At 42.9% G+C, this 60,948-nt stretch overlaps 2 protein-coding genes across 2 annotated transcripts; both read left to right on the top strand.

The window, feature by feature from the left end:
* The first annotated feature begins 910 nt into the window (after positions 1-910).
* On the top strand, positions 911-36,313 carry sptbn5 (spectrin, beta, non-erythrocytic 5). Its single transcript, XM_069717714.1, has 79 exons — positions 911-1,024; positions 4,741-4,908; positions 5,467-5,583; positions 5,795-5,952; positions 6,158-6,386; positions 8,670-8,756; positions 8,901-9,008; positions 9,094-9,178; positions 9,344-9,477; positions 9,807-10,027; positions 10,103-10,241; positions 10,683-10,817; positions 10,925-11,013; positions 11,198-11,351; positions 11,757-11,960; positions 12,252-12,458; positions 12,667-12,838; positions 13,020-13,156; positions 13,266-13,478; positions 13,595-13,747; positions 14,061-14,191; positions 14,456-14,707; positions 15,104-15,179; positions 15,275-15,486; positions 15,926-16,175; positions 16,349-16,488; positions 16,788-16,887; positions 17,137-17,307; positions 17,469-17,633; positions 17,857-17,946; positions 18,026-18,162; positions 18,298-18,484; positions 18,676-18,785; positions 18,921-19,011; positions 19,193-19,309; positions 19,523-19,680; positions 20,007-20,139; positions 20,237-20,382; positions 20,531-20,645; positions 20,747-20,857; positions 21,004-21,183; positions 21,282-21,485; positions 21,624-21,773; positions 21,867-21,971; positions 22,119-22,307; positions 22,409-22,564; positions 22,802-22,993; positions 23,114-23,209; positions 23,805-23,926; positions 24,014-24,128; positions 24,218-24,331; positions 24,716-24,837; positions 25,020-25,182; positions 25,253-25,441; positions 25,833-25,910; positions 25,992-26,164; positions 26,261-26,351; positions 26,455-26,601; positions 26,961-27,098; positions 27,347-27,514; positions 27,781-27,869; positions 28,342-28,528; positions 28,689-28,757; positions 28,865-29,008; positions 29,182-29,378; positions 29,467-29,671; positions 29,754-29,933; positions 30,022-30,177; positions 30,257-30,474; positions 30,660-30,849; positions 30,937-31,113; positions 31,410-31,517; positions 31,922-32,797; positions 32,872-32,940; positions 33,258-33,341; positions 33,784-33,875; positions 34,251-34,367; positions 35,722-35,918; positions 36,141-36,313. Exons 1-79 carry the CDS (start codon positions 911-913, stop codon positions 36,224-36,226), a joined length of 12,249 nt encoding a protein of 4,082 aa, XP_069573815.1. The 3' UTR covers positions 36,227-36,313.
* Positions 36,314-49,659: 13,346 nt separating this feature from the next.
* Positions 49,660-52,903, top strand: foxg1a (forkhead box G1a). Its single transcript, XM_069717713.1, has one exon. It carries the CDS (start codon positions 49,937-49,939, stop codon positions 51,251-51,253), a length of 1,317 nt encoding a protein of 438 aa, XP_069573814.1. The 5' UTR covers positions 49,660-49,936; the 3' UTR covers positions 51,254-52,903.
* Positions 52,904-60,948: the final 8,045 nt, after the last annotated feature.

Here is a 60,948-nt window from a genome sequence, read left to right as displayed (position 1 = left end):
GCCTGCTGTGGACGACCTAAACAAATTACACTTTGCAATCATTCACTGTTGGTTCTTGTCTGGGGATGAGATGTGATAAGAAGAAACATGTAGAATATCATCAAAATGTGTTTAGCTGTTCACAGAAGTTCACAGTTCAGAGTTCAAAGCTGAATGTCAGAGTGCTGGTGTCGCTCAAAAAAAAAAATCAAAGATCAGCAAGATTATTGGCCTTAAAAGAGCACGCACGCACACACTCTCACATAACACGCACATTAATGTCGTGCTGACACCTTTGATGGTAGGTTGGATTATGGCGGCTCAGGAATTTTTACAGCAGTGTTGTATTAAAGGTGTGACCGCTCCTATCAGCATGAAAGAGAATAAAATGTGTCCCGTTGTAACCGCTGACTCGGTGAAAGTGAACTCAGACTGGACTTATCATGTTAACCAGATCAATCAGCTGACAGCACCGCTAACACAGGTGAAATGCAGAGTTAATATGAGTTGACATTTTAGGAGTGAGGCCTGAAAATGTCACAAAGAGACACAAAACAACCACAAAGGGACATAAAACAACAGACAGAGAAGACATCATTTATGTTTGTAGTCATTCTGTGTCTCTCTGTTTCAGTCTGTGTTTTTGCCGATATGAAGGAGGTGTAAGGATCCTTTGACATGTCTGTGTCCAGGGGCCCGTTCATGAGTGTGCCTGATGTTTTGTTGTCCTGTCTGAGACATGTAGCGCTGACGTCCTCCATTTAAAAAAAAAAAGAAGATGTTTTATCTGAGTGGGATTTACTTGTCTAAATCAGAAAAAAAAAATTCAAAAGTGATTTTCTTGGGGTCAAAATGGCTCTATATGCTCTTTTATTCTTTGATAGTTTTTTAACCAAGTTTGAAATTTGCTGTGTATTTTCAGCCAATCAGGATGGAGGCCGTGGAGGATGGAGCGGGGCGAGTCCGGGAGCTGCAGGAGCAGAGGATGTCGGTCCAGAAGAAAACCTTCACCAAGTGGATGAACAGTGTCCTCTACAAGAACGGGGTGAGACAAAGGGACGAGGAAATAATCATCTGTTGTTCAATAAGTGCACTTACGCACTTAAAAGCTCCTGGTACTTTCTTATTTACAAATTTTAACTCTACATTAGTTTAAGTTTTTGTCTTTATCGATGGTTTTCTTTCACAAAATATTCATTTTTAACCAAACTATGATCTTTCCCTAAACCTAACTAAACCTTTACTATAGCACTGGTACATCATGAGGGTCACTTACACATTTTACAACAGTGATTTTCAACAGTTTCCAGAATTGTTTCCAGTTCCTGATTTAGTTATGAATAAGTTTATTAATACTGAACGTAGACGTTGGATTTCAGAAGTAAAGCTCTGCTGTCCTTCTTTGTTCTTGTTCTGCTTGGTTTCGAGCTGCCATGTTTCCATGCTCGTGGTTTGTCCGTGTGTTTGTTTGATGTTGAATCAGTCTGCAGTCACATGCAGGCAGCTCCATCAGTGTTATTATTACTGTAACCAACATTAATCCAGACAACGCAGCACTTTGCTGTTTCCATGCTCCACCCAGCTTCAGTGAATCTGGATCTTCTGTGCAATCTGTGGGGGTGCTATCTTAAAAAAAAAAAAAAAAGAATTTAACCTCTTACTTGCATCCTTTTACCTTTTTATCTGAAAGAAATGATATAAACAGGAAGTGGAAAAACACAGTGGACACAATGGAGCATTTAGCAGATTCCTTTATCGGGTCTTAAAATGGTCAGACATGGTTTTGTTTTGTTTTTGTTATTGCTGTAATGAAGTCACTGTCATTCCTCTTGTTATGTGTGAGCCACGTTCCTGCCTGATAACCTATTAACTGCAGTCCATCAGCTGGTAACGGACATGAAAACACACATTAATCATCAGTCATGATAAGTGATATATATTTTCACCCTCCATGTCTGCTGAACTCAGCCTCCACAGGGTCTTAACAGAACCCATGTAGCTGTGGTATGATTTCATGCATGTTTTTTTTGTCTGATAACTCGATGCCAGATGTTGGCTGTACTGAGTCCTGCTGCTGATCTTCATTCCCTGAATTCCTGAGGGATTTCTGGAAGATGGCAGGAGGGAGGTTTTTGGTCTTTAATTTATTTCCATTTTATAATCTAATAATAGAGCCTATAAATTAAATGCATATTTAATTAATTTACAACTGTTTTTTTATTCAAATCAATCAAAGATTTTAATATTATTTTATGATTATTCTAGTGTTTCTACAGGGGCATTGTCATACTAAAGCAGGAGAAGGCCCTCCCTGACAAAGACACTGTAAACTGCTGCACTGAGATTTTCTTTTAATGGAACTACGAGGACCAAAAAGCACACTGAAGTGTCTGGAGTTGTCCAAATACTTTTGGAAATACACGTAGTGTAATATCTCTTCCGGACCCCAGTGGCAGCACTGAGCGCGTGGCAGCGTTGGATTTACCTGTGGTTTAGTCTGACGGCCAACAGCTGGGTTTAATTAGGGCCTGAGTACCAAAGGTGCGAAAGCCCTATTGTTATTCAAGCGATTATTATTATTCTCCGTAAACAACTGCATTTTTGGAGGCTTTATCATACTCAAAAACTCATGAAAGTTGGTACACGCGTCTCTCCCGGCGAAAAAAATTCGTATTTTAGTGGAGTCGCAAGTGGACGTGGCTAAATGGCTCGCTAGCGCCCCCTAAACAGATGCCCCGGCGGCTACATTTACGTACATTTATGCACGAAATTCGGTGAACATGTGTATTATCCTAGACGTACAAAAAAGTTACATTGCACCATTACGTCAACTCAACAGGAAGTCCGCCATTTTCAATTTAGTCGCCATTTTGGCGAGTCCAACGTACTTTAACGAACTCCTACAGATTTTGTCGGACAGACTTGAAATTTAGTCTATGCACTCTTAACATGTTTGAAATTAAAAGTTATCAAAAATAATTTGTTTTCGTAGATCGGTGTGCCCGTGGCGGCCAAAAAGATACAGGAAGTTGATGTTTAAGGTCAAACGATGCTCCAAACCTCACAAAACTTTAGTCAGGCACCAACTTTCATGAGTTTTTGAAGATGTTAAAGCCGCCAAAAAAAAAAAGAAGCAATTTCTTTAAAGAATGATAAGGAACAAGATGGAGAAAAAAAAAAAAAAACTGCAAGGGTATGCGGACCCTCGCATGCAGCGTGCGAGGGCAAGTGCTGCCTTTTCTACGGTGAGTCTAGATTTTAAAAGTCGTTCCCGTAACGAATAATATGAATGCATGAGTGACGGAAGTATTTGTGTTAGAAACGTTATTTTCAGTTGTTACGCAGCGACAGGTTGCGTCTATAAAGTATTTTTTGTGATTCTGCTGGAGCCTTCAAGTCCGCTTAAAGTAGGCAAATGTTTGCCCAAAAAGAAATCGGCAGTAAATCCAGTTTTTCCCACCGATTGAGTCTAAACTGATGAGAGTGGTCGCTGTCAGGCTAAACTAGCTGCTAACATGCTAATTTATTTTAAACTAACAGCAGAAACATTTTGTAAATAATCTGAGTTTGCACACTCGTGTTAATTTACGTCACTATAAAGTTACCTAACCTGTGTAACCTATCAATTTCTGTTCGGTTTTTGTTTTATATTGTCATACATGTTACCTGAAGTTATCACTGTGGTCTGTGGGAAAATTATTAAAGGCATTTATCATTAATTTCTCACGCTTCATAGACTTTGTATTTCTTTCTTTAGTAAATTAAACAGTTTATTGATGTAAAGTTGTTTTTAATAATTCTCCTTTCAGTTATCGGATTACTGGTCTGATCATATCAGCATTGTGGACCTTTTCTCTGTTTTATGTCACAGTAAACCGAATATCTTTGAGTGTCGGACTGTTGGTGGGACAACACATGATATTTTTAGACACGTAAAGTTAAATAGAAATATAGCATCAGTCAGGAAAAACACTCAAGTTGTTTGTAGGAATTCTTCCACTTCTTGAGCTGCTCATACCTAAAGATGGTGAGTGAACTGGGCCCCTGACCCCCAGATAACCTGGAAGTCCTGAACTTGACTGGACAGAGATGTTATACAATACACTTTAGAGGGAAGCAGCACTTTACAAGCAGAATGATTTGTGAAAAACTTAACTTCCGGTGAGTTAAAGACTTTCAAATATATTTTCTGTGACAGTTGTTTACACCCAACCGTTATGTACGATTGGGTGTGTATGTGTTCATATTTCCCCTGAATGTGTTGGCATTCCCAGTCCTGGAATTTAACAAAGTGCTTTTACACAAGTGCTTTACTTGAGTGCAAATTTTATTGCAAAATATGAATATTTGTTCACATTAACTAAACTTTCCAACATTCAATACAAGTAGAGCTAAAACAATTAGTTGATAACTGAAAACGTTTTTGACATTGTTTCAGCTTCTCACAGCTTTTGCTGCTTTTGTCTTGAACGTATTTTCACTGAATATTTTTAATAGATGTGAATTTTTTACTTTTAGTTGTACAAAAACAAGCTCTGTGAAGGTTTTGGTTTAGGCTCTGGGTAATTGTGAGGGGCACATAATAACCAAGCAAATGTTTCAATTCTGTACAATCTCCATTTTAACCATCTATAACAGCAAAATAATAATCTGATGACAGAAACTTAATGGCAGTTATTGATCCAAATCGAGGTTTTGGGTGACCTGCAGTTAGAAGGACACTTTTTTCGGTCATAACTAATCTGTCCCGGTCTCCTGCAGGAGAGCGTGGAGCTGACCGACGTCTACACGGAGCTGAAGACGGGAGTGGCTCTGATTCGTCTGCTGGAGCTCATCTCCAGAGTGAAGCTGCCGCCGCCCAGCCAGCGAAAGCTGAGAGTCCACTGGCTGGAGAACAACAGCATCGCCATCAACTTCCTCAAAACCAAGGTAATTCGCCTGTCCGTGCCCATCAACCTCCTCAAAACCCCGGGAACTGTCTTATGACTGTCCGCCGTGCTGTCAACAGACTTCTAGAGGGCCAGTGTCTGATTGTAAACGGAAAAAAATTGGGGAGTTGTTTATTGTTTGTCAGCTCAAACTAGCTGTTTAAATGAATGACTGTAGGGTGGGCACAGAGGGCCGTACAGTTCACAGACCATGAATAAGAGATTCCAGCTCCACCCTGCTGCTGTCTGTTTTTATGGCTGAACCAGACTTTAAAGTCCCGACCCAGAATAGAAACTGTCTTCACAGCAGTAATGTATGGGTTTAATGTGTTTGTTTGGGTCCATCTAGTGTTGAAGTTTATGTATTACATCCTTCCAACTGCACTGAAACTTTAACGTCAAATTATTTCAAGAATATGGAGTGAATTTATTAAAGCCTCATTCTGCACAAAGGTTTTATGTTCTGATGAAGGCTACTAGTTGTCACATGATGAGTTTGAGTCACAGTCTCATGAACATCAGGTTTACACTGGTCTGCACTTGATTTCCTCTCCTTCAGATTCGGGTGGATCTGATTGGTCCAGAGAATGTGGTGGACGGCGACCGTACGCTGATCCTGGGTCTGCTGTGGATCATCATCCTCAGGTTTCAGATCGGACCTATCACCCTGGACGAGGTGGGGAGGAGAACCGACAAAAAAATCAGTGATCTGTTTTCATCTGAAGTGCAGCTGCTGACAAACTAAATTATATTTTCATGTTATCTCATCATCTCTGCGTCATCTTCTTTCTTTCTCTTTGCCATCTTTGTCTGTCCTTCACCTTCGCTTTTTGACCATACCCATGTCCTCCCCTCCTCCTTCCTCCCTCTCTCCTCCTCCTGATAAGGTTGATAGCGGAGGCAGCGTGGCTCATCGCTCAGCGAAGGAGGCTCTGCTGATCTGGTGTCAGAGGAAAACGGCGGGCTACGCTGGTGTTAACGTGCAGGACTTCTCCTCCAGCTGGAGGGATGGGCTCGCCTTCAATGCCCTCATCCATGCCCACCGGTAACACACACACACACACACACACACACACACACACACACACACACACACACACACACACACACACACACACACACACACGTTTGTACTTCTGTTTTTGTGAGGACCCTCAAAGTGTCCAAAACATGGCCCTCACATAGATACAAGCACACCTAAATTTGTTTCTATCTTCCTTCAATCTGCTCCGCGTCTCTCTATGTCTCAGCCCTGACCTTTTTGACTACCGCCGTTTCCACGGCGATAACGCCCCCCGTAACCTGGAGCACGCCTTCACTCTGGCGGAGCGGGAGTTCGGCATCATGCAGCTGCTGGAGGTGGACGACATGGTGGTGGCTCATCCTGACGAGAAGTCCGTCATGACCTACGTGTCCCTGTACTACCACTACTTCTCCAAGATGAAGCAGGGACAGACCATCCAGAAGAGACTCGCCAAGGTGCGAACCAATCAGAAGGGAGCAGCACTGGACCCTGTAACACAGGGGTGTCAAACATACGGCCCGCGGGCCAGATCCGGCCCGCCAGTGGGTCCAGATCGGCCTGCCGGATGACTTTGCTAAGTGTGAAAATTACAGAAAGACATAAATTACATTTCTATGAGAATATGGAGGTTTATGAGTACAAACGTTTTGTAATTTTTTTAATCGATCCAGTAATTGCTTCAAAAACAGCGTAAATGCGATGTCTGCTTCGGAGGCAGAAGCGCTCGTTGCCACAGGCAGCAGTGCTCGCTGCTCACTTTGTGACGCGTTTGACATCAAACGCGTCACAAAGCGAGGGAATCTGCAGAGGAGAGCCCAGGCAGATAAACAGTGGGCTGATGTCTTGAGTTTTTGGTCTTTATGTTTCTAGTTTATTGTAGAAAGACCTTAAAATAGGGTTTATCAACCAAAAACCTTCACCAATGATTTAAACATAGAGAAATATTGTCGTTATGTATGCTATGATTTTACTGGTCTGGCCCACTTGAGATCAAAGTGGGCAGTATATGGCCCCTTAACTAAAATGAGTTTGACACCCCTGCTGTAACATGTATCAACACAAAGTAGAGCTGAAACGATTAGTTGTTTACGAATAGTTTTTATCTTCTAATTTCCAACAAGAATCAGAAGTGTAAGGGTCTCTGATTTATTGTGCAGATTATTTATCCAACTTTCAGACTTGTTATTCAATTATGATAACTCATAACTGATAATTTATAACAGAGAAACATGCTGGTTACAATACAGCTGATACCATTTAATTGAAAATGTGATCTAAAGGGTTTTTACAAACATTTATCAAATATGTTTGTCTTGAATTTCCATCCAAAAATTGTCCTACATCACCACACAGTTTATTATTGGCACTGTCCATCCGTTGGACTCTTCTGCCCTCTGCTGGCTGCTCTTAGTACTCCTATAACCTGCTGTAATCCAGCAGGTTCCTCCCCCTCCAGCCCCTCTGTGTCTGCCTGTTGGTCAGGATTACTGCTGGATTAGATTCAGGACTGACAGGAAGTCACCTGCTGACAGAGCTACAACACACAGAACGGACACGCACCACTTTCTCCACCAGGACTCTGACATTGTAACACAGCTGATGGGATTCTTCCTGGTAGAGGAGGAGGTAGTCGCTGAAAGGAGAATTGAACTTGATTTCATTGATTTCTGACAATAAAAGTCATGAGGATAGACATGACTCCATTCAAAAATATATTTATCATTTAATGCAGCGACAGCAATGTGTTGTTTAGCCTTTGTTCTTCTATAACTATAATATCACAGGGTCATGTACCATGAATACTTCTAGCTGGATGTCAGTCAGGTGAAACATGGACCCTTCTGCCTGCTGTTGACCTGTCTATCTTGTGTGGTTCACTGTGGGAGGGGCTACAGACGCTAAGCTAATCAGATTGTAGGCAGCAGCAGCAGAAACATGAGGCCTCATTCGGGTCGTTGTCATTTGTTGGTTGTCTTTGTCGTAGCTGCAGGAGTGAAAGTGCCTCTTCATTGATGGATTGTAAGAAGTGACTGGACACATGGCGGTAGCACCTTTTGATATGCAGAATAGCTGCTTATAAATGCAGAACAAAGCTTTTCAAGTAGCTTTTCTAAGGTTTTCTTATCGATCAGTGGAATTGATCTATGTTGTGTTATGATGGACGGAGTTCAGGCAACATTGCCTGCTTATGTTTATGCAGCTGGGAAACCAGGTAGGTCCAGGTCCAGTGGTTTGTCTGGAGTCACATAACGGTGGTCTAGCTCTTTCATGTGGGGAAGAATGCACCAAAGTTGTGTAGAAGCATCTCTAGTGGCTCACAGTGTTTCTCTTTGGTGGCGAAAAGAAAAGCTTTATGAAGGTTGTATGCAGGGGTTCAGCTGGTTGTTGTGCTGTAGGTGTGCGCAGAGTTAACAGTATGTCAGTAGGAGGAAGTCTTAGTGGGCTGTGGATGAAGAGGGACTACAGGAGAGAGTCGTCCAGCAGATGCTTCCACAAGGTTTGTGCAGTCTGTCCTGCAGTTGTAATCACGTGGAAGGAATATCCTCCGACACTTTTTATTTCTTTGATTCACCAGTCCAAATCTCATCATTATATATCAAAACCAAACTCTGAAACTCAGTCTGTCTGCAGCTGAGAGATGTTGCTGTGGAGTTTTGTGCTAAAACGTTTGTTTCAGAAGAGTTCAGTGAAGCAGCAGTGATGCATGTTTACTTCTCTTTCACAAATCTTCCTCACAGATTGTTGGGATGCTGATGGAGCTGGATGACATGAAAGTCCAATATGAGAGGATGGTCTCCGATCTGCTTCACTGGATCAAAACCAAGGTAATAAGTCGGTTACATTAACCCGATATCACAAATCACGACTTTTGCATGAACTGGATTTACATCCGAGACCTTCCTATTGGATAAGAAAACGAGACAGTTTGTCCGAGCTGACCTTCTTGATTATCATCTGACTGATTGCAGGTGGTGCATCTGAATGACAGAAGATTCCCAAACTCTCTGAGGGAGATGCAGCCGCTGATGACGGCTTTCAAGACCTACAGAACTGTGGAGAAACCTCCCAAATACCAGGTCAGACGTCACTAAAAACTATTCAACCATCACCTTGATTCACCTCTAAGGGTTCAGTATAAATCTTGTTTTTTGTTTTTTTCAGGAGCGCGGTGCGATCGAGGCTCACCTGTTCAGTCTGAAGACTCAGCTGGCCGCCAACAACCAATGGGCTTACAATCCTCCAGAGGGTACTGAACACATCTAATCAATCGCAGTATAAGGAGTGTACCTTCGCTGTGTTTGCAAAAAAAATAAAAATAATTGTCCTCATGTTGATGCGAGTCATGTGCGGTATTAAGTTACGGGTTTAAAAACACTTTTCTTACAGTTTATTTATTTGTGTGTTCATGAAGGTAAAACCCTGAGTGACATAGAGAAGAGTTGGGTTTTGCTGGAGAGAGCTGAACATGAGCGAGAACGAGCCCTGCAGGAGGCGCTGCTCCGCCTGGAGAACCTGGAGCAGCTCGCCCAGAAGTTTGGCAGGAAGGTAAACACACCTGTCCTTGTTTTTTTTTTGTTTTTTTTTTGTGATCTTGTGACTATGATGAAATCTACTCTACAATTGGTGTGTTTATATGGACCTGGCTATCTCAATTATGAGCCTTTTTTTTCTGGTTTTGATCATATTGTGGATATGAGAAGGGTATCCATATGACTATAAAAACAGTGTGTTTTTTTTTTCTTTTTGGGCTCCAACCACAAGAATCGATTTATGCAGAAAAATAAATATACTGGAATAACCTTAACGTTGCTCTTTGATCCTTTGGAGGGAAACTCGCATATTCAGATCTGAAACGGTCAGTTTTGGCTTCTCAGGCAGCTCTCCGGGAGGGCTATCTGGAGGACACGCTGCGTCTGATCCGGAGGCAGGACATCCGAGGTCTGTCTATGCTGGCCGAGGCTCAGGCGGCCGGCCGGCGTCTGGAGGCTCTGGCCGCCGACGCTCTGGCCAGAGAGCCGCGCTTCACAGCCCTCAGAGACATGGCCGAGTCCATCGAGAGAGGAAACTACCACAGCAAGGAGCAGGTCATGAGAAGGTGAGATAAACAATACTGATGGATGGACTGAAGTGGTTTAAGACTGGGTCTTTATACTCATGTTATGTTTGTAAGGGAGGAGAGCATCAGTCATCGATGGAAGGACTTGCTGCAGCAGCTCCGAGAGCAGAAGTTGCTGCTGGGAAATATCGTCGAAACTCTCAGCATCCTCGGAGACATTGAGCTCATCTCACAGGAACTGAAAGAGCTGCAGGTGAGTTTAGACTTTAACAACACATTTTGTTATCAAGGAAAAATACCGAAGCGTCATTCAGACGTATCTCATGTGAAGGCAGGGTGATTTTCACATGCGCAACATTTTTTTTATCACCTCTCTGCGAAGTTTTGTTGTATTTGAAAGTGAATCTCAGCAGGAAGATCTTCTTTCCCTCTTCCTGCATTTTACCAGCTCAATGTGAAAATGGGGGAACCTGAAAATGTTGTTGTGAATCTGATAATACCAATGTATAGGCCTGTTTGGGAACCAATATGATGGAGGGAGGAAATAAAGCCATCAAGAGGCTGTTGATTATTTTCTTGCACATTTCCAAGCCTGTTACACCATGTCCTAATTTTACAAAGTTTACAATCTGTTGTATTTGTAGATAAAATTGATATGACTGTCTGAATGTCGTTCCCCCCCCCTCGTCTCCAGTCCCAGGCCAATTCCTCTGAGCTGGGGAAGCAGCTGGCTGAGGTGGAGTCTCTCCTCCAGAAACAGGATCTCCTGGAGGCTCAGATCTCTGCTCACGGTGAAGCCATCACTGCCATCAGCAGCACAGCTCTCAAGGTAGGATTATGATGACCATCTTGTGTCCTATTTTTTTAGGAGGAGGTAGTGATTGATTCGCCTGTTAGTCAAACTGACCGGCCTCTCTCTTCTTTTCTCTCTCTCAGGGAAAAGTCAGAGACAGTCAGCAGATTCAGAGCAGAGTGAGAGCTCTCGACGCACAGTACAAATCTCTGGTGTCTCTCAGCAGCAACAGGTTCTCTCTCAAGATTGTCTATCAAATAGCAGATAGAAATATACATCACTCCTTTACACCTCTGTTTTTCTTCATCCTCCTCTCTCTTCCTCCTCCATCATCTTACTCTCTTTATTTATCTCTACATCCCTCCCTCTGTTTTTCCTTTCCTTTCTTGTTTCCTCGTCCCCGCTCTCTTTTGCAGGAGGAGGCAGTTGGAGGCCCAGTTGAGGTTGTTCGAATTCTTCTTTGACTGTGAGGAGTTGGAGGCCTGGCTGTATGAACGCTGGTTAAGGCTGCAGACAAGTGGACTCGGACGAGACCTCACCCACATCCAGCTGGCCCAACACAAACACAAGGTGAGCCACGCAGCTTTTCACATAAACACACACAGAATACATTTGTGTGCCCTTAAAGGTTACCTGTGGAGTTTTGGCTCTTTGCTGTGGTCAAACTTGTGTTTGTTTCACATACGTACAAGTGGGTCACTTGACTTTGTTTGATTTACTAATTACAGGGGAGACATTTCAAAAGTTATGAGTACAGATGACTGAATGAAAGTATTTGAAGTGTAAAAATAAGTGATTTAACATCATAACTTGTAGTTTGAAGGCTTGAATTACTACCAAGATAATTTATCATTGTTTACCCTGTGATGCATGACAGAAAAAATAATTTTCCTGAACTGAAGCCTGGGCCATCTGAAAACATGTTTATTGAGTTGATCAGTTCAATACATTAATCATGTGGTCACATTTTATCAGGTGCTGGAGGCGGAGCTTCAGGCCCAGGAGTCTCTGTACCAGGGCGTTCTGGGTCGAGGTCAGGATCTGCTCTCCAAACAGAGTCAGGTCAACCATCGAGCCGTCCAGAAGTGGGTCAAGACCCTGAAGAAGCAGTGGAGCCACCTGACCGAGGAGGTGACTGGACACCGTAACAGACTGCAGGCCGCCGCCAACATAAAACAGGTAAATATAGAATTATCAGAACTTCTTTTTCTTAGGCAGAAAAATGATTTTAATGCTTGCAAATGTATTGAATGCAGAGTGTTTATTTTGTCACACATTTTTTCTTTAGTGTTGTTTAGTTTTCAGGTCATTTATGTTTTCACATTTCACCAATTTATTGATTTTCATGTAGTGTGAGGGTGTCACAAATAGTTTTGTACAACTGAATCGGGTATCCTCACCAGGGGATCCAGGTTTCCATTCACCTCCGTAGGTTAAGACAGATTAAGTAACTACCTCTCCTCCGACCAGTACTTTGCAGATGTGGCAGAGGCTAACTCCTGGCTGGGCGACAGGAAGCCGCTGTTGACCAGTGAGGATCATGGGAAGGATGATTCGAGCACGGCGGTGCTGCTACAGCGACACCTGCGTATGGAGAAGGAGATGGCGGCCTACGCCTCAGAGATAAAGAGACTGTCAGAGCAGGCGAGGAGCGCGGCGCAGCTAACGGCTCTGACTGTGAGTTTAGACACACCAACGTGTTTATAATTGTTTAAAAATGCTCATCAGATAGCTTCATTAAATAAAAGCTGAATTTCAAGTGTATGCTGATAGCTGGACTTACACTTTTTTGTTTCCAAATTTATTGAAAGATAAATAAGCATACCTAAAACAGTAAGTGTGAGAAAACAGCTAAAGTTGTCTGTAATGTTCTCTTCCTGTGTAGGCGGAGCCTCAGCAGAGTAAGATGACCCAATACAGTGACTCCTCCGGAGAGGAGGATGAGGGGCCAAAAGTGGTGACATCACCACCCTGTGCCAGAGGTGGCAGGGGCTCTGTGAGCTCCCCGCCTCAACGTGAGGAGAGCAAGGCCAAGGTCCGCTTCAGATACAGCAGAGGTACTGAATCAAATAATCTGATGACATGAGAATTGTGATCTGACATTTAGTTCTGTACGAGATTAACAATAGTTAAATTTGAATGATTTGTGTGCTTCAGAAGAGAGGAAATGCAAAGATATTAAAAGAAAAGATGAACAGGTATGTTAAAAATATAGACTTTCATTTGAACTGATTTTAGGTCAGTTTCAATGGGATCGCAATGAGATTGTGACCATCGTCAGCGATGAGCCAGACGGAGACCGAGTTGTAGCCCAAGATAGTCGAGGAAACCAGCAGCACATTCCCAAAACCTACCTTGCCCTGCTGCCAGCTACCGTACGATTTATAATCACCAACTTTTCAGTCTGATATATATAAATACAGTTTTAATAATGAATGATAATTAGCATTAAACAACCAAAAAATAATTTTTCGCCCTGTTCAGGCTCCTCCTCCCACTCCATCCGTCTCCACCAATGGCGTGCCAGAAAGCCCGAGCAGGAAGCTGAGTTGTCCTCGGCGCAGCCGCTCGATGCGTCACGGAACAGCTGAGATCCAAACAACATGGCTGCCGGACCCACAGTACCAGAGAGACACTGTGGAGAGCACGCAGGCCAGCCTGGACCACGACTACAACTCCCTGTACAACCTGGTGAAGGTGAGTGAGCGGGTGTATGGGAAATGTAGTCTGTCAATGCTGCAGAGTTTTTATTAAGATGCTTTAAAGATGGACATGGTCAGAGAAGATTTGTTGATATTGGTTTGTGTTTTCAGTCGAAGATGAGGAGTCTGGAGGAGATGCTGCGTCTCCATCGATTCTACAATAGCTGCCTGGAGTTTGAGTCGTGGATGGAAGATAAGGAGAACATCCTAAAAACCTTCAACACTGACGGCGACAATCTTGGAGTGGTTCAAGCCAAATATGAGGTGAGGATTTCACCTGGAATGACACATAAACAAAACCTATGATTTAAAGACGTGGAAATGTGAGAAAGAGATAGTCTGTCTCTCTCCAAAGTTCAAAATACACATCAATAGCTCTAAAGTTCACTGATTAACATGGTGTTTCTTTGGACATATCAAACCTTGTCCAAAACCTGTATTTCAATTTCAATGAAGCTCTTAATTCCTTGGTATTCCTCTATTTGACTGGCACATCACTGCAAGTCTGATTGATGTTTTTCAAAATAAAATATTGACTTGTTTGACTATGTCCTCCTGTTCTTAATTTTTTTTTAAGAACTTCCTGACTGAGTTGGTGAGTGGGCGTGGTCAGTTGGATGACATCATTAAAACGGCAGAGGAGCTGGTGAAGAGTCGACACAGGAAACAGAGAGAGATCCAGGCCAGACAGAAGAGAGTTTCCAACAGGTGCAAACAAAACATCAACAGTCCAAATAAAACAACCACAAACTAACATGTGGTTAAAAAGTGACACAGATAATACAGATTTAAAATTTCTCGGTGACACACCCCAAAAACGATTTTCTCACTTTTGGTATGAATAAATGCAGACAAGGCGATAAAGAAGCCTGGTATACGAGTTTACATTTACCGATATCGGAAGCTCTCCAAATGAAGATGTATCTGCAATCACCAGGAGTTCATGGTAGTCTGGTTCCTCGTGTCCTGCAGGTGGGATCGGATCCAGCAGCTGAAGGATGAAAAAGGACACGAGCTGCTGAGCACAGCGGACGTTCAGTCCTTCCTGCAGAGCTGCGAGGAGGCTAAAGTTCAGCTGCAGGGTCAGCTGTCCCGGCTCGACACCGTGGACGTGGGCTGCAGCTCCTTCACCCTGCTGGCCGAGGAGAAGAACCAGGCTCAGGCCCTCAGAGACATCCAGACGCTGGAGGGCAAGATCGCCTACCTGAAGAGCGTTGCTAAGATGTACGTGTCTGAATTAGACTGTAGGACTTTGGGCTGAAACAAGGGTATCTGTCATAAAAAAAAAACCTGAATACAATTTCCTGAAGAAAATGATTTAATAACAATTCATTCAAACTCGATATGGTAATTTCAGTATAAAGAAATATTCTTAATTCAATTATTTATTTATTTAATTTAAGAGCGGTTAAGGACTTTAAAAAAGACTGAGAGGAAACTGTAAATACTTTATTAATTGTTTTTTGGTATTATTTAACACATTTTATTAAGTTTTGGACAAAAACGCATCAACTGAAATTCCTTAATTTTCGTATTCAGTCTTTTTCGAGTTCACCAGCTGAATTCCCAAAGATGCTTCAGAGCACCTTGCAGTTCATGATGTCATTTCCTGTGTTACAGGAAGCAGGACTGCAGTCCAGCAGAGAGTGCAGCCATCATGGAGGAGGTTCGAGTTTTGGAGGCCATGTTGAAGCAGGTGAGGAGTCACAGGGGAGTCGACTCCAGCGAGTGGGCATCACCAAAGTGTATTATTAAATGGTGTAAGAGTTTTTCTCCTCCGTTGTTGCTCAGGTGAAACAGCAGGCCAGAGATAGACAGTGCCTCCTGGAGGAAGCCCGCAGGCTGCAGCGCTTCCAGCAGCAGGCCAAGGAGCTGCATCACTGGGCGGGTTCGGTTCAGGAGCGCCTCCTGCAGGAGGAGACGGCCGGAGACGTGGCCTCGGCCGTCACTCTGCTGGAGCAACACCAGGAGCTCCGGATGGAGATGGAGGCGCAGAGGAGCAGGTAAAGAGGATGAGGCAGGGTTTAGATTTTTCAAGAAAATATATATTGATGCTTTAATTGTTAGTTGGTAATGACAAGGAATTTAAATTGACTTTAAATTCAATTTTTTTTTTTTTACTAGCTGACTTAAAATCTAAATGCAAAATTCTAGTTTCTAATTTCATTTTTTAATGTTAGTGCATTTTTTGTCAATACTATTTTACCAGAGTAATTATCCTTGCTAAAATTGTTGTTTTAAAAATCAATCTTATGCACAATTTGTAAATTTTTTATTTCAATTTTGCTGGCCAGGCAATTGAACTGAGTTTAGCCTGATGTTCATCATTGTTCAGACTGATTTTACTGAGCAGTATCTTATTATTCTTAATAATTAATTGTATGAAGCCATTGTTTATTATCTCTATAAGCCGTGTGTGTCCACTGTGTTTGTGTTTGTCAGGATGAAGGAGATGGAGAAGTTGGGGAAATCTCTTCAGCAGGGTTCCTCCAATGGGAAGGCAGGTGGCGCCGACATCCAAGAAATTCTGGATAATCTCAAATCTGATTGGTCCAAGCTGGACGACCTGTGGGCCTTTAGGAAGCAGCATTTGGAGCAGGGCGTGGAACTCCAGAGGCTGAACCAGGAAGGGGAGCGGATCGAGGCGGCGCTGTCCGGACACGAAGCCCGACTGAGGGTCAAAGACATCGGGGTGAGGATGCTCCTCTCTCAATTGTCCATCTCCTCTGAACCTCAAATTTGAACCATTGACTATGAATCTTTAAACATACATTTGCAGTAATCTGTGAGATCCAGAAGCTCTAAATATGTTTTGCCATTAAAACATGCAGATACTGATGAACACATTTGTGTTTATTGATGCAGGACTCGGTGGACAGCGTTCACAGCCTGCTCGGCCGGCAGGACGAGCTCGAAGGTCTCCTGAAGGCTTTGGACCAGCGAGTGGAACATTTTGTGGAACGCAGCCAGGAGCTCATCAACCAGCAACACTACGCATCAAAACAGTAAGAGAACAAAGCAGAAATGATGACATAAGGGTGCAATATGTAAGATTTAAACCGTTTCTTGTAATACAGAACCTCTGAGTTTTCTCAGTTTGGTCGAATTTCATATACTTGCCCTGCCTTTAGTTAGCAGCCGTCTGTTTTTTTTTTGTTGTTTTTTTAAGTAAGAGATAAATGTCTCCAGTGTTCGTCTGTTTAAATGGAAAGAAAATATGCAGCTTCTCAGTGAAATAAATGTTAAATTGGGGTCACACACAGTCCTTGTAAACTGTTGTCAAACCACTGAGTTTATCGTTCAGCATCAAGGAGCAGAGCAGGAGCATCCAGAAGGCCAACAAAAGGCTGAAAGAGAGCAGCGGGCAGAGGAGGAATCTGCTGCTGGCCTCCAAGAAATATCAGGTATTATTATTATAATTATCATCTTACCAACAACAGTGTGGCCATAGATCTTTAGCTCTGCTACTCAAAGAAGGCTGTTGCATGTTGTTTGCACTGTTCAGCTCCTACATTGAACATTGTGGACTGTGTTGACAGGTCATCATTGTAAATGAGAATGGGTTCTCAATTGATTTTACCTGGTTAAATAAAGGTCATATATATAACATCTAGAGTCTAGAGTTCAACATTTCCTGGTGTTCTGTGCTGCAGGAGTTCCAGAGAGACGCAGACGAGCTGCTGCTGTGGATGGAGGAGAAGTTTAAGGTGGCCGAGGACGAGTCGTACCGCGACCCCACCAACATCCTCCGGAAGCTGAAAAAACACGAGGCCGCGGAGAAAGAGATGCAGGCCAACCAGGTCTGGCTGGACGGCCTGGTTCAGGTAAACTAGAACTTCTTGGTTTTTCAGTGTGATGACTTCTGCAGGAGAAAAATAGTTACGTCTGACAGCTGTTTACCGGATTTCAAAGGCATGACGCACACAAAAAGGACACATTTACTGAGTTGTCACCTCGAGTGCATTTGTGTGTCCTGTGTGTTCAGATTGGACAGGATATGATCGCTGAAAAGCACCACAACAGCCAGAGCATCAGCAGGAAGTCCTCGCAGCTCAGCAGCCGGTGGAAGAGACTGCAGGACAAGATGGCCGACAGGGGGGACAAGCTGAGACAGGCGGGACAGCAGGAGCAGCTGATGGAGCTGCTGCAGGTAAATCACTCGATGAGAAACTAACATCCATCCAAGTGCAGTAAAAACTTTTAACTACAGGGGGTCCAGTGAGTAGCCTGATAAATGTGAATAATTGAAATTAAGTAATTAATCATTACTGAGGAGGGTACAGGTAATATTGAAATCACCCCACCTTCCCTGGAGACACACATCCCGTCTAAATTGGGCTTTTGTCTGAGAAAATGTTTTCTTTCCTCCTCAGGATGCGAAGCTGAAGATCGAGGCCATCCAGTGGATGCTGAACAACGCAGCTAAAGGTCACGACCTCCGCTCCAGTCGGCAGTTGCTGAAGGTAAGAGCTAAGTGTAATATTGAAGTAACGCTTTGGTTTGGTAGTTAACTGTCAGTAAGTGCTGTGGTTTTGTGTGCAGGAGCATCAGCAGCTGGAGCAGGAGGCCAAGGAGCTGGCGGAGAAGATCAACTCCATCGTCAGCAGGGCCAAACACCTTGCGTCCAACCACTTCGACTCTCACCGGATCCTCCAGGAGACAGACACTTACCTCACTTTGTAAGTCACTCTTCACACACTGAAGGGGAGGAGTGTTAGCTGATCCGAATCAGCTTTTAATTGTTGGCCAAATTATTATTTGTCAATATTATAATTACACTTGATGATGTAAACTTGATGAGCTGTGTGCTGCAGGTTCAAATCCCTGCAGAAACCTCTGGACCAGCGTCGAGCTCAGCTGGAGGCGTCAGTGCTGCTGTTTGGGTTCTATCATGACGTGGACCTGGAGCTCAGCTGGATCTCTGAACACCTTCCTGCTTCCGGATCGACAGGATACGACAAGTCTCTGGCTGGAGCCATCAGCCTCATGCAGAAACACAAGGTGCCAGTTGGAGTTCAGTTCTTTACTAACCTGTAAAAAGTCAACTTTTCTCCTATTTGTTCATTGAAGCATTTCAGGGTTTAATGATGGTGAAAACAAACAGAAGGATGATTTATGACACGTGCAGGTCTGTTTTTAAGGTGTATTTCTTTACCGAAGCTCATGCCAGGCATGTTTGTGTGTTCACCCAGGAGCTGCAGGCCGAAATGAACGCCCACCGAAAACACATGAACCATGTCCTGAAGAAGGGACAGAGCCTGGCCAAATCCAGCAAATTAGACAGAGAGGAAGTGCTCCAGAGGTGCCATTATTTGTCTATCTTTAGGGTCGATTGTTGATAAAAGTGTAATGCTCAGTCTTCACTTGGTGTTGACCAAATTTGTAGTTCCTGTGTTTTGGCTCTGTAAGAAAGTGTAGATTTCTCTTGGTTTTGCAGGTGCAACCACCTGAGTACAGAGTGGGAGGAGCTCGAGGAGGCCTGCAACAGGAGAGCAACTCACCTGAGCAAGGCCGTCACCCGAGAACAGGTGAGACAAAAAGCAAAATTTCCTTTAGAGGAGAATTCTGATTCTTGTCCCACCTCATAAAAAATACCCTTAAAGAAGGCAATTAATACTTCAGCTACCTCACTGACTGGTTAGTTTTTTATTTGAAAGCACTTTGTGCTGAAAAATTGCTAATTTGTCCCTGAATACTTGTCGTATCCAGCTGCTGTTGGACTGTTCAGAGCTGGAGTCCAGACTCACTGAGATGCTCAGTCTGGTGAACACCGATGACTACGGCAAAGACCAGCTGGCCACACAGAGCCTCCTCACCAAACACCAGGTACAACACACATTCTGATTGGTCTCCAGCTCACCTAATCGATAAAGGACCTGTAATTGTGCCCTGTGGAAATTATTTCAGTTTCCATCTTAATAAAAACAACAGAAAGTAAGTAAACAGCATTGTGGGATCAGAGAAATTTATGGGTATTTTACTTTTTCGTCAAAACGTGCATTCAGCGAATCGGTTAACTGTACCCTTGTGGTCCTGCAGGTGTTGGAGGGCCAGCTGGAGGTGCTGGAGGTGGAGGTGGAGGAGTTGGGAGACCAGGTGGAGCAGGCGTGTCAGAACTGGAGCCTGGAGGAGCTCAGCAGACCCTTCAGTCGCCTCAGCAGCCTGAACCAACAGCTGCAGCACCAGGCTGCACTCCGGTAAATCCACACTCATACTACACAAGAATGTACTTAATAAATAACCAGAGGCCTTATTGTTTTTTTTGGGGCTGGTATAACATTGAAAAAAGGTTTTGATTTGAATTATATGTGATATTAAAGCCCTGCTGCTGGATCATAGCTCAGATTTCTGTAAGGGTGATCATGTGATCCACATTGTTATCTTTGCTGATTGATCAGTGATAAATGATGGTTGATATTTTTTTTATTTTCTGGTGATGCCTCAACGTTTTCTGTTGTTCTTGGCCTTATTTTCCACCTGTCTGTGTTCCTGTGTGTCTAACTGTCCATGTGCCTCCTGTCAGGGGTCAGAGGTTGAAGGAAGTCCTTCATCTCCACGAGTTCAGACGAGAGTCCTCAGAGTTCGAGGACTGGATGAACCAGCAGAGGCAGACAGTGGAGTCTCAGGACCTGGGCAATGACTACCAACATGTTCAGGTTACATGTCTTTACACACTGATTGTTAATATTATAAATATAGTTAAAAACGTACTTTTTGCGAGGGTAAAGACTGTGTCTGTGGGCGATGTTTCAGTTGCTTCGTGGGAAGTTTGAAGGATTCCTGAAGCAGCTGGAGGTCGGAGAGGACAGACTGCAGAGCTGCAGCGACCTGGCTGCTCGACTGATCCGCAACAAACACCCACAGCGCTCCGCAGTCAGAGAGATACTGCAGCAGCTCAGGTATTCACACAGCAGCAACGATAGTCAGCCAGACCATCCCACTGTAATACGGGATGATTTGAAAATGTACTTTACTTGTTGAAGGCAGTTTTACACAAATGACAGACTTAGCTTTGTCTTCTTGTGTTTGTTATTTCTGTTTCTGCAGTGCATACTGGGAGGACTTGAAGGGCGTGGCCAAGGAGCGTCAGGATCAGCTGCAGAGAGCCGAGGAATGTCACCGCTTCTACCAAGACCTGAGTGATGCGCTGACTCTCATCCGGGTATCCATCTACTCCTCCGTACATAGCTACAAACATCATACAACCAAACTTGAGTATGTTCCTGCTTAGTATCACTAAAATTTCTCCACTTCTCTCTGTAGGAGCGACAAAAGAGCATCCCTGATGACGTGGCGAAGGATTTGCGAGGAGTGATGTCACAGCTGAGGAAACATGAAGCTCTGCTTCACGAGCTCGCCCTCACAGAGCAACAGGTACAAACTGAGAATAATGACTGTTATCACAATAGGTGTGAATAAGTGGGGAAAAAATTAGTCAGCTCAAGAAGAGAATGAGAGTGAGTCAGAGAGATGATGCACGAACTTGGGTTTAAAGTATTAACGCATCTCTTTCTCTACAGTTGCAGGAGCAGCTGGACGCCATCGACTCCATGCTGGACCTCTGCACTCCTCAGCTGAAGCTCCGCCTACAGGAAATGCAGCAGGAGGTGGTGGAGCGGTGGGAGGAGCTCCGACTTCACAGCGAGCAGAGGGAGGAGGAGCTTAAACTGGCCAGCCAGCGATATCTATTCCTCAACACGGTGAGAACAAACGAATGGACGCAGGGCGTCTGCAGGTTTTCTGAAAAACTGAATTCACTTCCCTTGCTTCTCATACCTGAACAACATGTCTCCTTCAGGCCCAGGACTACTTCCTGTGGTGCAGCCAGCTGATTGGCGCGATGGCGGCCGAGGAGAGCATCAGCGACGTGGCGACCGCCGACCTCCAGCTGGCTCAACACCAGCAGCTGTGGGCTGAGATGGAGGCCAGACAGGAGACCTACCAGCAGGCTCTGGACATGGGAGAGGAGCTGCAGACACAGGACAGGAGCAACAGGAAGGAGGTGCAGAGGAGCTGGGGGGGACAGTTCATAAACAAATGTCAAATGTTTTATTGAGAGGAACAGCGTGCATCAACACCAGGTATTGAATAAAGTTGACGTTAGATGTCAGAAATGTTAAACTTTGTCTTGTTCTTTCAGGTGTCTGAGAAGCTGGGGGCTCTGCAGGCCGAGAAAGATAAACTGGAGGAGCAGTGGAACAAGAAGCAACGCTGGTTAGAAACGGTCCACCTGGAGCAGGTCTTCTACAGAGATGTGAACAGCATGGACAAGACCTCCGGCTCACAGGAGGTGAACGCATTCTCTGTTTTATTTCTTAAACGCAAAACACCGCAGGAATAACTCTGTGTCATTGGCGGTGAAACCTCTGCGGTGTGTCCACAGATCCTATTGCAGAGCAGCACTCTGGGAAACACAGTGGATGAGACGGAGGGTTTGATCAAACGCCACGAAGCTTTTGAGAAGCTGCTCAGCTCGCAGGAGGACAAGGTGTGCAAAACAGACGTGGTGTCATTGAAGCTTCAGTAGTTGGTCATATAATACTTGATACATCTGATTTATGGCCCGTATTAGCTGACAGGATCTTCTAAGGACCCCAAAAAGAGATCTAGATTTTGACTCGTCTTGTCTGTCCAGCTGTTCTCTCTAAAGGAGCTGGCCGACCGTTTGAAGAAGCAGCTGAGCAGAGAGAAGAGCGGGCGCGTCCAAACCAAACTCAAAGCTCTCTTCCAGAGACGTGATAGGATCAGAGAGCTGTCCGTCAAACGCGGGGATGAGCTGGAACTGTCCAGGCTTCTGTGCATCTTCAACCAAGATGTTGCAGAGGTAATCGACTGACCAATCAAAGACCGTATTTCCCTATTCTGGTTTAGTTCTTCACACACGTGTTTCCTCTATGTCTGTCCTTGTTTCTGTCGTCCTGTCAGGCGGAGGAGTGGGTGTCTGAGCGGATGCAGAAGATGGCGGAGGACGGTAAAGCCGACCTCAGCAACCTGCAGACGAAGATGAAGCTCCTCCAGAAACATCAGGTGTTCGAGGCCGAAATCCTGGCTCACAGCGAGATCATCAGCTCTGTGCTGCTGGTAAGATGGTAACATGATCTGTAATAAATATAATGATGCGACCTGAAACGGTGGAGACAGATGAGATGACAAGTAGATGAAGTTTGGTGGAGATCACGTGGTGAGATGAGTTGATGAGGTGTAAGACATGAGTTTAGTGAAGAGGTGAAGACATGTTCAGATACAATTAATTATGAAGAGATTTAATGAAATGTGAAGAGATCTGTTGAGATCAGGCTGTGCCTTCTGTGCCTCCAGGCCGGAGGAGAGCTGGTCTCCCTCCACCACCCGCGGGCCAAAGAGGTAAAGAGGAGCGCCGCGACGCTGGAGCTCCACTGGGAGGAGCTGAAGAAGGCTGTGGCCACCAGAGGGAAAGCTCTGGAAGATAACAGAGACTTCCTGGAGTTCCTGCAGAAGGTGGAAGAGGTGGAGGCCTGGATCAGACACAAGGTAGAAGACGGATGGAAAGCCACACACTGATCACTCTGCTGACATACATGAAACTAGATCAGTATTAGATTGTGTTTCCAGTCTGTAACGTCCGTTCTCTCTGACCTGTCTGTTTGTCAGGAGGTGATGGTGAATGTTGGAGATGTTGGAAAAGACTATGAACATGGAGTTCAGCTGCTGAAGAAGCTCAACGAGTTCAGGGGAAGTGGAGACGGGGTGAGTAACGGATGTCAGGCAGAACTGAGCTGTGAGCAACTATGAACACTCCTGCCAAATTAGTTGGGTGTCATTTTATTAAGGCATACAGAGTCTACAACTTTTTCCTTCAAATTTTTTCCTCGACTTGACATTTTTTCAGTTCACGCAATTTTACAGCAAAAACTCTCCAAACTGCAATGCAGTTTTTGAAAAAAAGATGCTGCAAAATGATGCTTTTTTTTATTGCTATAATACTGGCGGCAATGACTGAAGGTGTTTGGTTAGACCAGTTTTACCTGCAGGAGTTTCTGAAGGCTCCTGTAATGTGTTTTTCTGCCACAGATTATTTCACAACTACTAAAAACAAGTGCAAAGTGTCTCCGGCGTCTTTACAGCAGAAATGAGGCGGACAGAATATCTGTCAAAGAACCAGAGTGAAATATTGTGTCTACATTTATTATTATTATTGTGATTATCCAGTTTGCTTACATTTGCTCTCCAGTGTTCTCTATCTTATTCAATAACATGGTTTACTGATTAAAAGGGCAGCAGTAGGTCAAACTGCTTCAGACTGACAGCCAGAGATAATGATGAAGGTGTATTTAATCTGCAGGAAGCAACAGTGGACGACGCTCACATCACAGCCATCAACAGACTGGCGGGCCGACTGGAGAAAAGACAGAGCGCTGATGAACTGGTGACTGTGAGACAGAGGAGGCAGCAGCTCAACGACAGGTGACACTTCTACCGTGATCTCACATCTGTGGGTTTTCTTCTTTTTTTTTTTTCTCAGTCCGTGTTTAAACTTCTCGTCTCTTCCAGGTGGAGCAAGTTTCACGGAGATCTGAGCAACTACAAGAAGAAACTGGAGGGGGCTCTGGTGGTCCACGGCCTCATCAGAGAGCTGGAAGAGGTCCGAGACAGAGCCAACGAGAAGGTCCGTCACCTGTTTATACTTTCATAGTACACTTCTATCAAGATGTTTCTTTGTTGTATTTCAACGAAGAACCTCTCCTCTCCCTGTAGATGCTGCAGCTGCAGGATCAGGACTGTGGCTCTGATGTGGAGAGCGTAGAGAACCTGATCAGACGCCATGAGGAAACGGAGAGGGAGGTCGGGGTCATCCAGGAGAGGTCAAAGGTGAGGCAAGCAGGGCTGCAACTGTCGGCATTTCGTCTCTTGGATGTTTGAGCTTCACTGTGCTGAACGATCATTGTTCAGAGTTTGATGCCAAGAGACTATTTTCACTGCAGAGCAGAGGGATATGGAGCCTTTTTTTTTTTTTTATCAACCTGCAATAGACCAGGGTAACACCTGTAACCATGGTACCCATACACAAAGATGAAGACAACTACAGCCTCAAAATTCTTTGAAGATATAACAATTTGTTTAAAACTTTAGTTTTAGTTATTAAAACTGGCAAAAATAATCAGCGAAAGAATATAATTTGACTAAAATTAAAACAATTTTTTTTCTATTATATTTGTACACAAATAACACCCCTGACCCTTCCCGCCTCTCCAGTCTCTGGAGGAAGAGGTCTCAGATCACATGAAGGCTCGATCAGTGATGAGCGACAAGCTGAAGGTCAAACAGAAGGAGGTCCAGAAGGCTCTGAAGACTCTGGACAAGGAAGTCCAACACCGGTGATTATTTTATTACTAGCAGAAGCAACAGTAATTCAAATTTTAATTGTTGTCAATGTTGAAAATTTTGGTACAGCCAGACACTAAAGGTTTGAAAATAGCTCTCTCCAATTGGGATTTTGATATAAAAGGAAATCTTCTTTGATGTTGAGCAGATGGACTCATGGAAAATGTTGTTTTAGGAAGGAGAAGCTGGATGAGGCTCACCAGCTGCAGCTGTTTAAGGCCAACCAGCGCCTCCTGCTGGAGTGGGGCGTCAAACAGAGCAATGACATGAAAGAGAAAGGACTCCCGAAAACCAGAGCTGAGGCTGACCGGCTCATCGTGGAGCATCAGGACTGGAAGGTGAGATCTGTTCAGTACTTGCTGCATTTCATGTAACAGTAAACTGTGAACAAACTCTGCTGTTTTCCAGACGGAGATCGACGCCCGCACTGAGCGCATCGACTCCGTGCGGGACTTCGGTCTGGGTCTGATCCGGTCCAGTCACAGCTCAAAGGCAGAGATCCAGAATGCTCTGAAGCAACTGGAGGAAGCTAAAGCCGGGTTGGACCGAGCTTGGCTGGACCGTAACGTGACCCTGGAGCAGGCCCACACGCTGCAGGTGATGATCTCAGATTAACTTCAACAAATTAGAACAGTTGTTCCCAAACATATTTATTATTGTATTATATCATATTAAGATTAATAAGAAAATCAGTCTCAAAACAAATTTACAGACAAAATTTTTACTTAATATAAGCAATGAATTCAATGAATGCTATTAATATTGAAATTATTATGTGCTTATACTTTATATCTGTGACTGCCGAGAACAACAATCTCAAAATTTGAATTGTATTCTATTGTGTTTCTATAATTCATAGTGATGCAACACATTTGTGACATTTTGAGAAACTTTTGCTGGCTGAACAGGATGGATCTGTAATTTTCATACACAACTTCAGCGATGAGACTGACTCATGCTGATTGTCACTTTTCTCTCCGTCCCGCAGGTCTTCCTTGCCTCTGTGGAGCAGTGTGAGAGCTGGCTGAGCAACAACGAAGCCTTCCTGGCCAATCAGGACCTGGGTGTAAGGAGGGCTTTCTTTTAGGAAATTAGCCAGCGTGGGGAGACACCACTTTCTTTAAAACTGTTGTGTTTGTGTTTTTAGACCTCGTTGATGGAGGTGGAGACTCTGCAGAGGAAGCAGATTCAGTTTGAGGAGTCTCTGGAGGCTCGGGGAGACCAGCTGGACCAGGTGGAGAAACTGTCCCAGCAGATGATCCAGCAGAAGCACTACGATGCGGAGAACATCAGAGCTAAGAGCAGAGCGCTGGCCACCAGGTAATTATCAGACTTCTCAGTCAGACCCTTTTCCAGTCAAAAATGCTGTTGCGTTTGTCTGTTTGTGTTTACCTGTCTGCCTGATAACCTGTGTAGGCGGAGTCAGCTGCAGCAGCAGAGCAGATCTCGTCACAAAGCTCTGGATCGATCTCTGCAGCTGCAGCAGTTCTTATCCAGCAGCTACCAGGTACTCTACTGGACTCTCCTCTTATCCACAGCACGCTGCTGTGGTCTTAATATCTATTGTTCTCCAAGTATCTGTAGTAAATGTTTTTGTGTTTTTTTTTCAGGTTTGTGTTTGGCTGAATGAGCGTAACGCTGTGGCGCTGGATGAGAGCTGGAGGGAACCAACAAATCTTCAGGCCAAGCTGCTGAAACATCAGAGCTTCGAGGCCGAGATCCTCGCCAACCGCTACAGAGTGGACTCCCTCACCAAGGTGTGTTTTCACATTCTGCATGATCACAGCCCGGCCAGAAAGGACAAAGGATGTCAGCAGGACCGTTGATGATTTCATCCTGTTTGGTGTATAATAGTGGACGTCAACCGATGCTGCTTCATGACTTCACGAGCAAAAGACGTCCGAATTTCTTGCATTCTTTTGCTTTGTTTGACGACTTCCACGTTGTGCACGTGAAAATGAGCAATACGAGCACAAGCGGCATAATTCACAGTCGTGGTTTTTTTTTCCCCAACACTTTGGACACCTTTGTTTGTTTACTTTCTTGGGATGGGACAGTAGAATTTGAACTGGACCTGACAGGAAGTGTGTTTGATCCGATCCTCCATGTTTCTCAGGAAGGAGAGAAGCTACTGTCGGAGTCTCGGCCAGCGGACATGAAGGTTCGACCTCGACTCGGAGAGCTGACGGACAGCTGGGACGCTCTGATCAGCAACTGCAAGGAGAAGAAAACCAGACTGCAGGAGGCCTACCAGGTACACATTCCCACACGGTCATGTATCCATCGCTTCAGAGGCTTAGACCTGAACCTAAACTTACCCCAACTAACATAAACCTTACTAAACTGGAACTATTTACTTAATGGGGACTTGCATTTTGTTTCCTCAACTTGAGTACTGCATGTAGAGACGCTAACACCAGAGACCCTAAGATCAGTGGAACGTTGTCAGCAGAGGGGGCCATAAACTGCTGAAAGTATTCAGTGTTGTATTTGTGTTTTCAGGCGCTGCAGTTCCAGCGTTCGTTGGACGACATGGAGCAGTGTGTGGGGTCGGTGGCGAAGGAGCTGACCAATGAGGACTGTGGCAGCGACCTGCCCTCCGTCAACAGGCTGCTGAAGGCTCTGCAGGGGCTGGAGGAGGAAGTGGACGGACACAGAGACCGAATCCAGGTGGTCGACTTTTATTAATTAGAGTCAAAGCAGACATGCAAAACCATCCTGTCCCCCCCCCGTGCATTCATGACAAAATCTGACTCCTTAAAGACACCAAAGTTAAACAGCCATTCAGAGTTCCTACTAGAGTTACATACAGTACACACAAAAGATTAAGATTAGAGTATTTCTGTAAATATTTTTGTAGGTCTGCTTCTTCTATAGCGAAACTGAGAAGCAGGAAGGAGTTCATTTTCCATATATCTGTGCATTTTATTCATCAGGGTCTGGTGGAGACGGCGAAGAGCTTCCACTCTCAGGGAAACTTTCTGGCTGAGGAGATCCAGACCAGAGTGGCGCTCACCATCAACAGGTCTGCTAACAGTTAATTGGTTGTTGTTTGAGCTAAGATACATTTGACTGGGTTGTATATGTAATGTATAAACATCAGTTGTTTGTCTCTGTACTTCAAGAGGAACATCATTTTTTGCTTAAGTGAATGGATCACATTAGATCTCATCATGCTGCAACTCAAAAGACTGATGCAAAAAAGACCTAATATTATACAAAGGAAAAATATGTCACTAATGGAGAAACAGCAAATGTTTGAAGCCTATTTAACAATGTTTCACTTAACAGCAGCGTCTTACATACAGTCATACTAATGATGTTTAAAGTTGGTAGGTATCAGTGTATTGTCTGGTGGCCTTTTTGTTGTTCTTTTAAATACCCTTAGCATACCAGCTAACAGGAAATATACACTCTGTCTCAATAAAGTCACTGTAGTGTGTATATTCATTTTAAAACACCAGATGTACTCACATCAGTTGTATCTGCTCTGTCAGATACAACAATCTGTCGGGGCCCATGCAGAGTCGTAGGGACACCCTGGAGGCCTGGCAGGTTCTGTTCCAGTTCTACAGAGACCTGGAGGAGGAGGTGGCCTGGCTGAGCGAAAGGCTGCCCTCCATCACTGCCAAAGACTGGGGGAGCTCCCTGAGCAGCAGCCAGCATCTGCTCCACAAACACCAGGTAAACCACGGACAGCTCAGTGACGCTGCTCATTAGTTGTTTGGTCTATAAATGATCAGAGAGTAGTTAAAACATCTAAAAAAAATTTAAATGATCCACATTTAGGCTTGTTTATGTTCTGTTCATTGAAGGAAATGTTTATACATAATTATTTTGTCAGGCTATGACGCAAGAGATCTCAAGCCGCGCCCCATTGGTCCAGGCCGTCCAGGAGGCGGGGCGTAGTCTGGTGAGTGAGCATCAGCTCTTCAGTTTCAGTGCCAGATTTAGCCATTGCTAAAGCTGCAACCTCTTGGATATGCACTGTGAATCTTATAATATAATCGACGCCCTCAGGTCAGAGGTCGTCACTTTGCATCTCACGACATCCGGGAGCGTCTGGAGGACCTAAAGAGTCTCCACGAGGAGCTGACCATGGAGGCAGAGAAGAAGGGGAAGCTCCTGCAGGAGGCAGTCAGCATCCACACCTTCCTCGCAGAGGTAACAGCAGCAAGACAGACAAGATGTGATCATATAATAATGAATGGTGAAGCGTGTGGGAGACTGTCCTCAAACTGAACAAATTAATAGAAATGTCTGGAGGTATGTAGTAGATTTGGTTATTCGTGTGTGTGTGCGTGTGCGTGTGCGTGCGCGCGTTTGTGTGTGTGGAGGTGTCGGAGCTGCAGCTGTGGTTGGAGGAGCAGCGGGCAGGTTTGGAGTCTCGGGACTGTGGGAGGAGCGAGGAGGTGACGGAGGCTCTGCTGAGGAAGCTGGACTCTGTGGATGTGGAGCTGGAGAACCAAAGGAGGACGGTGGAGAGGCTGCGGGAGAGCGGCGCGTCGCTGCAGCACCTCGGACACCCCAACTGGTTTGTAACATCCCGGGTAATATTTCCGTTTTTTTTTGTTTTTTTTTAAATATTAACTTGACAGAACAGAAGAATGTCCCCGTTTCAGCCGCCTGATCTGCGACTCTCTCCCTGCTGTCTTCAAACACTTCGAGACTCTCCTCAAACTGTCCGCATCTCGTCGCGCTGCTCTGGAAGATCAACTCCGTCTCTACGTGTTTGAGAGGGAGGCCAAAGAACTACAAACATGGCTGACATCCAAGAGGACAGTGGCAGAGTCTGAGGACTGCGGACAGGATCTGGAGGATGTAGAAGTGAGTCTCATGACAGCAAGAATGACTTTATTGAAGTTTGAACCGAGCTGATGTTCTCATCTGCCCTTCCCTCGTTCTGCAGGTTCTTCAGAAGAAGCTGGAGGTTCTGGTGTCGGAGGTGTCTGGTTTGGGTCGCAGCAGGCTGACCTCGGTGCAGCAGCTGGGTCGGGGCCTGCAGCAGGACGGTCAGGCACGTAGGAGGGACGATGCCCTCAGCCGGCTGTGGGAAGAGCTCAACAGCAGCATCAGGACCAGAGAGCAGGTATAGATGTGATGAGCAGGGTACTTCAGGATGAGTCACAGTTTTGGTTTGAGATGGTGAGAGCGATGGCTTGTCTTGTTTCCTCCAGAATCTGCAGGCGGCGAGGGAAGTTCATCAGTTTAATCACGACGTGGATGAGCTGAAGGGCTGGATGGCCGAGAAGGAGGCTGTACTGGACTCGGAGGACCAGGGCCACGACCTGCACTCCATCCTGACTCTACTGAGACAACACGAGGCTCTGGAGGTAGGAACAGGCACCCAAACACAGAGGCATGACAGCAGAACAAGAATTTACCTGCCTTGTTGTCAATGTCTCCCATCAGAGAGACCTGGTTCTGATCTCTGAGGAGGTGACCAAGAGCAGAGAGGAGGGCCGGGCCCTGAGCCGACAGCAGCCTCAGGCCAGATCCTCCGTGACTCAGCGGCTGGAGGAGCTGGAGGCCTGCTGGACCAGCATCCAGGACAAGGCCTCCCAGCGCCGGGCCAGACTGGGCCAGGCTGAAGACGTGCAGAGATACCTTTCCCAGTGGACTGAACTCATGTAGGTTCTCTAAACATTTGACTTTTGGATCAAATAATCATTTCAGCTCTAGAATAAGCAAATCATTTTTATATCAGTAAATGCATTTAACGGAACTAAATCTGCATGTTTATTTCAGTACCGGAACAGTTTTGTAGGCTTGGATGTTCAGTAATTTATAGATCACTTCCTGTCTGGTGTCCCAGGGCCTGGCTGAGGGAGATGCTGTCTCTGGTGCGAGGAGATGCTCAGAGCAGGGAGGGAAGCGACCTGGAGCAGCTCATTAAAAAACACGAGGAGCACCGGGTTCAGATTGACAGGCAGCTCAGCAAATCACAGGCTGTGAAAGACGAAGGAACGAGGCTGATTGAGGACGGAAATTTCATGTCCCAGGAGGTAACACAGCCACATGTATCATATGAAGAAGGCAGAACAGTCGTTATCCGATCCTATTTCGCATTCCTCCTCTTCTTCGTCCCCCAGGTGGAGGAGCATATCTGTGAGCTGGAGGAGTTGGAGGTACGGGTGGAGAAGATTTGGGAGGAGACCAGGCTGCTGTATGAGGAGGAGCTGGAGATTTCACTCCTGCAGAGGGAGCTGGAGCAGGCCGAGCACTGGCTGAGCTCCTATGAAAGCACGCTGATGGCTGAGGACTACGGGGTACGATAAAATAGTTCAATCTGCAGGAAGCTCAGGGATTTTGCCCCAATATATGCTGTTTTGTTCAACTATTTGTTGAACAAAATCTGTACAAAGGAGGTTGAAAAAGTTTGGACGACCCATAGAGAAACGAGCTACATTAATAGGAAATACAGCAGGCTGAAATAAACATACTGTTCTTTACTGTGGGAACACAGTAGGACTGCAGGTTTCAAATACAACATTCATAACGTGGCATTAAAACTTATCGTTACTAGAAGATTTTCAGAATCAGGTTGTTCTTCTGGTTCCTGCAGGACTCCGTGTCTGATGTTCTGGAGCTCCTCAAGAGGCAGGAGGACTTGGAGGCCATGATCCAGGCCCAGAGCGAGCGCTTCATCGCACTGCAGAAGAAGAAAACACAGGTCAGTTCACCAACTTTTGTTTCTTCACAACAGAAAGTGCCTCACAATGAAATGTTAAGGGTGCCATATTGTCTTTATTGAGATACACAAAGATGTTACTGTGAATGACATTTTCATTGTTGACTCAGTCATTCTACAGGTTCAGAAAATGCCGAGCTTCCATTCCTTAGGCATTTCACTCTGGTCTTGATGTTTTATACACTTTTTTTTTTCCTCTCCTGTTTTTAATTTTTTTGATTTTAACAGAACTTGAATTTTAAATATTCATTGTACTTAGATGTACATATAAATGCCATGCTTTAGCTGCTTTACTTTTTTACAACGGCAGAGAATGGAGGTTGAACCTGAAGCTGTAAAACACAATTTTCTCATCCTCAAACTTTGTGTTTTGTTTTTGATGCCAGAGAGAAAAGAGACTGGGTCTTCATGGAGACGAGGAGAAGGACCTCCAGTACAGACGGCCTCCAGCCAGAGTGTCCTCCCTGAGGAGTAAACCATTGGAACCGAGGACCCCGCGGACGTCCTCGTCCAGAGACATTGTACGTGGGGTCAGCAGTGGCAGGCAGACAGACAGAACGATCAGACCGTCCACACTGGACAAGAAAACAGACGGTCTCACCGCCTCTGTCAGCCCCCCTTCGAGCCCGTCTCCGGACCCCGGACCAGAATCAAAAAGACGAATTACCAGAAAGAGTCTAGAAGAATTAGCTGACAGTCCTCCTGTTGGTCCCAGCGTGACTGTAAAGACCTGGAGAAATCCAATAAGACACTCCAGCCTAAATCCGGATTCCGTCCTTAGATCATCAGCTGACTCCTCTTCTCCGAAGCCTCCTCAGTCTCCTCCACCCTCGTCTCCCACACCTCCTCATCCCAGATCCAAACCTCCTGTGTCTCCAAAGCCCAGACTCACTTCCCTGGAGCGGACATTCAAACTCGACTCTGAACCTCCACACCAACCGGAGAGACCCACTACACTGTCCGACTCACCTCCACTGATCAGACCTCTTGTTGCTCCCACTCAACTGCCACTTCCACCTGTCGCAGAACGACGTATTCCTCCGAAATTGGCAACGCTTTCGATGAGAAAACATGAACTAAGTGAGCCACCTGATGTTCCTAATTCTCCAACTGCACCTGCTGCTCGACAGGTTATGCCACCCGACTCCCTGAAAGATGCACCAATCACAAAGGAGGAGACTGAATCGCCTGACTTTGCTCCTCCTTCCTCTCCGTGGCGACACAGGAAGTCGAATCTGCCAGAGGAACAACCGGGACATGAGGTAAAAAACTGTTATAATCATTTACATGAATCATTATCGTCACCCACATGTACTCACAGCTGTGATGGTGTCAGGTGATGGCGGTACAGCCGATCAGGATGGAGGGGAAGCTGGAGATCAAGCTGAAACAAGGAGCAAACAAGGTGGGAAACTTTTTGTGTGTCTCATCAGATATGACTAATGAACAGTTTTCATATTCAACGGAATTTCATGGATAGACTGAAAACTCCACAAAGAATGCTTTTAATTTGAAGTTCAAGTAAAATAACTTCAGCAACGTCAAGAAAAACTTTGACATTTGAGAAAAGCCGCAGCAAAGTTTGTACGTATTTATCAGACTAAATTACCCTTAAAAAGAAATCAGTAGGGAACTATCGCTTCTTCAGTGCACTTGAAAAAAACACTCAAACAGAACAAAGAAAGCAGGTGAGGCGCCGGCTGACTCCTCTATTTGTTGCAGGGTCTGGAGCACTGGGAGGAGGTGATTGCTGTTCTGGAGGGAGAAACTCTGAGCCTGTTTAATGACACCGCAGCTGCCACCGCGGTAGGAAACACTAAACCATAGACCGAATATAAAACACGGACATGCCCTCCGCGACGTCGCACATAGCTTTCATGAAGAGCGGTTTTGAAGCTCAGCTCAAAGTGTCAGGCTGATGCCATCTTGGTCGTAGTGTTACAAATTCACAGCATCGTGGTTCACAATATTTCCAGACAAAAAAAATACTTTTTTGCCTTTAATTTTGATAGTTGTGGAGTCCTTAAATGAAGAATAATTAAATGTAGTTGGCAAAAGGTTTTAATGTCGCTTAATTTAAAGCGTGTCAACACAGGAAAAGGAAATGTTGTTCCTCATGGACCACAAAATAAATGCAAACAAACACAAATCATCAAAAATATTTTAAAAAAGAGGCCCAAACACCACGATTCCTATCCTCTGATCTCACCAAGGTTCGAAACAGTGACTGTGTGTTGTGTTTCCACAGAGGGCCTCTAGGTGGCCTCCTATCAACATGGCTGGAGCGGTTTGCAAAGAGAATACTTTCTACAGGAGGAAGGAGAACACCTTTAAACTGATGTAAGAGCTGCAAAAGCCACCGACTCTTTACGCAAAGTAAACATGTTCGAGTTTCCAGTTAGAAATAACATCTCATGCATGTTGTACGACAGTGTTTGATATACAGGATATTCCAGCACATTATTAAAACTGAAAGATGTTTACACTCGCGGCTGCACGGTTTCATCAGTTGGAATTAATGTATTAATGTGCTTGTCTTTTGCACCATTTTGTTTGGAAACTTTGGAACTCGACATACATTTTCCACATTTTCTTCAAAAGCATTTTAGTTTAATGTTGTATTTTGTTTTTTTTGTTTTTTTACTAAATTGTATATGTTTTTTTCTGGTGAAAGGTTTATTTTGCCTTACCTGTGATGTGTTTTTTTTCCTTCAGACTAGAGGATGGCAGTCAGTATCTGTTCGCAGCATCCAGCAGGGAGCTCCAGCTGCTTTGGGTGAAGAAGCTCCAGAACTGCCCCAAATCTGCCAGCAGCGACTCGGACGACTCTGGGTGAGCGCAGACCCAACATCGTACCTCAGTACACTTTAGAGACCCTGTTTCTTGTGCTTCCCGGGCTTTTATGAATTGACATCATGAACGTACAGCAGCGAGAGTAAAAAGGCGAGAAACGGACTGAAGGTCAATTTCCTGAGTGGAGACTCGGAGAAATTGTTAGCAAATCGATAAAAGCGCGATCAGGATTGGTCTGTTGGTCGGACGGTTCAACATTTCAATGTTTTAATAAATGTATTGACTAAACCATACAAACATGCAATACTTTACAAAGAACATTTAAATATGATGAGCATGAAAAAAAAATACAAAAAAAGGTTTGACTATGTTCTTATGTAGAGATTTTCTGTGAGGCCTAACTGTTGAAAAGCTGAGGGTTGATTAACAGGAGTTAAACTAATTACGGACAGTCTTCTACAAAATGTGCCTCCTGAAAATACCATTAGAAGATGTCAAAAAAATAAATTAAAAAAAAAACTTAATGAACAACCAGAAATAAAAATACTTATTTAAATATTTAAGAAAGTATAAGACAAATTTAGTAATTTTGTTCAGTGTCAACTTGAGGTTTTGCGCAACAATATCTTTGCCATATTCGCAGCCTTATTATTCCCGCTTTGGTCTCAAGAAACAAAATGCGTCCAACGGAAAGCTGCTCCTACAAAAGCATTTTTCGAGGTCGCCGAGGACGTTTGTCAGTCACCAGACTTTGATGAGGTCCCAGGCTGCCTGCAGTGGTTTCCTTATAACTGAGTCAGGTAATTTGACTTCGACTTTCACATCTACCTGTTCACACTGAGCACTGTGGGGGACGGCGGGCACCTCTCAGGTGGGTGAGAGGCCGTAGAAATGAAACTCGCTGCCAGCGGGATTTTTCTTTAATGACGTACTTTGACAAGGTGAATTACATTCAGCGGGAGCACAATGGTGGGGAAACACTCCGTAACGCAGCTACAGGTCTATTCGGCTCTCATGCATGCGCTGATTTAGTTTGCGGCGTAGAGATAAAATGTACAGTGCTGCAGCGGCAACGTGAACACAGCAGTCATAAAATGATTTTTTTCCGCAGCACGGATATGGTGTTTTTATTTAAGAGGTGTAGAAATAGAATTGTGAAAAGGAGACGCTGTGGTTTTCACAGCACTCGGCATCGGAGATGTTTGGTTGACTGACCAGATGTTGAAGTCCTGAGCTCATGGTGGGATTGCTGGTTTGAGAGCTGTGTCCTAACTCCTCTGTCAGCTAAACTAGCAGCTTTTGCATTTGATGAACCACTTAAAATAAATTGATAGTCAGAATACAGTTTGTACGATGGAAACTCAAAAATGAATGACAGCTCATTGTTGTTCAGGAGAGCGTCGTCCGTCAACCTCAGTCTGGAGAAGCTGGCTGATGCTCCGGATGATTTGTCCTCGCCCCGACCTCTCAGCAGGAGAGCAGAGAGCCTGGACAGACAGTCATCCACGGAGGGCCCTCCTCCTCCTAAACCCCCCCACACCTACTACAACCAACACTCCTACCCTGACGGAGGGGCGGTCAGGACTGCAGGTGAGATGACAAAGCATCCAATAACCGCTTTTAGTCAAGTGTCAGAGGAAGCGCAGAGAAACCTAAAATCAAAAGCAGATTTATGACAAACGAGGCTAAAACTTGACACCTGCTTTTTACACAGCAGAAAATGAAACCATCAACGACCGGATCATCGGTGAGAATTTGATTCTGATGAATCTGTGTGGATATTTGTTCTGACTGGAACTTTTTTCACTGCAGGTTCACTGAGCCGCCAAGTTCAACCTCCGTCAGTGCCACCTCTTCCTCCTCCCCCTCCCCCAACTCCCAGGACCCGTCCACCGTGAACCCCCAGGTAACAGAGGACACCATAACCAGAGACAAGCCGAGGAGCAGCGTCTTCAGAAAGTTTTTCAATAAGAAGTAGTCCTCTCCTTTCCTTCCCGCCCACCATTCAGTTTTTAACATTAATATCAAAATAATTTGTTTTAACACTGACAATGGTGACACAACATCTTGACATGTCTCTACAGGGGATGTCATAAAAATTGTTTCAGATGCCAAGTAAAAAAAAATGTCTTTGAGTGCTTTGAGCAAAGTTTCACAGGATGCCTTCCAGAAAACAGAGAACTGAATGATGTGTTGTCGCTTTGTAATTTGCCTTAATCTGAACCGTCTGATGTTACTGGAAACTAGAATTGACTCAGGAATGATCCAAAGTGAACATTTGTGACCAATTTGAAGAAATTCCCTCAAAGCGTTCCTGAAAAATTGCGTTCACAGGCAAGATTTAATGTGAGGTGAAAGAGACCTTGACCATTGACCTTTCAAACACCAAAATTCAATCAGGTCATCGTTGGTACTAAGTGAATGGTTTTGCCGAATTTAAACGAATTCCCTTAAGGTGTTCTTGAGATATCGCGTTCACGAACTCGGGACAGCGCGGCGGCATCACAAAATAACCTTTCCATAAAACAAGATGACGAATGAGAGCAGAGACCCAACAGAACCGTGGAGTGCCGAGGTGATTTTAAAGCCCCAGTTTGAGACCAAGAGGTTATTATCTGCACAGTCGCAGAGCGTCGCGGCTCAACGTCGTTTCCGAAACGTCCCCTCAGATCGGGGTCGAAAGGCAGAAAACCTGCCGTCTCTGATCCAAAGTCCTGAAGGCTGCCGACGGGTCATCGTCTCTGCAGCAGCGACAGACGGATCTTAATGATGTGTTTACATTGGCTCTAATGAGAATCTGCTCCCCCGCCTGGTCTGAAATAGTCTGAAGTGACTCCGTGAGAAGAATTCGCGATCTTTGCCTTTTCAAAAGTGACACTCTCTCTAAATGACAGCGAATCAATTCGAGCAAATTTGTCACATTTAGCGGGAGAAAAGGTTTGTGGAGACGTTGTTTAGCGGGGATGATGCTACGCATTTTTAAAAGATGAACTTTGCTTAATGAATCAGTGTTGTTGTTTTCCTTTGTCTGAAGGAACGCCATTTATTTATTAATGAGCGACGAATCCAAACATCTTCAGACTCATCCTCTCCTACATTCAACCAGATCAATAAGTGAATCATTAGAACTAACGAGTTCGATTGAGACGAGAAGAAATCGTTTGGGAAATGAAATGAAAGTCAATTGAAGTGTTTGAGGGAGAGTCGTTCAGTTAAACTCATTCCAGCTCAGGAGTCAAAAACATCTGACGTAACTCCAACATTTTATCTGCTGCTGTTCCTGCAGATCAGATCAGCACAATGATATTTTATCTGTTTTATTGATTACTGAGATTCCTGCTTTGCATTTACGTTCTACCAGATTGTTCAACTCCAGAACTTTACAGCTGATTGGATTGCTTTAATAAAAAAAATGTCCATGTTGCATAATTGACCTCCTCATCCTGTTCGTGTGAAAACAGTCAATATATTGATTCATGGAGCCAGAATGTGGAGTGTTCATGCTCAGGGGTCAGAGGTCATCCGTCCGAGTGAGCCTGCAACCGCAATGTCAGGCTTCACTCCCAAAGCTGCACCAAGTATCATCATCCTAACAACTACGAGGGGCAATCATAAAGTTCAGAGACGGTTCCTGTTGTGCACAAACGGAGCGCAGCACCGTGACGTTCACAACGCAGGAGAAAGCTGCAAATATCACGAGTAAGTATTCCAAGTTGCGTCTCTTGATTAACAATCAGCACCTGAGTTGCACGTTTTTGTGACCACTGGTTCGGGAGCATTTTGGATTTCACACGCTGTTGCGCTGCCACTTTGTCATAGTGGCCACTTGTGGTACTGCAAGGACACTTCCACTGTGGCCCAGAAAGCAAAACTCCTTCATGGGGGGGATGATTAGTCTGATGTGGTGCGAATTGTTGACCCAGGCTTAAAAAAAAAAAACCTGGAGGTGGATGGACTATAACAGCAGAAAACTGCCTCAGGTTTCACTCCTGTCAGCTAGGAACAGAAATCTGAGGCTGCAGCGGGAACAGTCTCATTAACATTGGACTGTTTAAGGTGGAAAAATGGAGTCTGGTCTGATGGATCTCCATTTCTGCTGAGGCTGCAGATGGTATCTATGGAGACAACCTGCCTGTTGTCAACAGTGTAATGTTGTAAATGTTTTCTTGGACACTTTGAGCCCCTTAATAACACCAGCAAACAAATAACAAACATGGTCTGAATACCACATCCTATCTAAGTGTTGACGGAGACCCTTTGTGACCACAGTTGAACATCTTCTAATGGCCTCCTTCCAGCAGGATGATGCACCAGGTCACACTGACTGCTTTCATGAACATGGCAGTAAGTTCAGCAGCATGATTGTGCAGCTGACAATTTTGCGGAAATTTTGTAAAGCATCAACATTTAGCAGAGTCTCAGATGGTTTCTTCATCAAAGAACTGCGAGACAAGTAAAGCCAGACCCAGTGGTGGTCTGCTGTTCCTAATTAAGTGCTCCTTAAGTGGAATCTTACTTAATAAATCAGCTGAACCGGGTTCTGCCAGACCTGCGTGTGTAAACATGTGTCGTACCTCCTCTCTGCCTCATGGCGTCGCTGTCGGTGCAGGAATGAGCCTCCGGTCCTCCTCCCGGTGCTCCCGGTTTGAACCTGCGGCCTCCAGCCGGCAGATTGTCCGGTTCAGAAGTTTATTTTCAGCGCTTGACATTGATTGAACCATTAACCCCGCGGCGCCAACACAGCTAATGATTTTTGCTGCTTGTTGCTGAGGCGCAGGACAGCAGGCACTTCTGTCTGTCGGCCTCCCCTCTCACTTTTCTGATGCCCTTTATTTTCATCATCTTGTTGTGAAACAGGGACTTAACCATCGAGAATTCAAGTTTTATTTTTATTTTTTTTATTCTGCTGGAGTTTTTCTTTAATTTGTTTTCACATATCAACTGGATTTCGGTTTCAAATCAAACTCAAAAACAAACGTGAGGAAATCTACGCACCTTTACCAACAGGCATGTGTTTTATTGTGATCCCAAAGCGAATTTGTAATTCAAATGTTCTCAAAAAAATAGGTTTGATTAATATGGAAATACACGCGATTAGATTCAATAAGGAAATAAAAGGCACTAAAACTATTTAAAAAAAATACAGCAAAGTAAAAAGAATCGAATAAAACCTGGAAACATCTAGTAGTTATTCCTTAATATGAATTAATAAAATGCAAATGTTATCTTGTAGACGCCATCTTGAGTTCTGTTTTTAAGATAACTATTTTATAGCCTATTAAAAGGTGTAAAATGTCCCTTCATGCTGCACATTTAAGGAGAATTTAAGGCTTTAAATGCAGTTTTAGTTGCGGGAGTTTTGAAGCATTATTCGGGCCCCCTGCTCGTTCCTGAGGCTCTTTGTGCTGCTGAATTTGAGCGTCAGTGTAGAAACATGTGCGTGACCGCCAGGCTTTACTGTTAATGTCTATTTTTCTGCGGTGTCAGGCACATTTTTGTCCCTCCAGGCCTCCCCCTCCCCTCCCCCCGTCTGATTCGCGTTTCAACATTCAGCTCACGGCGACAGAAGAAACCGAAACGAGCAGAGAAAAGACGCAGCAGGGACCCCGTGACAAACCAGTCCACCTTCTGCTCAAAATAACCAGTTCAACCAGTTAAATGTGCCAAAATATAACAGAGATTTTTAAGAAAGGACAAATTTAAGCAAAAAAAAAAAAAAAGTGTTTTTACTTAAGAAATAAGATTTTCTCATTGATTATTTTCTGCAGACTGAAGCTGCTTCTTGGTGGATTTTTATTCTTTTTTTTTTTTCACTTTTCAAACTTTGCAGAAGAAACGCACATTTCTTTTGCAAAATAGTAATAACTAGCCTCTATTTTCGGCGTTTTTTAGCGGATTTTTAACAACCTGAAATTACACACAGGCCATTCTTAAATGCTGCTAAATATATTTAAAGTCAAGGTCGAGTTGTTAATTGTTTTAGACCACAAAATACAATTTGAATGCAAAAAAAACAACAACAACATGTTCCTTCTTCATGTTTCTTGACGTGGAGAAACATTAATTGAGGTAATATTTACAGGAAAATAATTTAGTTTTTGATTATTTCTGTTGGTTATGTGGGGCTTAAAAGGGGCTGAATATGAATTAAAAACAGGTATTCTGTTTTTAATTTGAATTCTCATGAGCTCATTAAAGGTTTTGTTTTAATTTTCCTTTTAATAAACTGAAGCCTCTAATATCTTAAAATTTTGTAAAGGAAACATTTTACTGGTTTAAACAAAAATACTATAAAGATCATAATAAATGTAACGACAATGTGGCACCAAAAAACGGTGTGAATATTACACAAATAATCAGATTACTGTAAAACACAACAAAACGCAAAGCTTCCACAAAAAGAATGTCAGGATTTTATTTACCCAGAAGAAATCAACTTAAAAATGAAGAAAATTACCATTTATGAATGTTATTTCTGTGATGTTAAACTTTTTTACAGTGAGTTGTTTTTTAAATCAGATTGGGACCCACAGAAACGTTTATCTGACACACTGTCAGCATTTTATAGTTATTGGTCACAAATTATCCTTATTTCACACACAATACTCACAATACTCTTTTTATTGGTTGGAATATGTTGAAGAGCTGAGAGCTCGTGAAGAAATAAAAACAGTTTGCCCCGTCAAAAGTTTGTGTTAACATGTCTAATTTTTAACAAAGAAAATGTCAGGTTTCTTGTAGCTGATCACATTGTCTGTTTTTTTTTTTTTTTTAAATCAATACAACACACTATTGTCTGCACATGTATAAACAATCACCAGTTGATGAAGGATTAAACCTTAAAAATTCATTGGCTGAATGTAAATGTGAGCAGGAAATCTGAGATTTGTGTGGGTGTAGTTCCAGTCTTTGCAGCTGGGGGGCGCCCTCTGTCCTCTGAGCTTTAAGGAGTAATGTTGATACTGATGTTGAGAAATGACAGCTTCCCTGTGTTCAAACATTCAGACTCGAAGGCTGTAAACTCTGAACATTAACGTCTTCGCTCCTCTCATCTTTGTGCAGTGTTGAGGGAACACTAAGGGTTTATTTTGGTTGGTCTTTACTCTGTCGTTTCCCTTCTATAGGGCTGTCCAGGGGTCAAAGGTCACAGGACTCTCGTCTGAAGCAGCCAGAGAACAAAGTTCAGATTTCATTTAAAAAAAATATCAAATATGAATAGGAAGCTAATTTCAGTGTAAAAATTAATTCTGGTTTTATCATTGTCTTCAGTACTCCCTGAGGCCCCCTTAAAAAAAAAAAAAAACAGAACACCCAGATGGCCCTTAATACCCCGTTAATCCCTGTAACCTCAGAGAAATCCCCCTAAATAGTTTGCAATCTCAGTTGAAAACCAAAAAAAAAAAAAATTGTTACAAAAGTCCCTGAAAACCCTTGAGGGCAGTTGGAACCTCAAGAAACCCCTGAAACACCCCACAAAACCCCTAAAGAATTAATAACTCCGTATGGAGCCTGAACAATCTGCAGAACTCTTTAGGAACCCTACAAGAATTCTGGGGCCTCCCTCTCAAAATCCCCTGGAATAGCCCCTACACCTTCCCCAGGAACCCACTTGTGATCCCTTTAAACCCCTTAGAACCCTCATGAACCCTCTGAACAATCGCACCGACCTAACTTTAAATATCTGGAGCTCCCCAAGAATTTGTAAATCCTCCTAATTAAGATCCCTTGGGATCTCTGTGAGAACCCAAAGAACCCCCTTAATAAATCCTAGGATCTGTTAACAGCCAGAGAACCCCTCTGAAGGATCCCATTAAACCTTTTAAGAAGCCCTGTCACCCCATCAGTAACTCAAAACCTTTTGAAAGTCTTTGCTCATAGAACCACCTCAAGAATCTTAGTAGGAATCAGAACAACTCCCTAAAGACTCCAAATAAACCACTTTAAGGTAGGTGGAACCACAAGAAAAATGTAATACCCTCATGCACCCCAACTAAGAACCCTTCCCTATGAACCCTATTAAGAACCACTTGAGCCTTTTGACCCTCCTTAACGATCCTGAATCTTCCAGTAATCCCTAAACAACTCATTGATCCTCTTATGGAACCACCACAAACCTATCTAAGGCCAAAAATAATCATTTGAAGGTTACTGGAAACCCATTTATAAACAACAGGAACGTGTTTAACAAGTCATCAACCTTATTAAGAAGCGCTCAGGCGTTATTAGAACCTCCAATAACAACCCTACTTAAGCTGTTGCGTTCCCCTTTGGAACTTCTTAAACCCTTTTGATGATTCTCAACAATTCGAAAAGAAGTCCTACATCCTCCATATAGAAACCAAAGCGCTAGTTTCAATTTAAGAATGCCAAAAATTGGTTGAGAATTGCTAAAATGCTTCAAGGAAGGCCCCTCAACCTCTAAATGCTTGCTCAGTGTCCAAGGTTTTTCTTCTTCATTGTCTTCATTCTGTCTTGGTTTCTAACTTGTAAGAAGTTAAGAACGCTTTGGATCCCACTCAGAAACTCCAAAAGACCTGATTGTTCCCCTTTATAGAACCAGAAACCTCTGGAAGAACCAAAAGAACCCTAAAAAGCCCCAAAGAAGCTCTCAGGGTTTATCAAAACTCTGGACTCAAATTAAGAAACCCTGAGAGGTTGAGGTATCCTAGAACACCCTTAACAATCCTCCTTAAGACTTAATAAACAAGCATCTCCTCTAATGGAGCCCTGGAACTTCCTTAAATCTCTTGGGCTTCCACTTAACTAAAAAAACAAACAGATCCTATAATGGAATTACAAACCTGTTTAAGAACTTAAAGAACCATTTAAAGGTCGCTGGAAACATATATATCTATATCTATATATATATAGATATATATATACAGTGGGTACGGAAAGTATTCAGACCCCTTTAAATTTTTCACTCTTTGTTTCATTGCAGCCATTTGCTAAAATCTAAAAAGTTCATTTTATTTCTCATTATTGTACACTCAGCACCCCATCTTGACAGAAAAAACAGAAATGTAGAAATTTGTGCAAATTTATTAAAAAAGAAAAACTGAAATATCACATGGTCATAAGTATTCAGACCCTTTGCTCAGTATTGAGTAGAAGCACCCTTTTGAGCTAGTACAGCCATGAGTCTTCTTGGGAATGATGCAACAAGCTTTTCACACCTGGATTTGGGGATCCTCTGCCATTCTTTCTTGCAGATCCTCTCCAGTTCCGTCAGGTTGGATGGTGAACGTTGGTGGACAGCCATTTTCAGGTCTCTCCAGAGATGCTCAATTGGGTTTAGGTCAGGGCTCTGGCTGGGCCAGTCAAGAATGGTCACAGAGTTGTTCCGAAGCCACTCCTTTGTTATTTTAGCTGTGTGCTTAGGGTCATTGTCTTGTTGGAAGGTGAACCTTCGGCCCAGTCTGAGGTCCAGAGCACTCTGGAAGAGGTTTTCTTCCAGGATATCTCTGTACTTGGCCGCATTCATCTTTCCTTCAATTGCAACCAGTCGTCCTGTCCCTGCAGCTGAAAAACACCCCATAGCATGATGCTGCCACCACCATGTTTCACTGTTGGGATTGTGTTGGGCAGGTGATGAGCAGTGCCTGGTTTTCTCCACACATACCGCTTAGAATTAACGCCAAAAAGTTCAATCTTGGTCTCATCAGACCAGAGAATCTTATTTCTCATAGTCTGGGAGTCCTTCATGTGTTTTTTGGCAAACTCTATGGGGGCTTTCATATGTCTTGCACTGAGGAGAGGCTTCCGTCGGGCCACTCTGCCATAAAGCCCCGACTGGTGGAGGGCTGCAGTGATAGTTGACTTTGTGGAACTTTCTCCCATCTCCCTACTGCATCTCTGGAGCTCAGCCACAGTGATCTTTGGGTTCTTCTTTACCTCTCTCACCAAGGCTCTTCTCCCACGATTGCTCAGTTTGGCTGGACGGCCAGGTCTAGGAAGAGTTCTGGTCGTCCCAAACTTCTTCCATTTAAGGATTATGGAGGCCACTGTGCTCTTAGGAACCTTGAGTGCTGCAGAAATTATTTTGTAACCTTGGCCAGATCTGTGCCTTGCCACAATTCTGTCTCTGAGCTCCTTGGACAGTTCCTTCGACCTCATGATTCTCATTTGCTCTGACATGCACTGTGAGCTGTAAGGTCTTATATAGACAGGTGTGTGCCTTTCCTAATCAAGTCCAATCAGTTTAATTAAACACAGCTGGACTCCAATGAAGGAGTAGAACCATCTCAAGGAGGATCAGAAGAAATGGACAGCATGTGAGTTAAATATGAGTGTCACAGCAAAGGGTCTGAATACTTATGACCATGTGATATTTCAGTTTTTCTTTTTTGATAAATTTGCACAAATTTCTACATTTGTTTTTTTCTGTCAAGATGGGGTGCTGAGTGTACATTAATGAGAAATAAAATGAACTTTTTTTATTTGAGCAAATGGCTGCAATGAAACAGAGTGAAAAATTTAAAGGGGTCTGAATACTTTCCGTACCCACTGTATATATATATATAGATAGATAGATAGATAGATATACATATAAAACTAGAATAACTTTAACAACTCATAGACCCCAATAAGTAGAAAGTTGAAAGTTTTTACAGTCATAATTACATTCTCAGATTTCTTTTAATTCACATATTGTCTAAATGATTGTCATGAAATGACTGTTAAACAAATAAAGTACATAATATTTCCCACATTCATTCGTTACATACAAATGTTGAAATCTGCTAGCAAACTATGTCATGTTGATGTACACGTGGAGGCTGTAGATATAAAATAGTTCCTTATAGAATTCATTAAAGGTGGCTCATTTTTGGACGACTTTCAAAACAAAGCATTTTATGTACATTTTTTATCACTTTGATGTGAAAGTTTCTTTGTTGAAATTGTTCTCAAAACTGATGTTTCTCTTTAGCTGTAGCGTAACTTTCGAGCTTCATCTTTTTTTTACCTTTCAAAATATTTGAATTATGCTCTACAAATGGCAAAAATTCAACTATGTCTGGTTTGGTTTAAATTTATTTGAACCAACAGTTGAGTTTGCCGGCTTCTTCACTGCAAATTTGTGTGTTGAAATGTTTTGAAATTCAAAAGATGAACTGAATCTGGTTTGGTGTCATTTAAGGTCCAAGTTTTTAGTCAGCCTGTTTCTCTTCCTTTGCCCTGCAAATTTTTATGTTTGTGTGGTTTTAGGTTTTATTTGTTTTCACTATTCATTTGAGCATTTTGATGAGTTATTACATTTTGGTTTGATTTTTAAATCCCAGCTGTTAGCTGTCCAAACAAAAAACAACTTCAAAAGTTTTGCATATATTTGAACCCCCGAGCTGTTCCACTTCAAAAAATATAAATTTGATCTGGGTATCAACATTTTTCTTTTTTAATCAACCACTGAACCGTCTCTCTTCTCTTCCCTCTGATGGATCCACCTGCTGCTTTAGTTAGTTAGTTTTAGTTTAATGAATCCTGTGAAATCTTTTCTTAAAATCCTGAATCAGGCGCTTCACTCAGATGATCCTGGACAAACCTGCAGCAGAAAGCACCACTTTCTTTTACATTTTTGTCTTTCTGAGGCTGGATGGAGGTTTTTCTCTGCAGCCCCCCCCCCCCCCCCCGCTTCAGGTCTGTTTGGATGCTGCAGAGTCTCACAGCCCGACAGACACAAGCAGGAATTTACCTCAACACATGCAGACACAACAAGGAAACGGGCAGCAACACGAGCGCGCTGCAGAAAACGTACAAGCGGAGCTGAACGGTCCAGACTCCGCTCACATCCTCAGCTTCTGAGAGCAACAACAGTAAACAACCAGTATGTTTAGTTCACAGAGTGTCACACAGAATGTGAAAAACAAACACCACCAAGCGGAACCACGCTATCAAGATAAAAGCATATCAGAAGAAAAGTGATTATTCCTTTAAATGCATACATTTTTACGCGCACGTTTTAACGCACGAAAAAAAGACGGTGTTTGTTTTCTGCTGCCGGCGTGCTCTTGAGCAACACAGAATTTTTATATTTTATCGCAAGATCAAACCACTGTCTGGTAAAGACCATGGCTGAAAGCTAAAGAAACGCCAAATAAAAGGAGCTTTACATAAGAATTTTATGCCAGAGAATTGTATTTATTTGATCTGTTACTACAGCAAGTTTATTTTAAAAAAAATATTAAAAAAACACCAATTCAAAATTTCTTGCATTAAAAGACTAAAACAGACACCAGACAAAACCTCATCAATCCCGTTATAAGTATATATATATATATATATATATATATATATATATATATAAACGTAATTATGATGGGAATTAATCTAAATGGAACATTTTACAAAACATCATGAAATTACACGGAAAAGATTCATAAAACGTGTCACAGGATGGAAATTCAGACAAAGTGAGTATTAAAACTTGTTAACGTGACCTGCAGGTCACTGAGGCTCAGTGTTCAGTTTCCTCTAAAACTGAGACAAATTCAGTGTTCCTCCACCTCATTTCAACGTTAAAACACGTTTTAATAAATGTTCTTTAACAGCGCATTCTTACTGACAGACATCCTCTCTCAGAAAATAAAGTCAGCTGTGGGTCTTTGAAGCTCAAACTGCTCCGTGACGCTTCAGTGTTTCGCTGGGTAAAACCCACACTGTGGGTCCGAGCTGCTGTTTCCAACGAGCAATTTTATTAGAAGCCAAAAATACATTCAGTTGTTGTTAAACTGGATTAACTCCTTTCAGCGTTTTGTGAAGAGCTTTCTCTTCTTAAATGATGGATTTTTCTTTGTGTCAGTATGGCTGAGTCGCATTTCTAGACAAAAATCTCTTTTTGGATGGAAACAATTTTCGTTTTTCTTTAGCTGTTGGCAGATTTCCATTTGACTTGAAATAACTGAGACACAGAAATAGGAAAAGTGTTCAATTAGCTCTGCTGGTGCAGATTTGTCTGCGGTTTGGTTTGGGACATGTTGATGCTCCACTGATGTTAAATGATGGAAATCAAATGTCGATTGTTCCTCCGCGGACACAGATTGATTGTGACTCTCATACCACCTTAAACGTGTTAAATCAACTGTTGTGCTCTTACAGACTGACAGATCTGTATACCTGTGTCTCCATTTAACTATTTAAGGTGGAATGGCATCCTGACTGGCTTTTATTTGGTAGATTTCACAGATCTTTGTTTTGTTTTTTTCGGTAATTATCTGCTCCAGACAACACGTGACGATGTTGCTGAGGGGGTACGTGCTATATTTATTTCAGATGTGGAGTTAAAATCTTCACTGTAGCAGCAACAATACAAGTGATATCCGTATAGAATCACCTGGCGTTTACAGTACGATTACTCGTGGTGTATTTGTGGCCATTGCAACACGTGTGTCACTGAATCAATAATAAACAGCAGTGCCAGTAACAAGCTGTAGTACTGCAGTTTCAGATGCAGAAGCAGCTGCAGTTCTGCTGGTGGTACTACAGCAGTGGGTAGTCGTGCAGTTATTGTTGTAGTTGTCGTGGCATGAATTAAAAAAAAAAAAAAAAAAAACTAACGAGGCTGTAAATAATATCTGACATTTTCCTGACAGTCAGCACCGACATAAATGTCTGCAAACATGTTTCGAGTCTTATCTGTGTAGTGTTTGTATTTATTTGTGGCGTGTGTGTGACAGCTGCAGTAACAGCAGCAGAGGTGGTGAAAGTGGTACCGCAGTGTTGGTGGTAAAACCAGTAATATCAGATAATACTATAAAATATTTAGCTGATAGTGTATGAGCAGAGGTAGATGGATATTTGAGTGTATTATATATTCCAATAATTCCCAACGTTAACATCATCAGGATGTACAATTGCTTTCACAGTTTGCTTTTTAATATAGAGTCAAATGAAAGTCTATTGACTGTGAATAAAATAGAAATCAGCCTGTCAAACAACCACCACGTCTTGGTTTTTAAAATGAACATAAAGTGGCCTCAGGTTGAAAAAAACAACAACTTATATTCCTCAGAATATAAGCATTTAGTGACCTGAGTGTATAACCCTCCGTAACACGAGATGGGGAAGTTGTTGTGCCTAAAACGGCACAACTAAAACGATGCAGCAATATTTGTGATATCAGGCGTGAAGATGACGCTGCAATATGTTTTTCCAAAAGAAAAACTCAACTACAATCTGTTGATAAAGCGTTCGAATAATAATAATAAAAAAATGAGTCACATAATATGTCATGCTGTTCTAAATATGAATAATGGTAAAATGTTCAGGGAATCGCTTTTAGTTTTTAGTCCTCAGGCGGCCTCCGGATCTCCAACGTCTCACTTTCACGGAGTCTGTTTCTGCCTCCGGTTCAGTTTGTGTTGTTGTCAAATTCTCCTCTGCTGGGAGGAAAGTAAGTAACTACAGAAACCTTCCTGGAAGCGGCAGACTGACATGACACCGTGTTTACGCCTCCCCGGCGCACACTTTACGCACATTTTACGCACGGGGAAGCGGTTTGGGAGAAACTGTTCGTAGCCTTTCTGCGCCGTGCACTCTGCTGCGATCTTGACACACAAATCACTTCCTCGTGTCCTGACCGTGTCCGCGTGCCCTCCAGATCCCCTCTCCTCTGTTTATTTTTCCTCCGAGTCGGGATGTAAACAGTTTTGGAGACGTCGATGGGGAAAATATTTGAATCAGAGGAGTGTAAATATGAGGAGCGGCGGGAATTTGGGTTTACGCATACACGGTGTGTGTTTTTCAGCTACGGTTCTTTGGTTTAGGTGGGGGGAGAAAATGAGAGAGGGGAGGGATGAGGGGAAGGCAGAGCAGTATTGAGAAGGGTGAGTGTGTTTTCTCCACTGCAAAAAGTGTCCACGTTGAAAGAGGCATTAGGGCGTGTAAGACGCTCTAAAAGTCAGATTTCCCTTTAAAAAATATCATAAAAATACACATGCTTCGAAAATTATTGACTTTTAAAATACAGTTTAAATTATTATTCAAATCCCGTGTTCATTTTTCCAAATGAACCTTAAATGAGAGCTGAGGCCACTAATTTCGAAATTAAGGGACGAAAATGAAACAAAACTCCAGAACAAACGATTCTCTTCACAAACTATAAAAACTGGATCTTTGCTGTCATGTTTTTAGCTATATTTTAATAAAAATAAAAATGTCTACGACTCGAGAATCCGTGTAAAAACACGTGGAGGTGGGCATTTTTTGTAGCGTGCACGGCATTGGTGGATGTGTGTGTTTCCCTGTGCGTCATGATTGGCTGAAAGCGCAGAGGACGCCTTAATATTTAATACTAATGTTCCCCTGGTTGGTTGAGGACTGGAAAGGTCCAACCAATGTTTTTTACTTGCTTTAGTGGCTGTGGCTCCCTAATTAATTGCAACTATCTGTCTCCTATCGATGTGTGTGTACATGTGTGTTGTGTGTGTGTGTTTCCTTTTTTCTCCCCAAACCGAACATGAAATAGTTTGTTGGGCTATACTTTCTTTCTTCCTATCTATCCCCCCTTCCATCCTTCCCATCCTGGTTCGCAGGCAGAGACCGGACAGATTGAAACCCAGCTGTGTTCGTCGCTTTTGGTCGTTGCTATTTTCCCCCCTCATTGCCCGGTGATGTTGGATATGGGAGAGCGCAAAGAGGTGAAAATGATTCCTAAATCGTCGTTCAGTATAAACAGTTTGGTGCCCGAGGCTGTGCAAAGCGACAACAACAACCACCAGAACCAGCATCACCACCAGAACCACCACCACCAGAACCACCACCACCGGCCCGGCGGTGCGGAGGAAGCCGAGCAGAAAGCCCCTCTGCCGGCTGTACAGTCGGACGGCAAAGCCGACCCTAAAAGTGACTCGTCGAGCCAGGAGAGCTGCCCGGACGAGAAGGAGAAGCAGGAGGAGAAAAAAGACGGAAAAGACGGGGACGGCGGCGCCGGAGGGAAGGACGGAGAAAAGAAAAGCGGCAAGTACGAAAAACCCCCTTTTAGTTATAACGCATTGATAATGATGGCCATCAGGCAGAGTCCGGAGAAGCGGCTCACGCTCAACGGCATTTATGAATTTATCATGAAAAACTTCCCGTACTACCGGGAAAACAAGCAGGGCTGGCAGAACTCCATCCGGCACAACCTCAGCCTGAACAAATGCTTCGTCAAGGTGCCGCGGCACTATGACGACCCGGGCAAGGGGAACTACTGGATGTTGGACCCCAGCAGCGACGACGTCTTCATCGGCGGCACCACCGGGAAACTTCGGCGGCGGTCCACCACGTCACGGGCCAAGCTGGCCTTCAAGCGTGGTGCCCGGCTGACTTCTGGGCTGACCTTCATGGACAGGGCCGGCTCCTTGTACTGGCCCATGTCCCCATTCCTCTCCCTGCACCACCCGAGGGCCAGCAGCGCACTGGGCTACAACGGGACCTCCTCGGGATACCCGGGTCATCCCATGTCCTACAGCACCATGCTCACCCAGAACATGAGTAACAACCACTCGTCGTTCCCGTCCTCCAACGGCCTCAGCATGGACCGGCTGGTCGGCGGGGATCTCCCCTATGCGACGCATCACCTGACGGCGGCGGCCCTGGCGGCCTCGGCGGTGCCCTGCGGCCTCTCCGTGCCTTGCTCCGGGGCCACTTACTCCCTCAACCCGTGCTCAGTGAACCTGCTTGCCGGACAGACGAGTTACTTTTTCCCCCACGTCCCACACCCGTCCATGACCACGCAGACCGGCAGCAGCGTCGCCTCCTTGCAGGCTGCCCGGGCTTCGGCCTCCAATTCCCCGCAGGCGCCTTCCTCCACCTCGCTGCCCTGTGACTCTCTAAGGCCGGCTCTGTCCGGCTCTCTGCCGGCCTTCTCCTCGGGACTTTCCGGGGGGTTGTCTGACTATTTTACGCATCAGAACCAGGGGTCGACCTCCAACCCGCTTATACACTAACACCCCCTCACCCTCACCCCCTGCCTCACCTCTCCACCTTACCTCACCTTTTCATCCATCCATCCTCTCATTCCACCCCTGAAGGAGTGAAAATGACTGGAACTGTAAGTCGAACATTTTACACTGAACATTTACATTGTAAAAAATGGCAAAATATTATAAACTACCTACTATAGAAAAAGAGGAAACTGCAAAACAAAAAAGAGCAGCACTGAGAAACTCACAGAAAGCAGCCCTGAAGTTTCCAGGTATTTTTTAATATTATTATTTCTTCTTCTTCTTCTGCTCCATCTTCTCCTGCAGTTTTAATTTCTGTGTACATAATGTCTGTTACTATAAGTGTCCGGAGTTTGTCTCTATATAGTACTGTCAGTCAGCGACGTGCAATGTGATCTGAGATAAAAAGAAAAAAAAAGAGCGAGAATGATGAGAGCTGTAGGCTGTTTTTTTTCTTCTGTTGTTGTTGGAGGAGGCATTACTTTTATAGAATGTGTATTTAAAATAGTTTTGTCTAAGTTTTGAGATTTAAAAAAAGGTAAAAATAATAATAATATCTCTAATAGCCGGTTTTGCCCGCATGTTTGCAGTATTATCAGGTATCATGTGGGTTAGAAAAGAAGCGGCGGAGAGCGATTTTATTTTACAACATTTAAACACTAATTTTTTATTATTATTTTCTATACAGTGAAACGTGTCTTTTTTTCTTTTCTTTTTTTTTTTTTTTAAAGCAGAAAGCAAAGCGACTCTGGCTCTAGCAGTTAAAGTCCCGATGTTGTTTTTCCATTCCTTCATTTCCCAGTTTAAAAACTGTTCATGTACTTTTTTATAGACCAAAGAATCGGTTTTTAGGAAATTTAGAGTCAGTATTCAGCTGCGTAGCATGACAGGCCTGATGAAGCAGGAGTTGAGTGACTGAATGAATGAACGAGTGAATGAAGGACTGAATGATGCCTCCTTCATGCAGAAAATGTCCATTTAACGAGATTTTTATTGCTGTTAATCAGTTTATTTTCTTAAAAATGCGGAAATGTGAATGGAGTTTGGTGGCGCCGAATTTAAAAAAATTCGGCGAGTGTTTGTTGGTGCAGCTGGAGTTTTTTTTTTTTTTTGCCTTAATTCGCTTGGTTTGTCAAACTTTGTGAATTCAACTCCTCATTTCATGTGAAAATTCAGATTTGAAGGCTGAATTTTGAGCGTAAATGTCTCGTTTTGTGGATATTTTCCGCAATGCAGCCCGTGATGTGCTTTCTTTGACTGTAAATGTGATCGCCGTAAAAAAAAAAACCGGACGTTCACGCTTCTTCTTCTAATTTTATTCTTTTGTATAATTAGTAAAAGAAACAGAAAAATGTCTATTTGTAATTTGAATTTGGGTATTTGCTTTTCTTTTATTTAGAAAAGGAGGAACAATGTAAAAACCCGTTTGTTTGACAGAAGAAAAAATGCCTCATTATCTAATACTACTTGGAATGATTGTCCTTTAATTGTCGTCTCTAAAACAATTTTTCATGGTTGTGATACTATTGTGGTCTTATTCTTATTCCCGTGTTTGTCGCTTACAAAAGTTAAAAAAAAGAGAAAAAAAAATGTTTTAATCATAAAAAATAAAAGAATAGGTTACATTCATAACTAAAGCAAATCCTTTTGTCTTTCTTCACTTCTGCCGTCCGTGTTGTCTCTGATTTTATCAACAAAAACAATGAATTCAGGCTTCATCTTAAAATTCTACAATTAAATTTTTAGATTTTTGTTGTTGCTCGTTATTCTGGATTTTTGCTTAAATGTAGGGTTTTGTTGATGCGATTCTTTACTATGTACGTTGTTATGGTTTTAATGGAGAGCAAACATCACCAGAGGTTTATTTGAGGGCCGTCATTTGAATTCCCACATCAGTAATCCACCTCGTCCACATGAGTGTCGTGTGTTTATGTGCCTGGGAGTTTTGGTTGTTTTTGTTTACGCACACAGTGAAAAATGCACCGCAGCGCCAGCGCGTATAGCTTTTTACGCATGAAGATTTACGCGCGTCTGGGTGGAAAAACTGTGTCAAATGATGCAACCAAGAGGTCGCGTTCAGGCTGCTGAAGCGTTTGAACAGTGAAATCTGAGGCGGTGCAGGCTGCGGCCTCTTGGTTTATGTGCAGAAATCCTCCCCAAATGTCATGTTTGCACTGTTTTAACATCATGTGTTCATTTCAACGCTGCTCATAGCTCAAACCTTAAACTACGCTGCAACCAGGTCCAATTTAGTCCTTTAGACTTGCAGATTTATTGCATAGAAATCAGTCCACATCTGAGCTTTTTGTCATGTTTGAGTGTGTGAATAATTCTTTAGGTACAGCTACTTTCATTTTTCCACCCTACCTTGTTTGTTTTGTTTATTTATGCCTCAAACTTGAAGCTTTTTGGACATTTTTACCTTTTTTTTTACTTGAACAAAGTCAGATTTTTGGATTGATTTTGAGCGTTGATATCGCTGCTTTGGCTCCGAGTTGCCTTTTCTTCAACCTGTCGCTTTATCTGTGGTAACATATATTTAGTTGGTGCTGGGATCAGATTTTTCCGGTGCAGCTGGTTTGTTTTTGCCTCATTCTGTCTCCACTGGTTTGCTTTTAAACATTAAACATTCAACTGGTTTGGAAATAATCAGAAACCTTCCCTGGCTTTTGTATTTTCCATTTTTCTGGTTCCTGTTGCTCCTTCATGTGGTATTATCTGTGGAAGAGACTTTATTTCTCTCTTTTTTTTTTTTAGAAGCTGCTGTGATACTGATTGAAATATTTTGGTGCATCTGGTGGATTTTGTACTTCTTAAAGCTCAAACCTGAAGTTTCCTCCTCCCTAATTTGCATATTTGGTGCATTTTCTTGAACAGAAGCCAAATGTGTTTTTTCTCCAGTCCGGCTTATTTGCAGTTTGAGAAGACAATGTGTCTTCATTTCTTTCTTTTTATTTCTGATGCTGCTGTAATCCTGATTTGAGTGTTTTAGACGTAGGTGGTTGGTATACCGCCTTCTCTGGTGTTATTTTACAGCTGAGAACCAAACAGTGCTGAAAACGACAGGAATTTAGACCTTAAACGTGAATATTTTCCATCCTGTCAGTTGTTTTCAGTCTGTGGTGTCTGTTCAGCATTCAAATGCTTCTGGGATTTGAATGGTTTATTTTTTGGGTGCAGCTTGTTTGGTTTGATTTTTATTATTTTCTTAACATTAATTTTTTTTTTTTTTTTAGCAGAATTTAATGTTTTTCTGGATTTTAGCTTAAATTTCAGACTTTTGTTATTGGGCTTCTTCTCTATTCAGCTTCCCATTTTGGATTTCAACACTTTTGTGGTTTTATGGAGAACAAACATTCATTTAACTGCAGCAGAGATGCATTTGTAGGCTGTGAATTTAATTCCAACAACAGATGAGCCTCTTTGTCATACCTGTGGACCTTTTTCTGTCTTCGTGTCTTGCTGCTGGGTTCTGCATTTGACCGTTTCTTGGTTGCAGCTTTCGTGTGTTAGTTTGTGATTTGTGTTTACGCATTAAAATACCTGCAGATTTGCCTTTTTTCCCCAGAAAGTTTTTAAGGTTTAATTTCAGCGCATGTTTTGTCCTTTCTGGTGTTTTAGACTTCAAGCTGCTGTAATCCACGTGTGATTCCTTCCTTGTGCAGCTGTTGTAATCTCAGATTGAAAATTTAAGTGTACTTTTAATCCTGCGTCTTTTTTGAAGGTTTAAACGTGGTGTTTCTGTTTGCACCCTCCTCCCGTGTGTCGTTTCTGTAGCCTGTGAGGACTCTCGGTGTGTTTTCAGACGTCGCTGTGATGGTTGTCGTTGCAGATGATGTGATTTTGATCTGCGGCCTGCAGGGTTTTTGATTTATCAAGACTCGCTCTATCCTCACTTGTCTGCTCTGATCACCAACTCATATTTTTTTTTCCTGCAGGTTGTGGCGAAAAGCTGTAAACTGAGCCGCTTCCCTGTCTGTGTGACTGCAGGCTGCGCGTCCTCCCAGCTCCTCTCCGCGTTTTTGCGTAAATGCAGCATTTTCAGGTGTTTAAATTCTCCAGAATTCACTTTCAGACGAACTGAAGCCTCCTGCTTGTTTATTTGTTGCTAAATCCAAATTCTGTTCCCCGCGAGAAGAAAAAAAAAACTAGTTTTTATATTTTTTTTCAGGCTGTTTTTGGACAAAGTGAAATACATTTTACGTGCAGGAACCCCCGCTGGGTTTCAGACTTCTCCCACCCGCCCCCCACCTGAGTGCGTCCCTGCTTATCTTTTTGGTAAATGTGAACACATCTTCAGCCTAAAATATCACCACACTCCGCTCCATCACAGGCATTATTTTAAAACTGCACTTTTGTTACTGAAAAAAACGCAGAAAATGTGAGTCTTTGTTTTAACATTTGAACTGTGTCTCAGTCTGCTTGTACTGTTGTTGGTGCTGGATGTTGTTTTCCGTCTCCTCTCGTTCTTTCTTGGAAATTGAATTCATAATTCATAGGCAGGTGCACGTTTTCTGTCCGTGACGACGTTGAAATGGCGGAAACAGGCTGCGAGGTAGAAACCGATCGAGTTTAGTGTTATTTATTTATTCAATCTGAAATTCTGCCTTCCGTTTGGTCAAATAAAAATATTCAGCAGTAACTGAGACTAATTTAAATATCTAAATCATAATAAATCTCGCATTTGAAGTAGCCTTCTTTGGCTGCAGCACCACATGAGTGATTCAGTTTCTTACCTTGGGGGGTTGTTGGTCCTGATTTCTGTCTGCAGGCTGCAGGTCAAAGGTCAAACCCTCCTGTTTCTGCAAACAAACACACATTCTCTTTTTCTTCTTCTTTAAAAAAAAAACAAAAAAACTTTCTTATTGTGTTCATTACCGTCTGTTAAAAAAAAAAAAAAAAAGCCTCATGTTTTTTAAATTCACTTCATTCCACCATGTATTCCCCCCCAAAATACTAAATAACAGCTTATCTTCAGCTAAAAACAACACTGCATGTTTGGTCTGCAGAAATTGAGTTCTTCTATTTTTACTAAATATCTTGAAGCCCACTTGAAGCTGGGGGTCAAAGGTCAAACCTCCTGTCTGTGTGCAGTTTGCACGCGAAGCAAGTGCAACCCCAGTTTGGAGGCTGTTTGTGTTGAATGTGCAGTCAGAGGAGGAGACACTGAAGTCCAACAAGACGATAATGATGTGATGGGGATGATAATGATGTGATGGGGATGTTTGTGTCGTTGTGTTTCTATTTTTGTTTGTGAATCGGTCAGATGGTTCAGGGTCTCCTTCGTTCATACAGAGGAACGTTTGAAAGAAGCTGAGTTTAGTTTCACTGAAGCTGAGAATCCTTTTTATCCACCTATATCATCCCTTTGTTGTGTTTTGTTGTAGCGTTGGTGCTGAAACATCAGATTTGTATCTCAGATCAATAATCGCAGTTCTGCTCGAGTCAGTTTCATCCAGTAGAAGCTCTTCAAATGGCTCCTGGTTACCGTCAATATTATCATCATTATTATTAATATCAGGGGTCCAAGCACCATCATGTGTTGTGAGCTGCTCCGTTTCCCATGATGCTCTGTGGCCTGGTTTAGTGGAAACTTGTTGCACGTTCAGGTTGAATGTTTTGGTGAGCTGCAGCTGGAGATCCAGACACATTGCTGAGGTGGATTTTTGTTTTCAAATGCTTTTTCTTCACGTTTGAGAAGAAAATGCACAGAAATCAGAGAGCAGGATCCGGTCTCTGTTTTCAGAGGAGATATTCAGCTGATTTCAAGCATCTCCTACACCACAAAATGCACAATACAGTGCTTTACATGCTGTTTTATAAGTACAAAAACATATGACTCATAACATGCAAGATGTTTTTCAGCTCTGGCCAGAAGAATACACTTAAAAAGAAATAAAAAATATTAGAATTTTTGGCACCAAATTTGATTACAATTTTTTTTTTTGGTCACACGATGCTCCAAATCCAGTTTCATAGTTTCTTGTAATCAGAAAACTTTGATATTTTGAATTTTTGGGCACATTGTACTCAATGCTCCATACACTGTTTCACAGGCACAAAACTGATGATGATTTGGAAAATTATACAGTTTTTTTTTAGCCCTGACAAGGTGAACACACCTGAAGGAAACATTAGAAATCTGGGCACTAAATTGTATTTTTTTTTTAAACATATTTTTATTGGAGGATTCTCCTTTAAAATGTATTTAAAACTAAACCAAGGCTCTTCTGGAGGATTTTCTTTGGCATCAAAAAGGAACATTTACAAGCTGACTGAAATAAATAACATCAGGCCTAAAATAAATCAGGATGTCCTTTTTCCTTTCTAATTTTTGTGTTGAGGGTTGTTTTAAATCCTCTTTCACTCTTACAGAAGAAATCTGAACTTTTGGCACCAAATTAGAAGATTTCAAAAACAATGGTGACTCCCATCTCACATATTTTGGTCTTCAAAACCCAAATGAATGTTTCATTTGAGACGCCTCTTGTCCTGCAGCTCTTAAACTCCAAAAACAGAAAATTGAAAACAGTAAATGCAAGTCACTGGTGATTGTTATGCTAAGGTATCTTCAGTAGCTCAAGATTTCAGTTGAGATTTATTGTCCAATGATGCTCTAAATTCCATTTCATAGGCTCCTTTTCTGGCTTTTGATTACTGGCTCAGTACATTAGCCTTAAAACCATCCCAAACGGAGTCCTTTAGTGGAGAAACTTAGTGTCTCATGATGCTCTAAATCCTTTTTGGCACCAAATAGGGACATTTAAGAAATAATAGCATTTTATTTGTGATTTTTGACCTCAGAAGATCAGAATGAGCCTTCAAAAACTGAAATTAGTCCAAAATTCCAAAAGAAATCTGGATGTTGCATCGTCTTAAAACTATCAGTACAGGATCAGAAGTTTAAATTCAGCTTCAGAGGCTCTTAGAGAGTGAAACTGTGGATACAGTGAAGTTTGCAGGAGCAGCAGCACCAGCAGATGTTTTGGCTCTCAGCAGAACGTCGTCTGATCCGAGCACTGCTTTTCTCTCTGCAGACTGTTGGACACCTTGGCTGCTCTCAGATCAGCCCGACCGAACAACAAAGACAGACTTTCAGCGGCAATTTGTTCGTTTCCTAAAAGAGGGCTGCGAGTTAAACGAGTCCCACTGTAACGCAAGAACCACCCCTCACCAGCCCCCCAACCCCCTTCCCCCAACAATGGAGCTGCGGGGAACCCAATATCTGTCAGGCTGATGCTATCTTCCCCATGTTAAATGGGGTGACCAGCAGTCAAGAGACAAAAGAAGCAACAGAAGGACACGGGGGAGGAGGGGGAGGAAGTGGAGATAAACTTTCCTTCTTTCTTCCTTCCATTCCTTCTTTTCTTTCCTCCTCTTTCCTTCCTTCCTTCCTTCCTTGTTTCTCAGCTCTGATACTCTCTGATTTGTGTCCTCTCTGTTAGATATTTCTGAAGTTCACTCTGGTTTCACGTACGAGCTGCAAATGCTGATAAAGTTTCTAATTTTTTGAAAACATTTTTTCTTCGGCAGCATTAAAAGCTCCTGAACTCTTCAATGTTTCCTCCTGGGACGAATCTTTGTTTGTGAAAGTTCTTTAGGAAGGAAAATCTACACCTAAAACACTGATACTCTTCGCTTTTTGGCACCAAAGTGGAAAATCGTAAGGACACAGTGGGACAAGTGAGACTGCTGTCTGTAAAAACACTACGAGTTAAAACCAAATATTGACATTTTGGTGTCAAATTAGATTTAGAATATCACTTTTGATGAACAGATTTCAAAGGTGAATGTTGCTATCGTCAGATTTTCCTCATGTCCAGGAGAAAATTATATTCAAACACAGACAGACTCGTCATATTTTAAAGACACTGCATGACATCTGGGACAGTTGTTTCATAAATATTGTTCCATCAGCTGTTACAGACCCACATGTGTCCAAACCAGAGTTTAGTGGAGGTTTAATTGAGTGCTGTAAATCCTCTGGAACTGAGTTACATGTAAATGTTTTCAGTGCATCATGTCATGTCATGTTTGTTCTTCTGGATTTAACCTGAAACGGATCCTTAAGACCAGGAGCTTCAGTTTGAAAGCGGCACGCCTGTTTGGTTGTTTCGCCAGCTGGTTTCCTGGCCTTTAATTTGTCTCTGTGGCAGGACTGGCTCTGGCTGCAGGGATTGGCAGTCAGAGGGTGTGGAGGGTTAAATCCTGGAGGTTAAAAAGGTCAGCTGACTAAACCTGCTGAAGTCTCTGCATAGGTCAGGGCAGAAGCCGGACCAGGCTACTTCCTGGAGCAGCCTTTAGTTTCCCAGACTCCAATGTGGCGTCTTCAGATGTCTCGCCTCGTCCGACCAAAAGTCAAAAAGACGCTGAATTTACTGACATCTGAAATGGAGAGAAACAGAAAATCTTTGTGTAACTTACATTTTGCTTAATACTTAAGCTAATAGTACTGAAATGATGAATTCCTTAAAATCACTGGTCAACAATCTAAATAATTTGATAATGTAGAGAAACAGAAAGTGTTTATTCCCTATTTTTTAATTCTTTAAAAACTTTATTCAGTCAAAATTTTTTAAAAAATTAGATTTTAAGTTTAATTAACTTAAATGTGCATATTTAAACTAAGTTAATGTGAGAAAATTTGTTGTGCAGCTGCGATGTTCTGAAGCAGCTGAAATCAGGAAAAAAAATGAGGAAATGTGGAGAAAAACTAAAATAATAATAATTAAAAAAAACAAACAACTGATGGGTTTTTGGTGTTTGTAGTGGGAATGATGGTCTGACAACATCAGTGGTCAATAATTTGACCACACTGACACTCAGACAGAAAACTGAACAGGAAATAAACACAACTCTTCACAACTGGATTTGTGTTTTTGAAATGCTTTAAATTAAACAAGGCTATTATGTTTTATTAACTTTATTTTCATTAAAACACATAGAATGTTCCAGGCTATTTCTTTTAAACACAGTGAGTAATTTCAGTATAACACATGGCGTTTTTGTCTGCTGTCCATTCATCTTTATTTGTATAAAGATATAAAACAGCCGTTCTTTTTTTTTTTTTTTTTTTTAAATACGAGTGACAGCAGTAGCAGAAATGGCGTTTAAGTCTGGTTATTAGCAGGTTTGATGATTACCTTAATTTTAAGTTTTATAAATAATTCTCATATCTGAAAAAATAAATAATGATAGTATAATAGCCCCCCCAAAAATTATAAACTAAATAAATAATAAATAATTAAATAATTTCTTAAGTGATGTGCGTGTTTTAGAGCAAAATGAAAGAAACACGGCCTGACTGGAGTGACACTGTGTACGTGTGCCTGTGTGTGTTTATGTCTTAATAACGTGAACAGTTTGGGTTTGTGAAGTTGTTTTTTTCCCTTTACCGCTTTTTCCTGGTTTTCTTCCTTTTCTCTTATTTTTTTGCAAAAAATTAACAGTCTGGTGCGATGACTTGAGCACCACGTGACCATATGTCGCTCAGTGACACCTGCGCGCAGAGAGGAGGTGTGTGACGTGACCACCAAGCACGTGACATCCAGCAGCCTTTTCGTGCGTCCTCGGAGCGACTTTACGCGCCACTTAAACTCCATCAGTCTGTGTTTGCTGTAATATTTCCTCATGGAGAGATGAAGTCAGGGTGTTTTTACACAAACAAATAAACAGAATATTTGCTTCCTGGAACTGAA

Source organism: Brachyistius frenatus, unplaced genomic scaffold (genome assembly GCF_029030835.1).
Source record: "Brachyistius frenatus isolate BFR_SWC_R1_liver_20210118 unplaced genomic scaffold, ASM2903083v1 Contig_178, whole genome shotgun sequence".
NCBI lineage: Eukaryota > Metazoa > Chordata > Actinopteri > Embiotocidae > Brachyistius > Brachyistius frenatus.
Note: the sequence above shows the minus strand (reverse complement) of the source record. Positions and strands in the feature narration are given on the sequence as shown.

What these genes read in the sequence shown, in the direction of transcription:
- sptbn5 (XM_069717714.1), top strand. Translation starts at nt 911, where the DNA reads ATGGAGGCCGTGGAGGATGGAGCGGGGCGAGTCCGGGAGCTGCAGGAG. An exon ending in GACTGCAGGAGGCCTACCAG is followed by an intron (nt 27,099 to 27,346) that starts GTACACATTCCC and finishes TTGTGTTTTCAG; the next exon opens with GCGCTGCAGTTCCAGCGTTC. An exon ending in GCATCAGGACCAGAGAGCAG is followed by an intron (nt 29,934 to 30,021) that starts GTATAGATGTGA and finishes TGTTTCCTCCAG; the next exon opens with AATCTGCAGGCGGCGAGGGA.
- foxg1a (XM_069717713.1), top strand. Translation starts at nt 49,937, where the DNA reads ATGTTGGATATGGGAGAGCGCAAAGAGGTGAAAATGATTCCTAAATCG.